The following is a 72,089-nucleotide window of genomic DNA, read 5'->3' as shown; positions in this document are numbered from 1 at the left end:
TTTAGTCATTTAGTTTACAGATTATTTCAATACATGTTTTACTTAGTCTTGCATTCTTTTTACATGTTCATGCATCTATGTTTAGTGTTCATATGTATTTTAGTTGTCCCTATCTTACATACTAGTACATTTAAAGTACTAATTGCATGCTATCTTTTGCACTACATTGATTTCATAATGTAGATTCAAACGCTCAGTTCCCCAATCTCCCTTAGTCAGCTCGTACAACTCAGCAGCAGTTATAGTGAGTTAATCCATCAAGGACAAATATTTACAGTTATTTTCTATATTTCTTTTATTTCAGTTAGTCGGAGTTAGTTGGGGGCTTTGTCCATCAGCACTTCATGTCTTAGAGGCTTTCAGGTATTTAGACAATCAAATATTCAAACAGTCAGACTCGTTTATCGATTCTATATGTAGTTTCAAACATGCTAAATATTGTTTCTGTATTTCATCTTAACATAGTTTTTATCAGTTTATCGTTCACATATGATGCTTGTGTTATCATTGTATTCAGTGCTCACAGCAGGTACTAGATCAAGGATTAGCTTGGGGCTACTTTTGGCCTTAAGCACTATGTTACGACTTGGGGGTAACCTCGGTTCGTGACACCTTGTATTTATATTCATAATGACATTGTGAGATATGGGACTTCTTTTTGTGAGAGTATGTCGGTTGTGTTGTCAAGTACTCATCTATTTGGCAGTGTAACTTTCTTATTTGCTTGATTGTTTGTTGCTAATATAATGCGATAACTTGATTCCTTTATGGCATACTGTTGTGCTACATAGATCAGCATAGTTGGTTTTGAAAAGTTTGAAATAGGACAGGTGAGAGTTTTGTAGATGAAATTGAGTTGACTGCTATAGATGTCTTACGTTTCTCTTAGTTATGGATCGTAATGTTGTGTTTTTTTTGTGTTAGTTGCCGGAGGACATGTAAATGTTCTATGTTTTGGGTGTTGATGTGTCATAGTTTCATGACACTTTTGATGCTTAAAACCAAAAAATATGTAAGTACTTAGGCCCTTTTTGTTAGATGTAATGTGATTTGTGTTTTTTTGTGGGAAAACAAGGTCGAAAGTGAGTAAAAGAAATAAAGGAAGAAAAAAACTCCAAAAATTGAAGTCTATGCTTGGACAACGAGTCATTGGGTTATGCTACGTCTCGTCATCCAAAGCCATAGAATAAATAGTGAAGAAATTTGAGATAGGAATAAAGTTCATACTAGCTATGACTCATACGATTCGACTACGAGTTGTAGGGATGATCGTTCTAAGCAAAGTTGAGACAAAGTCCTGAAAGCATACAAGTATGATCTTAGTGGAGACTATGTTGGTGACAAGTTGTAGGATTTGATTATGACTTATCGTGTTGACCGTTTTGAGTATTTAGAGAAAAGATTTGAGAGCTGAAAACTTATTGGAGAGGCAATGAGTCTGGACAATGGCTCATAGGGAGACGTGATGAGTCATCACCAAGGAGCATAGACGACAGAATACGGAGCTGACAATGAGTCATCGTCAGTCTAGATGAGTCATTGTCTGAGGCACTACCACTGCCTACATTTTTTTCCTAATTCATTTATGATAGTATTCTTAGGTTTTCTAGTTCAACTATAAATACCCCTTGTATGTTTTTGTATTAGTTTATGCACTTTTTATACTTACAACACCATATTGATTTTGAGATTTGACTTTTAATCTTGGAATCCATTGTTCTTCGTTTTTACAGTTAGATATTGATTTAAGATTCTGGTTTTTATTCTTCAATAATTGTAAGATTATTCATATGCTTTCTTCTACAAACTCAACGGATGTTCTTTCAAACATGGTCAGCTAAACCCCCTAACTAGGGTTGTGGAAACCCTTATTGAATAACTAAGAATATGAAGTGCAAAGTCATTCTCGATTGATATTTTGCCTGTATTGTGATTTTCTTCTGTTTGATTGCTTTATTAATGACTGCAGAAGTTAAGAACCTGCATGTATTCGACACCATCTCCACAAGAGAGGTTGATATTAGGAAAAGAAGATCGTAATAATTATTGAAGCTATCAACCTTTATCTAATTAACTTGAGACCCAAAAGATAATAATTGATTTAGGATCCAGGACAAGGGCTAGCAATCTGACACTCTAAGACTCAAAAGGTGATGAGTGAAATTCACCAAAGGCATTCACAAGATAGTTTATGATACATATCTTATCATATTGTACATGAAAGGCTTCAGGAGAGTTGGATTGGCACGATAATTCTACAGAGTAAGGAAGTCAGAGGGAACACATTCCTAGTATTTATCTCATATTGATTTCAACCTTAAGCAATCAATATCTATTACTACTATTACTGTTCTCACAAAATCCCCCCATTTACTTTTTTACATTTTTTGCTACATTAGCAAGTTCGTGATAAAGATTCGTTCTATTCTCAGTGGGTTAGACCCCAACCTTTGTTGGATTATATATTTGACAACGACCGCATTTTACCTCTTGGGGATGTAATCTTGGGCAACATCATTTATCAACCTAATTAGATGATATTTACTCAAATTATCTCATCCTACAAGTAATAAAAAGTCACAACTCAATAATTTCCCTAAGTTGGCTATTCACACTACAACATTAACTACTCCCTCCATCGCATTTTATGTGTCATAGTTTGACAGGGCACGGTGTTTAAGAAATAAGTAAAGACTTGATGATTTTTAGCAAATTGTACTTTATTAAAATAATGTACAACTATTATTTTTAATTTAAGTGGGGCCTTATAAGTGGGACAAATCATATCAAATCACCTAACGTTGCATAGAAGCAATAAAAAACCCTTGAACCCTACATCATAAAATGATGTAGCATCCAGGGAAGGTCAGTAGGGCAAGCACTGGCATGTAACATGAGGGAATGGATAAAATAATGCCATTGCAAAAAATAGTCATAACCACATTCACAACATTTATATATATATATATATATATATAGAATGTCGGATAGGGACAAGGGTCATGAACATGAGATTTTAAACTATTAACCTTAACTGTGAAGCTTGCTCCATCCTAAAGGCATCCACAGTATATATGAATCCAGTTCCCCCTGCTAAAAGGGCCCTAGTGTAGTTAGCCATACGAATTGAGGAAAGGCTAAAGACACTAAGGCGATATCCATGCAAAATATAGTGTTATCCATACACACGGTTATATAGACCACCACGTCGCCAAATATGGTTTCCAGTTTTGTTCCTCCTGGGACTCCACCATCAGAGTGAGCTACATAATTCCCTTTAAGCCCAAATTAAAATAGTTTGCACATAAACCTAACAATTAATCTAGGATTCTTTATTAAGGCATTTACCAAATTTGTATCGTCATACCAATATGCTTGCAAGCTAATTCAATTCTTCCAAACTAGTCCATATCTCATGACCCAAACTAGGGCCTGACCATGATGGGTATCTCAAGTCCTACACGGACCGAAGACTACCCTTGTGTACCTAATCAAACAACAAAATATCCCCAAAGTCAGATTAATTCTGAACATATAACAAGATAAATTTAATGAAAAAGGGGTATATCTATAACCGATAACCATCGACCGAGCAACATCACCCAAGTCCATATAATCTAACAAAGCCTTCTAACAAAAGATCCAAAAACCAATTTTGGTCAGGACATGTCCCCGACTCTAACAGATGACAATGACAATAATAATATTAATGATAATGAAACTCTCAACTATAAACTATGATAAGATCTGATGAAATGCCTAATTGTTCTGGAGAATGGAAACTCACCACTTTACCGCAGTGAACCGACAAACCGAGTTGATCCACATAACTTTGCACAGGAAAAGTAGAAGTATCTTTGATGTCTGCATCGCATTAGTATATAGCATCCGTAGAAGGTTAGTGGGGTGGAAACTAGCATGAAACTCGGAGTTAAGGATCAAAATAATGCTATAATCAGCACTTCAAAATCAGTAAAAATCCAATGCACATAATCATATGCAAATATATAAATATGCATCACGTGCAGGGATAGGGAACAAGGATTAATATGTACTTTAAAACTTTAGCATGGATTGTGTAGCTCAATATCATAACATAAGATGGAACCCAAGGGCTATATAGGCCCAACTCTCCCCCAACTGGTAGGGCCATAGTGTGTGTGGCTATAAGAACCAGAAGCTATACATTTGTACAATGGGGCACTCAAACATCCCAGCATACAAGGTGACACAAGCAACCAATCATGTGATAAAATGTAGAGGACTCGAACCTCACAATTATGTGATAACAATAAGGGGGATTCAAACCACCCATTCATATACACCCCTGCATCGGCAATCGTGATTTCCAGTGTAGGTCCCTTGGGACCTCCACTTTCACAACTCAGCTACACAATCCCCATTAAAGCCCAATTAAAATAAGTATCACACATTCCTATTCATTGAACTACATTACACATTAAGGCATAAATTGTTGGTATCGTCATACCAACTACACTTGTAAGGTAACATCAACATGCCACACCAATTATCATCACTTGGGGGAATTCACAATCCCCTTTGGTTAAATTATACATTAACTTGGGGACTTACACAACCCCATAAGGTTCAATTCAAAATCATTATACTTTATTGACTCTTCAAATTATATAATAGTTCAAGAGTTGTTCCATAGGAATACTTTTCATATTCAAACCCAATTCCACAATAGTGGTTGAGGTCTGGTCATAACCACTTCAAAAGTCACAAGTTAGGGGAAATCACAATCCCTTAGTGTATTCACCAATCCTATGCATCAATTAATTTTAAAACCACCATTTAAACACAAACCATGCAGGGACTAACAGTTCTGATAAATTTTTTGAAATTTTCAAGGACCGAAAACTCAGGGCATTACATACTCGCCCTTAGGATCATTCATCCTCGAATGATAAGACAGGTCATTTATCAGCATGATTTGACTACACACACCCACACTTGCCTTTAACAAAGACAAAAAATAGAAATACTAAGAAATATACATACCTCAAGACCGATTATTCAGAACGGGAAACAAGAATGGATACTTGGACTTTATGTCCTCCTTGGCTTCCTATGTAGCTTCTTGAACCTTTTGGTTTCTCCAAAGAACTTTTACTAATGCCACATTCTTGGTTTGCAACCAATGGACTTACCAATCCAAAATCTCAATTAGGACTTCCACATAAGACAAGGAATCCAAAGTACCTACCTCCTGCAAAGGAACAACAATAGAAGGATCACACACACACTTTCTCAAGATCAAAAAAAGAAATGACAAATGAATTGAGCTCAAACTAGAGGGAAACTACAATTCATATGAAAAATTACCAACCCTTTTCAAGACCAAGTGTGGACCAACATAATGGGGAATGAGTTTTCCCTTCTTAACAAAATAGATCACCCCCTTCATTGGAGACATCTCCAAGAACACCCAATCACCGATAATGAACTCCAACTTCTTTCACCTCACATCTGCATAGGAATTTTCACAACTTTGGGTGGCCTTAAGTCTATCTCAAATCACCTTTACCACATCCATAGCATGGTGAACCAAATTAGGACCAAATCACTTATTTTCACTGACCTTAAACCACCCAATAGAAGACCTAAACCTCTTACTATATAAGGCCTCAAATAGAGACATACCAATGCTAGAGTAAAAATTATTGTTTAAGGAAAATTCAATGAGAGGAAAATGGTCAACCTAACTACCACAAAAATAAAAAACACAAGCCTGAAGCATATCTTCCAAAGCTTGAATTATACTTTTTGCTTTCCCATCCATCTGCAAGTAAGATAATTCCAAATCATGTGCCAGATAATTCTTATCATGAACTTTCAGTTGCCTTGAAACATAAGCAGCCACCACCTTTATATGTTGCTTTAAGAAACAACCCAGTCCCACCTGAGATGCATCACAATAGATAATAAAACCATCAGTGCCTTCAGGTAAAGTCAAGATCGGAGCCAAAGTCAACTTATCTTTTAGCTTCTCAAAACTACCCTCATAGCCATCAGACCATAAAAATTTCACCTTCTTCTAAGTCAACTTAGTCAATGGGGTAGTTTTTGCACCTAAGCGTGCACACAAATGTATGTGGTCTTACCAAGTAATACAATAGCCTTAAATAAAGCTAAATACAATCCCACAGGGACTTATGTCAAGCAACTATCCAATTCTAGTTCACTATTGAAAATAAAGTGGTGTAAAAATAATCGAAAGAGTTTTAGAGTTGTAAACTAAAAGTAAAGTAAACAATGTTGTAAAGTAAAATGCTTGGACAATCAATTAGGAGAAACCCAGGGTTAAGGCTCTGCGAACAATCAGACTGTGCTATTAAACTTTATTGATCAGGTTACTTATCTTGGTTATTTATTTATGGGGTTGATATTATTTTCATGGTCTCTCAAGCCTTTAATCACCTACCTAACTTAGACCCACAACTGCAATGTTGAGCAGGGATGTGAAAGATAAGCTAAATACATTTATATTACATCCCATAATGAACCAAATGGGCAACTTAGGTATATTCTTATCCTAAGTGCAAATAACAACATCTTTCTATAGAAGATTATAATCCTACTCTATTCATCTCCACAGACTATCTTCTTGTTCCTCCTCTCGGGCTCACAAGTTGACTATGGATATATTCTAAGGGTATATAATCCTAAAAATAGTGATAAAAAGGAAAAATAGACAAAAAATAATGATAAACAATAAAAACCAAATCAATTCATAGAAAAAGTGTTCATGTTCTTGGCCTAAACACCGGAAAAGAGGCTTTTAGCCTCTTATGGACATAACTGTAATCATGATAGATACATGATAAAATCCATAAAAAAACTAAAGTAAAGAATAAAAATCCCTATTGAAGTGTTTTACAGCCTACGTCCAAGTTTCCAAGTCCTCCAAGGTGTTTTGCATCAAGTTCAAGTGTCCTATTTATAGGAGGACAATCTTACCGATGTTGACATGGGTCCGCATTGTGCCACTTATCGCAGTACCTAGGGTGAGTGATGCACTATAATAGTAGATACACATTATTTCGGGTTCCTTAGGAATCTCCCAATGTTTGGAATGAACCCCATAGTAGTGGATAAGCCCTGGGATGGGCTAGTAAACTCCAAGGGGTCCGTTTTACGTCAAATCTTGTCCTTTGCTTTTTTCCATCCATTCCAAGCCTTGTGGTGTTGTTTCCACTTGATTTCCAGCATTTTTTTCATCCACAAATGATCATATTTAACTCAAAAATCATCCTATATCATCAAACACCACGAATTAGAGCTCAAAATGACACAACATCCGAGACGGTGAACTAGAAACTTAAGGTAAGAATACTCGTTTTACCTCTTTTGATCTTTAACTTGGTTTTGACTCTTGGGTTGTTTCAATTGAACCTTAAACATTAAAAACAAGTTGTTTCAAACATATTTATACAATCATACCATTATGAACTCCTTTTACACACTATAATCCATCGAGATCAACTAGATCAACACCTAGCTCAAGCTAGTAACACTAGTTTTCTTGTTTAGACTTTAAGTGACCAATTTAAGTTTAAAATTTTTTGAAAAACACCTTAAAAATTTCAATCAAGTACTTTAACACTTATATGATCAATTATTTCATTATTAGCACATTAAGTAAATAATAAGTCATCAAAACAAAGCTAAATAAGCCTGGATTACAACTCTGAGGTGCAGAAATCCACCTCAGATCAGCAGCAATAAAAGAGAACTCTCCACAAACCTTCTATAATAACCAGCTAAACCCAAAAACTCTGAATGTCGGTTAGTTTTGTGGGTCTAGTCCACTTCTTAACCACCATAACCTTTTGTGGATCCGCCATGATCCCTTAACTAGAAACAACATAACCCATATAGGTCACAGCATTTAACCAGAACTCACACTTGGAGAATTAGCACACAATTATTGCTCTTTATGGGTGTGCAACACAAGGCAGAGGTGATCAACATAATCTACCTCACTCTTCGAGTACCCTAAAATTTCATCAATAAAGATAATCACAAACAAATCCAAGAACTGATGAAAAACCTAATTTATAAGATCCATAAATGTTGTTAGAGCATTAGTCAAACCAAAAGACATCACCAATAACTCAAAATGACCATACCATGTTCAAAAAACAGTCTTTGGGATATCCACTACCCTAATTTTCAACTGATGATAACCCGACTGAAGATCAATCTTAGAAAAAAACTTAGCACCCTGGAGTTGATCGAACAGATCATAAATTCTCGAAAGGGGATACTTATTCTTCATGGTTACCCTATTCAGTTGGCAGTAAATTCATCCTTCTTATGCACAAAAAGAAAGGAGCACACACTAGGACAGATAAAATACTTGTCAAAAAGATCTTTCAACTGCTCTATGAGTTCATTCAACTCAATCAGATTCATTTTGTAAAGAGGGAAAAAAATAGTGTGAGTGTTTGAAAGAAGATCAATCCGAAAAATCAATTTCCCTATCTGGAGAAATACCAAGAAGATCATCAGGAAACACCTTGAGAAATTCATTGAACACAGGGATAGGCTACAAACAAAGACCTTTGGATCTAGAATCCTTAACATGCACTAAGTTATAGAGGCACCCTTTGAAAACTAATTTTTAGGCTGTAAGATATGAAATAAACCTTTCCTTAGGTATTAGGGAACTACCTTCCCATTCAATCACCGGCTCATTTGGAAAAGGGAAAGTGACCCTTCAAGTCTGACAATTAAGAGACGTATAGAACAAATGCAACCAAGCCATTCCTAAAATCACATCAAAGTCTAACATGTCTAACTCTATCAGATCCACCAAGGTCTCCCTACCATAGACCGACATCAAACAACCCCAATAGACCTTTTAAGCCGTAATAGAGTTACTAACTGGGGTGGACACAGAGAGAAGGTCCAAAATACATTCAGGATCAAAGCCAAAATGGATAGCCACATAAGGGGTCGCATAAGAGACAGCACAATAGGGATCAAGTAGGAAATATACATCATGAGAGAAGAGTTTGAGCATAGTAGTAACAACATCGGTGGATGCTTCAGAATCCTGGTAAGTGGCAAAAGCGTACAACCAATTTCGTCCAGTGCCGGAGCCCAAAGCAGATGTAACACTTTTTGGTGCGGAAGTTGATAAAGTAACGACAGAAATCTTATTTGCCTTAGAAGTAACCTTAGAAGGACAATCCCTCTGCATATGACCAATCTGACCATATTTAAATCACTTATTCATCCCCTCTTCACAAACACCATGGTGCACCTGACCACAAAATCTGCAAGGACGATACAAGGGAGATTACTGAGCCTCACTAGCCTAACACTGGGCTCCTGGAGCTCTAAACCACTATCTTACTTAGAACAACAATTACCTGGAGGCTTTGGATAATGAGCACTAGCCATAGAGTAGAACCAGAGCTTCCCTATTTCTTCTTAGACCACTTCTCAACATCTCTACCACTTACTGCTGACTCTCATCTTGATCTGAGTAGCGAAACTTTTTATTTTGCCTTTCACTTATCTCTAATTGATTTTTTTGTTCTTCTTCCACTTGTTGCATATGCACTACAAATCTATAGATATCCATATCCTTGTTCAACAAGTCAACTTTACACCCAAGATAATTTATGAGACAACCTAAAGGTAAACTTCACGGGAGCATAATGCAACAGCTGATGAAACTTTAAGGCATACTCTTTTGCTATCATCCTTTCTTGCTTTAAATTCATGAATTCCTCAACCTTCACTTTCTTCAACTCCTGAGGAAAGAAGCAATCAAGAAAAGCACTAGAGAAGTCATCCCACAGAGAGAAATCACCATAATCACACTAAGACTATTCCCACTTTTCTTACCATTGGTATGCTACATCCTTCAATTAATAAGCTACAGACACTACACCCTCCACATCAGTACCATGCATCATATGAAAGATATTTTTCTTCTCATCAACAAAATTTAAAGGATCTTTCTCAACTTTAGAACCAGTGAAAGTAGAAGGACTCAACCTCATAAGTTGGCCAACTCTAGTGGCCTTGGAGGATGAAGCAACACATTCAATCTAGGAGGCCACCAACTAGGTAAGCAAATAAATTGACTGGTGAAACTCAACATTAGATGCTCTAACCTAGGGTACCTGATAAGGGATAAGGGGAACTGGTGGAGCTCCCTCAGGGCAATAAGAAGCAGTGACCCTTGACTGGGTCTGAACTCCTACAGTAGAGATGAGTTTCATCGATATTATCTCAAACGGGACAGAAGAGTTTCCATGAGCATCAGATCTTCTTGGAGGCATGATTGAAAAATAGAATATATAAAAATTAGAGGAGATTTAATACCTTTGATTCTATTTCTTGAAATAGAACAACAAGAAAGGAAAAAATTCCTAAATACCTCATAGCCTCTCCCTTATAAGTGTGGCGCACTATACATCTATCAAAGAGACTCTTCTTGAAATGACTTAATGGATATTTAATAACACTAAACCTAGGCTTTAATACCATCTTTGTCACTATACTAACCAAGGTCTTTCCATGAGGGGTATCTCAAGTCCCACGTGGAATAAAGGGCATGTCTATAATCGATAACCATTAACCGACCAAAACAATCGATCAACATCACCCAAGTCCACAGTAATACATCAAAGCCTTCTAACAAAAGATCAAAATCTATTCTTGGTCTGGACATGTCCCCGTCTCTGAAAGATAATAATGACAATGATAATGTTAATGTAATGAAACTCTCAACTCTAATCTAAGATAAGATCTCATGAAATGTCTAAGTCTTCCAGCGAATGGAAGCTTACTACTTCAGTACAGTGAATTTACAAATCGAGTTGATCCACCTAACTTTGCTAACCTTCAAGAACATCTAATTGATAACCTCTTTTTATAGGAGAAACCTTCAAGAACATCTAATTGCTAACCTCAAACTCCAACTCCCACTGCATTACATTAGTATAAGACTTTTGGCGACTATGAGTACTTTACATTTTTCTCTAATTACATTCATTTTCTTCATAAGTTGGTGAACCATGTCAGGACCAAATAACCTAGTCTCACCCACCTCTAACCATCCAATAGGAGATCGCCAGCTCCTACCATAAAGATCCTCAAAAGGAGCTATTTGGATGCTAGAATAGTAACTATTATTGTAAGCAATCTTAATAAGAGGCAAATAGTCTACCTAACGACCCTCAAAGTCAATTACACGGGCCCTTAGCATACCCTCAAAAGTCTGAATAATTTGTTCCACTTGTCCATCCATTTTAGGGTAGAAAGCAGTACTAAGGTTCACCTGAGTACCCAAACCTTTTAGAAATGAGCATCAAAAGTGAGAAGAGAAATACATATATCTATCTAAACACTGTGCTCCATGCAATTTGACTATCTTCTGAATGAATAATTTAGCATAATTCTTTCCTGAGAAATTAGTCCTCACAGGCAAGAATCAAGCAGACTTAGTCATTTTATCCACAATGACAAAAATAAAATCACACTGATTGTCTGACCATAAAAGACCTGTAATGAGGTCTATAAAGATCATCTCCTACTTGCACATCGGCAACTCTATCTCTTGAGATATGCTACCATGTCTCAAATGTTCTACCTTGACTTATTGACAAACTATCCACTTAGCAACAAAATTTGCCATATCTCTCTTCATATTATTCCACTAGATGATTTCCTTCAAATCATAATACATCTTTGTTGAACTCGGATGAACTCTATATATGGACACATAAGCATTAGTTAAAATTCTTTCCCACAGACTATAAACATCAGGAACACACAACCTTTTTTGATACCTGAAGATGATATCTCCCCCAATATAAAAATCCATAACCTTTTTTAAACACATATCATGCTTAATCTGCCTAAGAATGTGATCCTTAACTTGTTTCTCCTAGACCTCAGCACTAAGAGATGATTTAACACATTCCTGAACAATCACTTCTCCATTCTTAAAGTCCAAGAGATAAACTCCAAAGTTATCCAACCTATAGATATCCTTGACCAACCCTTTTTTCACCTTATTATCGTGAGAAAAAATTCCCATAGACAACCTACTAAGAGAAACCACCAACTACATTAGTTGTACCTGGATGGTAGTACAGACTCATATCGTAATCCTTAAGTAGCTCAAGCCACCGCCTTTGCCTGAGGTTTAATTCCTTCTAAGTAAGCACATACTATAAGATCGAATGGTTTGAATAAATATCCATACACACTCCATACAAATAATGGTGCCAAATATTCAAAGCAAAGACTAGAGCCGCCAACTCTACATCATGAGTTGGGTAATTCCTCTTATGAACCTTAATCTACTTAGAATCATAGGCAAAACCTTACCATGTTGCATAAAAATACAACCCAGTCCCATATAAAATGCATCACAATACACAATAAACCCATTAGTACCCTCGGGCAGGGTCAAAACTAGCGCAGAAATCAACTTATCCTTCAACTACTTAAAACTACTTCACAAGCATCGAACCACAAAAAATTAAACTTTTTTGAGTTAACTTCATCAGCGGGGTAACAATAGATGAAAAACTTCTACAAACCCTCTATAGTAGCCTACCAAACCCAAGAAGCTCCTAATGTCGATTGGAGTAGTGGGTCTAGGCCACTTCTTAACTGCCTTAATTTTTCATGGATCCACTTTGACCCTCGCACTAGAACTAAAATGCCCAAGAAAGGTCACATCACTTAGCCAAAATTTGCACTTAGAAAATTTTGCATACAATTTCTATTCCTTAAGAGTCTATGACACAATTAGAAGGCGATTGGCATGATCCTCCTCACTCTTATAGTACACCAAGATGTCATTAATGAAGACTATAATAAACAAATCCAGAAACTTCCTAAATACTGGATTTATAAGATCCATAAAAGCAATTAAATTTTTAGTCAACCTAAATGACAAAATAAGAAACTCATAATGGTCATAGCATGTCCGAACAGTAGTCTTGGGAATATCAACGTCCCTAATTTGTAAATGATGGTAACCCAAATAGAGATCATTCTTAGAGAAACACCCAGTACCCTAAAGTTGATCGAATAAGTCATCAATCCAAGAATGAGGATACCTATTTTTTACTGTAACCTTATTATGTTGCTGATAGTGTATACACATCCAATGAAACCTATCAGTTTTTCGCACAAAAGTATAGGAGCACCCTATGGAGAAACATTAGAATAAATGAAACACTTGTCAAGAAGATCCTTTAACTACTCTTTTAGCACCTTTAGTTCATTCGAATCGGAGAAATAAAAATAGGATGGGTATCCAGTAGAAGATCAATTCCAGAATCTATCTCCCTATTGTGAGGAATTCTTAGAAGATCACCTAGAAAAACTTTAAAAATCTCATTAACCACAGGAATAAATTGCAAAGATGGACTCTCAGCATTAGAATACTTAACCCAAACTATATGATATAGAGACCCTTTAGAAATCAACTTTCGAGCTCTAAGATAAGAAATAAACTTCCCTTTGGGTACTAAGGAACTCCCCTCCTATTCAATCACCGATTCATTAGAAAAATGAAACTGGCCTTTTGGGCCCGACAATCCAGAGAAACATAGCACGAATAAAGATAATCCATCCCCAAGATTACTTCAAAATCCACCATATCAAGTTTTATCAAATCCACTAATATATTTTAATGAAAGAGGGACACCACACAACCCCTATAGATATTTTTACAAACATCAGAATCACCCACAGAAGTAGAAATAGAAAAAGGATCGAAAATAATATTAGGACCAAAACCCAAGTATACAGCCACCTAGAGGGTCACATAAGATAGGGTAGAATATGGATCAAGCAAACATTTAACATCATGAGAGAAGAGCTATCACATACTAGTGATAACATCATGGGATGCCTCGGATTCCTAACAAGTAGCAAGGGTATAGAAATGATTCCAACCAGTGTTGTTACCTAAAGTGTTACCCTTAGGTGAAGGAGCCAAAAAATGTAGACCAAAACCTTATTAGCTCCAATGGAAACTTTAGATATTGGATAATTAGGCTACAGATAACTAGGTTGACCATAATTAAAACACAAATTCCTCCCGTTCTCATAATAACTATGGTAAAGTTGCCCATAAAATTGGCAAAGAGGATAAGGTTGGGCTGACTTAGCTCTACTAACCTAAGACTTGGCACCCTATGCCTTAGAACCACTGCTAGTCTAAAAACAATGATCACCAAAAGGCTTAGGAAAAGGAGCACCAGATGTCAAATATAAATTTCCCTAATTTTCGTGGTCCACTATTACTATCTCCCCTATTGTTCTACTGACTTACACCCTACTCTGAATATCTAAACTTCTTACCCTTCATTTCTCTTATCTCCACCTACTTCTTCTTCTTATTTTCCACCCGTTGCATATAAATCACCAACTTAGATATGTCGATATCATTATTCAACATAGCAGACTTACACTTCAATATCAAATCATGGGATTAACCAGAAGTGAAATTCCTAATTCTGGATCTCATATTGAATGCTAACTCTGGAGCATAGAGTGACAGCAGCTGGAATTTCAAGGCATACTCCTTAACACTCATCATACCATTCTTTAAATTCACAAATTCTTTTGCCTTTGATTTCCTCAACTCTTGAGGAAAGAAGTGATCTAGAAAAATATGTGAAAACTCATCCCATATTGCCCACTTAGCATCATCACCCCTCACCTCTTCCCACTTCTCTTACCACTGGCAAGCCACATCTTTCAACTGACAGACAACAAACTGTACACCTTAAGAATTAGTAGCATCCATCACCTTGAAAATCTTCTCCATCTCATCAATAAACCCTTGGGGATCCTTCTCAATCTTAGAGCTTATAAATGTTAGGGTATTCAACATCAATTCTGTCCCACTCGAGTGACCTCAAATTAACTAACAACATAACCAACGTGATCAAACTGATAAGACTACAATGCTACCCATTGGGAAAGAACATAAATAGACTGATGGGACCCCATATTAGAAAAATCTCCCTGGAACATCTAGGCATGAATATCACCATTCTAAGAAGCTCGAGAAGGACTAGTTGGGATAGATGGGACCCTATGTGAAGCAGTACAGTCAAGCTTAGAGACTCTACGTGACACAAGAAAGGAAAAATTCCTAAATGTTTTATATCGTCCCCCATATAAGTGTGGAGTACTTCACACACATAAAATAAAACTTGACATGGTTTTATGAATTCCCAGTAAACCTAAACCGTGATCTATACCAAGATTATCATGACCTAAACTAGGGCCAAGCCATGATGGGTATCTCAAGCCTACCGAGGGCTAGAGACTACCAATTTGGCCTTACTCAAAAGCACCATAAATAAAAAATAGAAGCCAACCAAAATAGTAATAAAGATAGATAAAACAAAAGAAAATCTAAGAGTCAAACAAACAACCCAAAACATCCCAATACTGTCAACAAAACCCTCTAAACTAGAATACCAATTAAGCCAGGACATGCCCCCAACTATGACCAAAAAGAATCCAAAAAGAGATACTTAAAAATTAAAAAAACATGTGGAATAATCGAGCCTTCTGAAAGATGGAGGCTCACCACTTTACAGCAGATCAACAGGAGTACCAAATCACCTAAAGCTACATAGAAGTAATAAAGAGGCCCTCATACGCTACATCATAAAATGATGCAGCATTCATGGACGGTCAGTGGTGCGAGCATTGTTATATAACTCAGGTGAAAGGGATAAAATAATGCCATTACAAAAAACCAATCAAAATCACATGCATGATATTTATATATACATATATAGGATGTTGGGATAGGTAAAAGGGTTTTGATCATGAGAGTTTAAACAATCATCCTGAATTGTAAAGTTTGCTCTATCCTAAAGGCACCCACGGGCTATATGGTTCCAGTTCCCCTACTAGAAAGGCCTCAGTGCATGTTAGCCATACGAATCAAGGAAAGGTTAAATATATAAAGAGATAGCCATCCAAAATATAGTGTGTATCCAAAATATAGTGTGTATCCATACACATGGTCATATAGACCCCACACCGGTAAATGTGGTTACCAGTGTTGGTTCCCCTGGGAGTAGACTTTCAAGGTAAGCTACACAATTCCCTTTAAGCCCAAATTAAAATAGTTTGCACATAAACCCAACCATTAACCCAGTAGTCTTTATAAAGGATTTACCAACTTTTTATCATTATACCAATATTATTGCAAGCTAATTCAATTATGTCAATCTAGTCCATATAACCATTAGACTCTCAAGTTCTATTTAAAATCCAAAACCATGGCCAGCAAGGGAATTACAAAACTATTTCTTATCTAGTTATCCTTTAATGCAATACAGTGTTCCAAAGGTAGGTTAAATAAAGCAAATTTCATATTCAAAACCAAAGTCATATAATTGGGTTGAGGTTAATGTCATTATCAAGTAAAATATTCATCAATTTAGGGGAAACCCATGTTCACCATTCCAATCCTCATAACAATGCATCCAATCATCCTTAAAAATCATCAATTAAAGTATAAACAATATATTTAAATCATGAAAAATTCAATTCAAGTAATGACACTCAAAAGCCCTCAACATAATTTCAAATCCATAAACTAAAATTACGAGAATAATGATTAAATAAGTGCCACAATGTAAACTTTGAGCTAAGGATGAGCAATATGAATTTGTTTCATACCCTTATCGCAAAGGCTAAGTAGCGTGACATGCCAATAACGTGGAGGTTTTTTGACTCACTGTCCCAAAATAGCCCTGAACCTATTCCAAAAATTCAAAAACTTTCCCAAAACACCCTTTTAACATCTCTAGTCATAATTCAAGTTAAAAAATGATATTACTCATGCGGGAGGGTCAAAAATAAATTCATTAAAATTTTGTGGGGTTTTACAATTTCCCATCCACTAGGCGGTGGCCCATTTATTCTTCCTTGGTGGCTATCTAGTAAATATGTTAATATTCTACATAAGCTCCACGGCTTGGATAATGTTATATCGAGTCACTGATGGTCCATCCATTTTTATCACTTAGAATCTTAACTTGGTTTATTCTGCTTAAGGTCGATGCTCTAGGTGACATTCTATCAAAGGTACAATGGCCCATCAGTTTCTTTATTACTTAAATTCTTGAACTAGGACATTTTGTTTTAGGTTAACACTTAAGGCAGTCGTCTGTCTGAGGTTTTACTGCCTGTCTAAATTCTCATCTACATGGTTTTTTTAGCATAAGTTATCTCCTTTCTTTCCTCAGCATATTTTCCTTCACTATAGACTAAAAACTATCAAACCTACCAAAAGTGGCTTAAGAACTTACATTTATTCATAGTCAAAATCATCAACTGTGTTGGTAATTACCAGTATATCAGAGCCTGGCTTTGATGTTGTAATTGTAATATTAGTTTCTTCTCAGTATCCTTCACTACAGTAGTAGTAAAATCATAGTTTGTAATAAAACAAATTTAACCATTAAAATTAGAAGTAGCCACTGACATCCTTACTCTTTTCTTTTATTTGTAAATATGTGTAGAATTTTGAAAAGGTTTAATAGTCTAATAAAAAGTGAACTTATGGAAATTATAAAGCATTTGAACTCTATGAAAAGCTTGTTTAGATTTTGTAGACCTAATATTCCATATGAGAGCCTTCATCATTTATTAGAAACTGATTTAAATCTCTTTGGTTGTACTTTGGTGGGTTGAGGTTTTTCTCCATTACCCTGCTCATTCCCCTTTCTAGAACTTTTCAAAAACTTTTATGATAAATCTACTTTAAGTAGGACATAATATCATATCTCTTCTAGATCCTCAGCTTCTATAATACCTTTTGTAATTTGGTCCTCATCTGATTCAATACTCTTCACTTATACTAAATTATAGGTCATGATATCATGTAAAACTTTATTATGAGGCTCCATTTGAATTAATTGGTATTCATCAATTCGAACTGCATTAGATACCACCATAAGTGCCAAATCAAACTACTTTTGTTGGATTGCAACAATCCTCACTGATCCTTTACTGCTCCCAACTTCATTATTTGTTGAACTATCGACCTTATCTATGTTACTAAAGGTGAAATCCTATTGTTGATTATTTATTTTTTTGGAATCTTTATTTTTCCTTTATCTATATCTAAACCTATAAAACTATCCTTAATAGAATTGCTCTTCTATTTTCCCCTATCTTCTTTGACATGTTGTTGATCTATTATGGTGTATTATTGTGCAAGGTTTTCAAGAACATATGCATCATTTTATTTTACAAAGAGATTTTGTGATCCAATCTTTTGAAGACTCACCATGTTGGGATATTTCTGCATTATTATTCTTTTTTGTATTGCTACTATTTTCTTGCTTATTTATAACCATAATGCTAGTGTTGTTATGTATTGAAATTGTTCTTTCCTCAATCTTTGAATTTGTGTTGTGATCCTTACAAGTACTTCAAATATTATCATGGCCAAATTTCTTAGGTCATGATGGTGACTACTATATCCCACTTGTAGGCAGGCAAACCCCGTTGTTTGAAATGGCTACACTGATATAACGTATTTCCTAATACAACATAAAGACTAGTGTAATATATAAGAGAGAGATAGGTAGTACTCAAAATGTTAGGAGCTCAGCCTAAGTCTTCGAACCATGGTTGCTCTACACAACACACACATATCAGTGGTGATAACCCATACTGTGATCTATAGGCTATAGAAGAGTAGTATGAGTACCAAATAACGGGTACTAACTAGGCATCATCGGTCGACTTAGCTAAGTCATGATATTGAAATGATATAATGCAAGATAATCATAACTAAGTCAAGGTACAAAATCGAACCTAAATCATCTCCATCATCATTGTGTATATTAAGTAACCAAAAAGGAATAACATTATAACATAAGGCATCAACACATGCCAATATCGACATACATAACAAGTAATAGTTATTGGAATAGCAATATTACATAAGGCATCCACACATGTCGATATCGCTATACATAACAAGTAACAAATATCAGAATAACAATATAACATAAGGTATCAACACAAGCAATTACAAGTACAAAGTTGGATTCTATACGCCAAGTTGTGCATAAACTAAAGGACTTATCATAGCATCCCATAAGACTAGAGATTACACCCAAGAGAAATGTAAATGAATCTAATCAATAATATATCCAAATTTCATTGTTAATCAACCGTTATTCCACGCTTACCATCAGTCAGTAATTTATCAATATGCCATAATTATCATCAATCGAAAGTTCACCAACCTTCAAGAATTATCATCAACATTCATAATTAAACATCATATAACAATGTATGCATAATCATAACAATACCATCATTTAGACAACTATATCCTAGATACACACTAATAGTTCCTTGTTAGTTAGCCAATGCTGATTTGCTAATCCGATTGTTCACTAGTCATCATATACCTTCTAATTACTATTTATACACTATTCACTATGTAATCACTATTCATAGGTCGACAACTAGTCATTCTTCACCAATTAGTCAGTAACTAACACATAGCCAAAATTCATTACTAAACCATATTTATCAACTAGCCAATATTTATTTCTAGCCATCACAAACTCACTAATCACCATTGATCCAACAACCACTAATCATCAATTATTCACTATTCAATTTATTGACTAAACATTATTTAGTAACTAGTATCACTAATCCATAAATCCTAGTTTGACAATTAGTCATCATCAACTAAACATTACTATCAATTAAACATCATTGCTATAAGTCTTTATTTATGTTAAACACCATAATAGCTTAATCAACATAATTACTAGACGTCAATACCACTAGTCTATATTATTGCTAAGGTTCAACAATCCATAAGTCATAGTTAACCTCTTAATTTATATTCTCTACTAATCATCTTTTTAACCTTAAATCAACAACTATACCACTTTATACCTTGATCACTAGAAAAATACAGTCAATATCTCAAATATCAATATTATACCCAACTACAGATGAGAATAAATAGAATATAGTTGTCATAAATAGGTCTAGCAAGATAAAAATTAGTAGATTTACTCCTAGGAATATCAATAATCATCATCTGGACTTGTCGGGTATATATATCATCATAATCATCCTCTAACCTTTTCCAGGTATCATCATACCATCATAGTATCCTTTGACTTTTTCGAGTATCATCATATCATCATAGTATCCTCTAGCCTTACCAAGTATTATCATATTATCTTCATATTCTCTGAGCTCGTTGGGTATCATCATAATATTCTCCAACCTTTTCGGGTATCATCATATTATTATAATATCCTCCAGCCTTGTTGGGTATCATCATATCATCATAATAACTTTTAGCCTTGCTAATTATCATCATAATATCCATATCAATATAAATAATAAAGAACAAGTCCTATAAGGGGTAAAGTAAAGGACAAGTCTCACCAGGGATAAAGTAAAGAACAAGCCCCACAAAGGCTAAAGTAAATAAACATAAAAGGAGAAGCAGGAAGAGAATACCTCCATATTTCCTCGTTCATCATCAATGTCACATTATCAATAAGTGTATATATATGTAACATGAATATTATAAGTGATAACTTAATAATCTAGTCCATTAGTCCATGAGCATAACCTTAAGCATTATCATGAGCAATGGCCCATAAGTAACCTATTTATTGGCCCACCATTAGCATAAAGAAAGTTTATCACTAACTTGAGAAATATCAAGTCCATGGCATAATCTATAGCTTATTCATAGAACAGTCAATATCATACTTTATTGGTTAAGCCATGCTATGGTCAAGAGCCTATTGAAAAAGGTGTTTATTGGCCTAATCAATATCTAAGCAATGGCCTAATTAGTAGCCCGAGTAATAGCCACATCAATGGCTTAATGAATAACATGGACATGGGATTCTTTAATAGCATAAACAATATCTCATTATTGTATCATCAATAAATTTACTATCAAGGTTCCTCAATAATTCCTCAAGGAGCATTTTCTAGGCATTTCATAAGAATTTATGGGTCTCACGAAGTGTACCTCAATCTTGGCTTAAGGTGGGAAAAGGCCCACTTCAAAGTATTCTAATATACTATCTAAGTTCATTTCTACCCTGAATTAGGCTAAGGTATCTAATTCATCTTTTAGATGTATATCAAGCCACCATTAAGTCCAAGGTAGGGATCCTACTCAAATACTATCACTAAGTCCATTGGAACTAAAGCAACTTCATTAGAGTAAGCATCTACGACCAATCTTTCCCTAAACATAAGTGACAAGGTCACTCCTATCTAACTAGAGTAGTTCTAAGAATTCTCGTGTTATGCATGATACATTAAGTCTAATCTACTAAGGTTCAAGACAACATGCTAGACATTTCACTATATGGGTCCAAATGACCTAAAAGATCCAACTAACCATAAGTCTTGAATAATCATCAAACCCAACACCAAAAACACCAATCAATCTAATAAGATATCGCAATTATACTATAACATAACTCAATCTAACAAGGAATGAGCCTAAATTACCTCAAACTTGAAGAATGCAATTAATCTGCTAAATCTTTATTTTCTCCCTCAGATAATCTTTTTCAAGATGCTAAGATATAAAAAGATAATCTACTTTTCAACATGAGAATAATGATACCCATATTGCACCATTATGATTTGGGTCTAAAAACGATACCAAAAACCTCAAGTGAGTCCTATTTGTGAAAATCACATTTTCAAGGTCAACCCAATGTTCATACACCATCAAGGAATCATAATTCTAAAGAAATAGGTGAAAATTAAGCTTATTTGGAGATAAAATCAAGCCCTCAAGCTATTTGGAGTTTTGGTCAAATAATCAAGAAATTTAAGCTTGAAATTGAAGGATTTTTACCTTAAATCCCTTGTTAATCACTGATGAGTGGTGATTTTACCACCCATTTGCACTCAACATTTGTGTAAATTACCTTGTTTTGAATGAATAAAAGAGACATAATTATGATTAAATGTACTAATAATCATTTCTTGCAGGCATAGAGTTTAGGAGATAGAAAAATATGGATTAGAGCTTAAAATGATCAAAAAGAGAGCAAAAAAGTGCAGCAGAAGACTTGGAGCAGAAGGACCTCTATTAACGTAGTCGCGGTCTTATGGCCACAATCACGGCAGTCAAGAAGGGCCAATCAATCACGTTCATGTAAGTCTATTGCAGTCGTAGAGGCCGTGGTCGGGGTAAAGCTAGTGCAATCGAGGCTTACGGAAGATTTCAACCCAAGGGAAAATATGAAAATGCACGTGGTTGATCCCAAATTTTACAAAAATACTCAAACCCTAAGTCATTCATTATATTATACCTTTCATAATTTTTTAGGTTTAGCTTTTGAGTTCATAGCCTCCCTACTTGGAGAAGAAAATATTGTATAAATTTTGGGTGAAGAATACATTGGAAACTGTCTAAGTGGAGGATTATATCACTTCCTTTGTTGATTTTTGGGAGTTACAAGTTTGAAGTAACATTCACTTAATCTTCAACAAATCATTTCAATGGAGATTTTGGGCATATCTATACTTATTTATCTTATGAGTAGCTCAATCTCCCTCTTGGGGTATTATGTGAATAGGGCTTAAAGTGTATGTAGGTTGTAATTGTTAGCCTCTATTTAGTAGTTCATACTTATGGGTTTTATCATTGCTATGCCAACTTGGTTGGGATTTGTGGATAAAAGCCCCAAATATCAACATGGGTTTGATGAGTAAAAACTCTATTTTCTAAAAGTTCAAGGCCATCTTTGAAAGAAGGGTTTTGGTTGAACTTTAGGAATCCAAATCATCCTTGAAAGAGGGATGTGGAGACCAAAGCAATAATATCCAATTATGTGTGTAGTTTGCTAAATTTTTACTATCTTAGAAATAAGTGTGATGGTGAAGTCAACTATACCATGGGTATTATCCTAGAAATAGGAATGCCTAGATCGAGGTTGTTGTTACCAATTGTTGAACACACCCATTAGGTATTCGAAAGAATCAATGGGTGAAAGTTTAATATTTTGTTGAAAGACTAGCATCAAAATCTATGACCTAACCTACCCATATTTGATTTACTAAATTGATCTTGATTATTAACACCACATTTCATTCCCTTAGTAATGCATAATCCCAAGATCCATGCCTAATTGTTAAAAATCTAAGTACTCATAGCACCAAATTTATATTAGAAAAATCCAAAAAATAAACATTAGTGTAGATACATATCTCCCCCATTTTTATCTTTTTGTACCATTGGTTTGAAATTAACTTGTTTCTATTATTTTAAATTAACTTGATTACCACTCATATTGTTTCTCATAGATTTGATCCCGTCTCCAAAGTTGGGTAAAAATATTGACAAAGACCATCTTATACTTAAATTGACGTGTAAGTTGAGCATTATCAAAACTAGTGTCATTGTCGGGAAACAATTTGGCATATTAAGTTAGTTTGGAGTTTTAGTTACTTACTTGAATTCAAACTTGTATATAATTTGTTTGTGATATTCTTTATAGGTAGATTTTATTATATTTTTACTTTTCTCTATGGCATCTTCCGAGGAGTATGATGTCGATAGTTGGGAATCCTATCGTGACGACCTGTGTCCAATTTATAACAGACCACATTTTAGGAGAGATTATAACTATGCTTTCTAGAGAGAGATGGATCCACCGTCTCAATCCTATAGGGAGTATAGATGTTCTCTATGTAGTGGTCGAGAAGGATATCGGGATGACTGCCCAAATGCCCCTCCCCTATTATGCTAACTAAGTTATTAGTTCTTCTTATGAGCTTGATAGGGCCTATGATGAGAAGAAGGAAAAGCAGTATACTGATTCCAATAGCTTTGACCCAAGCTACTAGCTATTTTGGATTGGTTGGATACAACGGGAGAGAATCTAGAAGACATGTATCAAGAGGCATTAAGATGGAAAAGTGTCAAGACGGAGGAAATGAAAAAAGAAGAAAAGCTTGAAACTACTACCACCTTCTTATTTCACAAGTGGAGGTTCATCAAGACGAGAAACCAAGATATTAGGATGAGCTTGGTAATGAAGACTCCTCTGTGACTTTCCAATCAACTGAATCATATGAGGAAGAAGAATAAAAAATAAAAGAAATGATACTAGAGTCAAAAGAACAATCAAGGCATATCTCGTATGAAGAGTTTAGTTTATTTCGGGGTGAAAGTGCTATGGAGGAGGAAATTCCGGAGTTAGGGTTTAGAACTTATTCAACCTATTTTCAATATTGTCCCTCAAGTATGTGATGAGAATCCATCCACTGAGACAAATGATGGATTGTGGGCAGACAGAGTATGATTCCTACATTGCGGAATTTGACATTCCGAAAGAGCATATGGAAGCCCGTCTATCAAAGGCCAAGGATCTCAACTTCCATTGTACAAGGAATGGCCTATTTATGTGCTCACTTTTACCCAAGGATCCAAACCGGAAGTTCGATATAAAGTTGGGTAAAAGTTTTAAATCTTCAAAATGGCGAGATCGAAGCTTGTTTGCCATTTCATCACCTCTTCTAAGCCTCATCTTAGAATATCTGAATCTTTTGTCCCTCCGCCGCGCATTGCATATTGAATGAAAGAAGGGACAGGGGTTCAAAATTTCTAAGTGGAAGCACAAAAAGAAGTGGTGATGGCATCATGCTCTGACGTTAAACAAAGCGCTCGATGGGAGGCACCATATCACGCCACAAAAAGTGGCACATATCCTTTTTAATTCATGCATTGTAGAGTAGATTTTTTTTTATTTGTGCATGCATAATCCATGAAATGATTGTACTAAGAGTATTTTTTGATTGAATTTAAAAAATAAACATGTGAAATTGGCAATTTGAACTGAACAAGAAGTACAGGAAACCCGGTTGCTTGGTCTCACTTATCGCGACCACAATACATGCCACTGCGATTGCAGAGGTTGTAGGACCGTTATCGGGTAACAAAGACCGCGATCATAGTCAAGTCATTTTAAATGACCATCTTAATACCATTTCTTCCAACACTTCTCTCTCAATTTCTCACAAAATTTTCTTAAATTTATGGCTTGGCATTGCATATCCAAGTGTCATTTCAGTCCAATTGCATTATCTAACTTGGTAAGTTATCTAAACTCCCTTGATTTGAATAATTATATGTTTAGAACTTGTGGTTTAGGAAAGGCCTAAAATGATGTTTTCATTATCAAATGCATGTTTATTTGTGATTATTTCTATGGTTAGTTGTTGTAGTTGGTGTACTCATTAATGGGGAAGTCTTGAGTACCCAAATTTATGCTTTAAACAGTTGAAATGATTGTGTAAATCATGTGTTTGATTTAATACCCCAATGAGTTCAATTTGAATTATTTAAAGTTTAGGGATATGATCACACATACTAGGCTTAAATTCTTTGCTTATAATATAAATATGCCTAGTTGAAACAAAGATTGGGGTTAAAATTGTGTTTTGAAGAGAGTGAAGAATTTGTTGAATGTGGTCTCAGGTACTATGATCACGGTTCCGGTGATCGCTATTGCGGCACTACGGTCGTGGTCACTACTTTACGATTGCCATACCTGAGGGTCGTTTCTGTAGGAACCTAAAATTTCTACACGACTATTTCTGCCCCCAATACTTTCTAATACACTGCTACATGAGTTTATTGGATTAATCTGGCATATTTTTTGTATGATAATGTTGATGTAGGCCTGAGTTGCATTGCTTACAGGTGGCGCGACGCGGTGGTATCGCGTTGCCACTTTTTTTGTGAACTGAAAGTGCACCGCGACGTGGTGGAATCGTGTTGGTACACTGAAAATTGATAATTGCTATTTTGACACACTCCGCAATGCGCTACTGGCCTGAACGACGATGTTTAACGACTGAAACATAAAATCACCATTACTTCTTATCCGGTTATCGGATTTAGGCGAATTTTATATCGTTGGAAAGCTAATTGAATTTCCTACTCAATGAAAAGTCAAAATCTTGAAAATTCTACATGTATAAAGGTGTATTCATCTTTAAAGCAAGTCTTTGACATATTTGGGACAAATTTAAGCTAGGTAAAAGTACGGGGTGTTACATAGGTATGAAAATTTAAATATAAAATTCCCTTTTAATTAGATAAACATATGGAATAATGCAAATGGTACTTACATTACATTTAGCAATCAACACAATAATTTAGTAGGACGAGAACGAAAGAATATAAAATTTCACACAAATTTTAGCATACAATAAATCAATTAAGCAAATTAAATCAGTTGACGGAATGGCAATTCTTCCTGATATCCCCCATGTTACCAGTGAGGATCTCAATGGAACCCATATGAACCATTGCAGCAGCAAACTTACGTTTCCAAGTCGAGGCATACTTAACGTTATTCATAACCAACTTAGAAGTTAAAGCACTTTCAAACAGTGTTTGATCAGAAGTCAACAATCCCCTATGGTTCCTCAAATTGAGATAATACTTGTTGTCAAGGTGATTAGGGGATGAAACATCAAGATTCACCATTGGATCAACTTGAGTATCACTAATTGGTCGAGGGCACTTGCTTTTCAAGAATGAAGCATATCTAGGATCAATTGAAGGATCTTGAGGATGTGTAGCATTGAAACCATAAAGCCTATTAGAGAAGGAAGAACAATGAGTTCGACCAATGGAGTGAGCGCCGGATAGAGTCACCATTTCATCGAGTGACAATCCTTTTCTTTTGAAATTGTCTTGAAGTTGTTGGGCATTGAAGAAGGGTGGAGGAAGGTTCTGAATGACTTCGGAACTCAATGAAACGAGGCCATCACGACGTCCTCCTGGAAGAGCATAGTTTATTCCACCCACGAACAAGGCGCTATCTCTAGCGGCATAGGCAAGTATGTCTGCACACGAAACTGTGCGTGGACATAGTATTTCTAGCAATGCTTTTGCTTCATCAATAACTTCAAAGCCTCGAAGGCTGTTGTTAATGGGACTATCTTTCTCCGCTGTTTCCTTTCCATTAACCGAATCCAGCAACACTGAACCATCACAGCCCTACAAACATGAAGTTAACAAACTAACAACGTGTTAGCACTCAAGAATAGTTAATAACTAGCAGTTACAAAATGACTACCACCGTGCCCCAATCTCAAGCAAGTTGAAGTCGTCACATAATCCTCAAGAACCTTAGCTTGTGGCTCCATCAAAGCTCATTTAAGACGAACATTACATAGAATAAATTAAAAAGTACTAGAATTTCACTATATTTTACTATGTATTTTGCTGACATGACATAAAAAACATCGGACCTAAAGTAAACACACTAACATGATTTTTACAATTGAATCCGTTGCACTCTTAAAATTATGGGTTTAAAATTTTATCTTTTTAACATTTTTTAAGAGATTTTTTACTTATATATCGATTATCTTGTATTAAAAATAAGAGAAAATTCCATTTACATACAAAAAAAAAAAAAAAAAAGTAAAGTTTACAACAAATATAGCCAAGTTTTTATTTATTTACTTTTTTCTTTCTTTTTTCAGCAGTATTTAAAAAAAAAAAATTCATTTTTTTTTTAAGAACATAAACTTTTTCGTTTTTTTTTTTTTTAAAAAAACTTTTTCCATGCAACTTTTTTATATATATCAATATTGTATAAATTTGTAAATGATGTATAAACATGTATATATGATGTGTAAAGTGTTTTGTAGTGTATATATATAATGTATCAATACTGTATAAATGGTGTATAAGTATATATATTAATATTGTATAAATAGTGTATAAATGTGTATCAATATTGTATAAAGTCATGTAATGTATCGACATTGTATAAAAGGTGTATAAATGTATATCAATACTGTGTAGATAGTATCTAAATGTGTATCAGTATTGTATAAGTGAGTATAAAGTCTATCGATATTGCATAAATAGTTATGTAATGTGTCGATATTTTATAAATGATGTATGAATATGTATAGATATTATATAAATTATGTACCAATATTATATAAATTACATACCAATAATAGACACATAAAATCCTTAAAATGGTGAGAATGACTATAAAATAAGACTATTATTTTCACACCTGTATATACTATAATTCTTAACGTCAGCAACCCAACTATTCTTTTTTACATGTGCTCTGCATTTTTGTCTTATATATATATGTAATAATACTGTGGAAGAACCGAAATTCTAAAACAAACTCATGTCGCATGAATTTTCCATTTTACGGAAGTGTTCAAACATTTCAGTGAAAGAAGTGAAGAGAACTTGTGCATCATGAGTAGAGATAACAAGGATTTAGATTAAAAAAAACGTGCAAATTTATGCCACATGAGGCCAAATGCCCACCATACTTTAAAATGATCTTTTATTGCTCCTGCAAATAACACCATATTTAATGCTTTTTTTTTTTTTTACATTTTCAATAATTTTGATCAATTCAAAATCACCTCCAAAAACTTTCAAAATTTATATATGAGCTCCTCTCGATGTTTCGAATCTTTTGGGATACTTTTTTTGAAACGATTCATGTTTGCGGCATGTTAATTTTATTTCTTTAAAAAAAAAGGGAAAAAGAAAGAAGATGAGGAGGAGGAGAGGAAGATCGCGGAGTGGCCATTCTTTTTTAGTAAATGAAATGTCCAGCGAGTAAGAAAGTCGGCTATTTTTCGATTAAAAAAAATTTCCGACTGGACATTCCATGTAATTACCCCTTAAAATAATGTGTTTAATTAGTTGAATCCATTATATCCAAGGTGTCGGCCTCTCGGCTATATATATAGGTTTTTTTTCCGCTGTGGCCAAGGGTGTATTTATGGCTAAACTATGGGGTTAAGGGTTAATTCCAGGGGCGAATCTAAATTCCAGGGGCGAATCTAAGGGCCTAGCTGGATCTTCAAAACTCCGTAACTTACGTGTGAATCTAATATTTATATAGAAAAATCTAACAAATATATAAGAATAATAAATTGAGAATCTATAAATAAAGTGTATTGTTAGTTTAGTGGAGTAGAGAAACTTCTGAAAAATTTATTTACCTCTTGTTTGTGAGTTTATCCCTTTAGCTACTAAAAAAAAAGGGGGCAGCCCAGTGCACTAAAGCTACCACTATGCGCGGTGTTTGGGGAAGGGGCCCACCACAAGTGGTGTATCGTACGCAGCCTTATCTTGCATTTCTGTCAGACCACAAGTGGTGTATCGTACGCAGTCTTACCTTGCATTTCAGAGTCTGTTTCCAAGAAATCTCTTTAGCTACTATTTGGTTTTATTTTTATCTAACACGAACCCACAAACTTTAAAATTGGTATAATATTTATCTCCTAGCACCCATGCTACATGAAGAGTGATGTTGCTGTAGGTTGAATGTTGAGTTATTTACTTACAAAATTAGGAATCAATTCTCATTTAATACACATTTTTCTTTCCATATTCTATAAATACTTTAATACATATTGTTTCTTTCCCTATTCTATAAATCCAAGATTACCTTTCCGTTAGATCTGCATGGACGGTTATAAAAGACGAGAGAGTAAGAAAACAAATTAGTGGCTACGTTGGGAGTAGTTAGAAGAAGCAAAGTGAAGATAAATGCAGTACCCTGATAAAGCAGTCATGGAAATGCATGCGAATAATGCCCGCAGCAATGCCAGGATTCATCAGAACTGCTTTGAATACAACCTTTTTAATAATGCCCTCTGCTGGTGGACATGATCTTGAATAGAACCCAACACCAAACGTTGACTTTCCGGGTTTAGGCTTAGGCTTATTTTTGTAATACTTCTTTGAAGAAGCCTCGGCAAATGCAGAAAGAGAAAGAATCAAACAAAATAGTAGAGCTATTGCTGCAAGCTTAGTATTGAAGGAATTCATTTTTTTCCCCTTCTCAATTGATCTCCTTTTCTTGCATATATGAAGTTGGTAGTTTTAAGAGCTTTTATAGGAAAATTATCATGGTGAAAATTATACCCGCGTAGCTAATTAATTATACAAGTTCAACGCCATAATATCGTATCTTTATGTTCGGACTTTGAATTTTTCTGCTTATTCTTTAATTAATCATGGTTACCACGAACAGGTATCAAGATGTGCGTGATATATGAAGGTTATACATGATCTCCCGCTAACTGTTTCCAGCTTTGCATGATAACATTTTTTATGCACCTGACGGTAGGGGGCTTTAGTTTTATTCAACTCTCTCCAAATGTCAGAAGTCTGATCAATTTCATCAAGACTAGAGATCTTTTGCATGCTGGCTCTGTAGATTTGTTCTGCAAAAAAGAAAAAAGTTGTAGCCCCTAGACTAATTGGCTTTTCATAATGGGAGCAAGTACCCGAATTCCACTCAAACACCATTACATAGATTGAAACCAAAGTATATTTTAGATTTGCTTGCAAAAAAAATATAAAATACAGAAAATGAGAAATTCTAACTAGTGAAAAGATAATTTAAGCTTACAACAACAACATACTCAATATATTCCCACAAAGTGAGTTGTGAAAAGGATAGTGAACGCAGCTCATACCACTACTCAAAATAATTTAAGTTTATTTACCGTAAATATGAATAAATTATCTACGAGTATTAAATTATCCAACAAATCATAAATAAGTTTACTTGCTATTATAATTAGCTACCATGTTGAAATGCCAAATATATAATTAAATAGATTATTTGATATTAGCTAGGATAATAAATCTTCTTTGGCACAACATATTTTATTTAAAGATGAGTAGCAATGGTAAAGAAGATAAAAGTCTTAGAAGTGGAAAATTTGTATTGAATAACATTTTTAATATCCTTGAGAGTGTTCAAGATTAGAAGAGTAGCGAAAAAAGTGAGATATTAGGCATCAAATTTAAAGGAACAACCAAATTCATGAACTAATTAAACAAGAAAATTATAACGACTCTGGTCATTTGTGCTTTAGTCCCCCTTCCCCCCCGCCTATCTGACCCTTTCAGTAGCTTCACTGTGTTGTTAATGATATGCAGGGATGTATGGCATCGCGAATATGTTCGGAGAGGATTTTCAATTTGAAAAGTTTTGCCATTATTCAACATTTTGGGCTAACGAGTTCATTTTTGGTTTTGATGATTTCATTAGGCTAGCCCGCAATTTATAACTTGGTCAGATGTTTCGCATGCATCTCAAGGTATTCGGAAGTGATTTAGGTTATTGATTGCATTCTAGTTGATTTGAAAATTTAAAGTTGGCCACACTAGACATTTGATCAAAACGACCTCATATTGGTGATTTGATGACTCCAACAGATTCAAAATGCACTCTAGGAGTGGTTTTCATATTTGATTTATGTAAGTGATATTCTAGATTACTTTCGAGGTGTGAAGTAAAAAACTTAAATATAACTGATTTTTCAATTGTTAGTGCAGGCAAATTCTTTCTTCATGATCGTGATGGTGATGTCGTTCATGCGTTCTTATAGAGCATGGTACACCAGTCCTCACCAAAATTGAGGCGGACAATTGTTAATTTTTAAATATTTGATCTTAATATATTATTATTATTATTATTATTATTATTATTATTATTATTATTATTATTATAACGAGAATCGGATCGCTTTAAAGATAGTACAGGAATCTTTACATGTTTGCATAACCTTAATGATAATATTTCTGGTTTGGTACGAATCCATACATAGCCTTAAATGACACTCTTGGTGTCAATAGGCCTTCTAACAGGAGTTCTGACATATAGCCTGAACCGGAACTATTACTATAAGATTATGATGTGCAACCTCGATACCGTTGGTTGATAAGATTCTTATTAAGTATTTAATGTCATCTTATATTAGTAGCTTAGTATGTTATAATTCAACACAAAATTTAGCCTATCATTTAGGCTAATTTAAAGTAAAGATAATTAAAGAAACAATAGAAATTTTAAATACCTTAAAATAAAAGAACTTGATCAGTGCCTTCTAGAAACTAAACAAACTTTCATTAATGAACGGATATTTTTCAATGGGAGCAGAAAAGAGTAATAAGAAAAAGGTGGTTTCAAAAACCTGCTCCTCCATACATAGAATGAGATTCTTATATAGAGGATTCTCTTTTGAAAATGACAAGATAAAAAATAGGCACTGAAAATGTGGTTTTGCTAGTCCACTTATACATCATAGCTATATTAACTTACTTTATTTGTCACATCCTTTTGAAGATGCTTTATAAAAGTCATGTAAAAATGTTTTATGAAAGCTGACTGAACCCAATTATTTTATGACATAGGGACTAGTATCTCTTGTAATTTTATTCCTTTGCCTTTGTCCTTTGTTCACGTGAAAGATTTTTTTGATTTTTCTTTAATTTTTTGTAGGTACTCATCAAGATCAATTTTATCATTGCTTTGGATGCTTTGTAATTTTCCTGCTAAGTAATTATCTTCATTCTTGGTGGTATGATCAGCAGATGCCATAGAAACATTCGATGCATTTTTCATGTCAAGATTTCTCATTAAATCTTTCTGTACTTCCTCCATCTATGAAGCTATTATTTCTGATGTAAATATGATGCCTTTTTTCATTTGAAATCATTTGGAAATACTCTTGAAGGGACTGATGTCTTTCTTTTGTTGCATTGGTGTCATATCTCTTTGTTTTTTGTATTTTACAATGGCCACATTAATGGAATCAATTATTACTTATCCATGGCTATGACCTTCAGCTGTCTTTTGGTTTAATTTATTCCAGAATTTTGTATAAAATATTCTTTTGAGCCATGAAAAATGATTGAGATTTGGTTTTACTTTAATTGACCACTTCATTATCTACGAAATAGAGAATCCAATAAAAAAAATATATTGTAGAAATTTTTTTAAAATAGATATTATCTTTTTCCAACTTTATTAATGTAGGAGATATCTCTATCATTCAGTATATAAACTTTTGAATGGTTCAGGTAAGATCTTTATGGATGGTCCATAATAAATTCTCCATTGTTAAAATCAATTAGAAATATTTTGATTAAAAATATTTCCACAAATTTTTATAAATCATGAGTGTTTCTTGCGAGGATTTTCATATAAAAGAACTTTATTAAAGTTTTCAACATAATCTCAGTAATTAAACTTAATTGAAATTTTTTGTTAAGTATGGATATAATTCTTTTTTCTGAGAGTACTGATACCCCATTCTTCTGGAGTAATTTTTTTTTTTGATAATAATCTTTGAAAAGTTATAAACTTTTCTAGTATTATTAGCAGGGTAAAAATGATGAATTTCAGTTGATCCTTTATTAAAGAGTATCATCTCAAAATTCATTCTATATTTATATGCAGTAGTGACATATGATATAGTATCTAGATATCTCTGCATTAGCTGTCATGGATCATCTTTTCATTTCAAATTATTTTGATCTAGGATAAGTATTACCTTATTTATTTTATTTTGTTCTTATAATTCAGTGTTCTCATTATTATTATCTACCAAAGCACTAGAATATGAAGGAGTATCAATTTTCTCCCTTTTTTGAATTTAATAAAATTCAAAACTTCTTGATACATCTGTTTATCTTTATTAAGATCTGAGGTGCTTGCAATATTTACAGCTATTAACTTTTTACTTTCTATTTGGGCTAGGACATTTCCTAGGCCTAGTTCGGATCATCCTCTTCCCCTTCCTCTATTAGAGGGGGTTGAAAATTGTAACTTCATCCTGTGTAAGAGAAAATATCTTAATTCAAATATTCTCTAGTGAGAAAATTGAAAAGACTATTATTAGATTCGTTTAAATATTTTATTTCGAAATCAAATTGAGTTAATAAAGCTTGCCATCTTGAAAACATCTATTTAGAAACATCATGTTCACAATTTTTATTAAATATGAATTTTGCTGCTTGATAATCATTTTTTATTAAAAATTTTGATTATATAAATCTCCTTGAAATTTTAAAACACATTTTAGTAGTCCAAGAATTTCTTTTACAATAGTTGCATAATTCTTTTGGCTATTATTTTATTTTTTTGAAATAAAATTGAATAATATAAGCTTGTTGATCTTGTAGAGAATATTATTTTAGAATTCCTTCATATTCAATATTAGAAGCATTCATTTCTACTATTTTTTTTTTCAATTAGGATTGGCCAATGTATGACACGGCAGGTTATTAACCTTTGCTTTAATATTTTTAACTGCTTGAGCATGATCTGCAGTTCAAGCTTTGGGATTCTTTTTTAATTTATAATATAAAACAAATTTATACTTAGAAAGGTCCTTTATAAAAGGAGAAATTTAATTTAAACATCTCAAAAATTTTGTAGTTGTGTTTTATCAGTAATAACATCTGAAAATACTTCTATTACTAATCCATTTTGTGTAATAATTTTCTTGAATAAGTCTAAATGTTTGAAGGTATTTCCAATGTTTTTGAAAAAATCAATATGTCATCAATATAAACTTTTATAAAATTATTGTAAGGCATGAAAATATCACTCATGATATTTTAAAATTCAGAGGGAGCATTTTTTAATTCAAAAAGTATAACATTTCATTCAAATTGACGCACGAAAATATTAAAAGCAATTTTGTATTTATCAACTTCTACAATTTGAATTTGTCAATATCCTGATTTTAAGTTAAATTTTAAGAATATAATGGCAATGTGTAATCTGAGTAATAAATATTTTTATTAGAAATTGTATACCAAATCTATTTTAGAACTTTATTGAGAGGTTTATAATTTAAATTGATTATTAATCTTGGAACTCCTCTCTCGTGTTCTGCTGGTTTATTAACATAAAAAGCAGTGCATGGCCACAGTAATTTGGAAGATCTTATAAGGCCTTTCTTTAGTAGGGAATCAATTTCTTTTTATAAAGCTCTAAATATTTTGAATTTATTTGGCATGGTCTTGCCTTAGTGGGAATATTATCCTCTTTAAAGTTTTCTTCATAAGGAAGATTAACCATATATTTTTTCCTTTGCCAAAAGGCATGAGGATGGTCTCCACAAATTTTTAATTAAAATTGACTTTTCAAAAATTTAATTTTTTTATTTAATTATTTTTTTTTAAAGTCTCTTCGATTGTTAAACTATAAATTTTATTTTTTAGAAAATCAACTTTTTAATTTTTTTAAAATATTTTTTCTTGTATTATATTTGAAAATCTTTAATAGGGAGGTGAACACCATTCAAATTTTATTTCCTTGTTATTAAATGTAATAGTGACATCATTTTCATCCCACCATGTGATAGAATATATATGAACAATTCATGAAACTCCAAAAATAGTTTCATTGCTAATATATTTTATCAAAATAAAGATTTCTGGTATACATAATTTGCCTTGACAAATATATGCCTTGAAAATTTTGTATTCAACTCCCATCGTATGACCACTACCATTTCTTAGAATATGGGTGGTTTTGTGAAAATATTTGAAAGATATTAAACCTTATTGTATGCAATTATTGTCTGCCCCACTACCAATGAGAGTTGTAAATTCATTTTTAAAGTTATAATTAATTAATAGGGTAATTTTTGCATAAAATTTCTGGCATATTATAACTTTTACTATTAGAAGAAATCCTTCTTTCGGCAGGCTTGGAATATTATCTTCAGTATCTGTAACAAGACATTGATCCTCTAAATTAGAAATTCTTTTATCTAAAAACATCTGATTACTTTTACGAATAGCAGTTTTCTTTTTGAGATTATCAATCTCTAACTTAAGATCATGGGTTGTTGCAGGAGTATTAGCTACTCGCTCCTTTTCTTTAAAAAGTCTTTGAACTCCCGTCATAGTATAAGGCTCTTTCTAGGAAGGAATTTCCTATTACTATTTAGGGAACTAGTGGAAGGCTTTTCCATCAGCTCTATTATTTGAGATTGAAGCCTTGGATCTTTGATCATTTCTAAGAATTCTGTTAGTTTATCATTTTCAAGGACATTAACTTCTAAATTCTGAAATTGGGAGTAAATATTATAAAGCACATCATCCTCACCCTTGTTTTCACAAGGTTATTCTGTTTGATAGGGTAAACACTCATCTTCAGAGGTCATATAATCCTCATTCTGAAGGACTCTTAAGTCTTAATCAGTGGATGAATCCTCATTATCACTTTGGTCCTGACTTGAATTTTCTGAGGAAGAATTTAATAGAATTTTGCACAAGGATTTTTTCATCTCCTCATTTATGTTAAGATTGTTAATCTTATCCTTGACTCTACAGTCTCTGGCATAATGACCTATCCTACCACATTTGTGGCAAGCATTAGACTTGTTGGATTTATAGTCTTTTCTTGATTTAAAATTCTTCTTCCTTCTAGACTTTTCTCAATTCTCTTATTTTTCTTTTTATAATTTTTTTTTGTGCCTATAAGACTTTTTAGAACTCTTAGGACTGTCAATGGTAAACTGTTCACAAAATTCAATCAATTATTGTCTTTTATTAAGACGGTCTCTTTTGATTTGTTGATTTAATCTAATCTTATTATATAAACATAGCCTTTCTTGAGTGCAAATATTAATCAATTTTTCATATGTATATTCATTATAATTTATGCTAGTTGCGGATCCTCTAAGAGATTTTCTAACTTTTTTCTCGAACAGTGTTGGTAAATTATCTATAAATTTATACTTTCAGTGAGAATTATTACTCTTTGATAATTTAATGACTCTTGATATAAATATATCTTTGTACAATCTAAAAGATGTGAGAGTCTTACATCTTATAAGTTTTAAAGCATGGTTCTAATAGTCTCACTATTACCAGATCATCTTTCTAAAAAATATTCCATAATATTAAGGATTAAGGTAGAAATAGCATTTTGAATAGGTTGACCATCATCATTCTTAATAGATTGTAATAATCTAGAACGCTGATCTAAGGTTAAATAATTATCCCACCAACTTTTTATTTGACCAATAAATATTGTAGTAACAATCTCTGTGATAGTTCTATCATTGTTCTTATTAACTTTGCAGATTGTACTGTACATGCTTTCGACGTACTACTGTGAAAATTTGTCTCTAAGTGTAACCATCTATGTTTCATTCATAGATTTCATTTTCATTATAACTGTTAAAGACTAGTATCTCTTGTTCTTCTAATAATACATCTTGGGGAGTTCGACTAGGATAGTAATACATCCTTTGAACTGATTTTCTAGCATATTTTTCTGAGATTTTATTAATTTCACCAGGAACCTTATTATTATCTTCAAAATTATTATAGCTACTTAAAGGGATAATTTTTAATCCATTAATTTTTTCTTTCAATAGTTTTTCTAAGTCCTCAGACCTTGCTTTAACTTGAAATCTTTGATGTCAGGAAGAGGTTGAATACTGGTAGCTGCAATAGAGATGAGTTCTTCTCTTTTATTATCATCAAGTTCTATTTTCTTTAATTAAGAAAATAATTTATCAATTCTATCATGGATGGATAAAATTTTTTCACCTAATATACTAATATAAATATTAGCATAATTTTTTTGTTTAATCATAGTATTAACATGCTGAGTCGTAATGATGGTTGTATCATTTTCAAGTAACTTTGACAAAATAGTAAAATAAACTATTTTATCATCCTTTTCAATCTAAAAGGATTGTTGGGGAGAAAAGACTGATTTGGTGCTCTCACCATTACTTAATATATAATTTTTTTCTAACACAGAGATATAACTATCAAAATATCTTTTCATGAACCATGGAATAAAAACAATAATTTTATTATGGTTAGAAGATCCTGATAAAATTCTTCCTAAAATAAATTCGTTTCTTCTTTATTAAAATATTTTAAAAAAACTAATTTCTAAAAAGTTTCCACCTGGATTTAAAGAACTCATTTGAGATTCTTTTTCTTGATGGTGACCCCGACTAAATCACCTTTGTTTTGATTTATTTCAAACCTATAGAAAAATCCATTTTTGATTTAGTTGGATCTATATTTGGAATAGCATTAGCTATATGTAACACTCCGGAAGTACCCCCTGGACGTCACTCGATACTTAAGACTATGAATAACCCTAAGCTTACCCATACAATCTATTTAGCTTAAAACTCACATGAAAAGTGAAATAACATATATAGAAACTGAAGGTAAACAATTTCATATATCAAGGAAAGTCTTTAACTTGGAAACCTTAAACAACCTTTTTATCTTAAACATACACAGTTTGACAAACCTCTACTACTGACAAGAGATCCACTAGGATAGACCCCGGCTAGTCCAAACATAAACGGAAATCAAATAACTAAATTATTTGCATCACTGAATGGATGTCTGATAAGCTGGGTCCTCAAACTATGAAGACTCACCAAAAGTCAGGATGTAGGTGATGATGCCCGTAGTCAATCGTGCTGCTGCAAACAAGTACCAGAACCTACATTATAAGACAATGTATCACATATACATATATGTGGTTAAGTACCTATAGAATGTACTGAGTATGTAGGGATGAATGTAAAAAAAACAATAACTGAATATGTCAGTAAACATTCAAATGATGCATGCTAAGCCTAAATGATTCACCTTGAGCTTGGATAAAATAAAGGACTATAAGATCATAAAACATAAGTAATGAAGCATGTGAATAAAATTAGTGAGCCATAACACTTAGTTTCTAAAAGTCTTTACTCTTGTCCTTTCTTATGGGAGATTTTTCTAACTGGCATAAACCACGTGAGCTACCATGGAGTCCAACGTCTTACTCACATTGGGGAGAGATGTCCTATCCTTGCCATCAGATCAGAACCTTAACTTAAGTGATCACTGAACTTCAACCATATTGTAAAAATCTTAACCTACGGTGGCTTATAGTTTCCAGGAATTTAGGATGCGCTCATCCATATTCCCTTCTCGGTGCTAAATAGTATTCCCAGAATACTTATATGTGCATACTTAAGAAAAACACCTTAAAATAGCATAAGGGTTTATAGAATAAAAATCAGTTATGCTTCTCTTTACTTTAAATCATAATTAAGATGAACAGTTATGGATTTCATGTCTTATTTTTAGATCAAGAGATCAAACTTTTCTTTAAATTATGTTATAACACATATCAATGGAACTTAAGAGCACAAACTTCTTGTAAAATCAGTACTTGTACTTAGGACAGAAAATTCATGCTAGGTTTCATAGAAATTCATAACAAAACATTATGCTCAATAATCACCTAGAAATATTTCCACAATATCCTAGTCAAGATAATGAACTTCAAATCAGAATATTAATCTTCACAAGTAAAGACATAAATATATGTAAACCTTGTTGCACTTATAGCTTTCAATCACATTGTAGTGCCATACTTCAAGAAAATGGTTTTTGGGTATGAACCCTAATTTAAAACAAGTAAATTTAATCTTAAAATCATACCTTTTTGAGCACAAGGATGGAAGATTATCCTTTTTCATAAACCTCGCATACCTAAAATTTCTTGACTTGTGAAAAGAGTTTGAACCTTGGGACTTGAAAAATGAATTTGTGAGAGGAACTCTAATCTTGATGTTATTGATGATAAGAGGAGAGATGGTATTGTTATTGATTATGGAATAGAGCAAAATAATGATTCTTTGAGGGTTGTAGGTCGTGGTTGAAGTTATAAGAGGAAAAAGAACAAAAAGTCCTTTAACTGAACATTACAGAATTTGGTTGCCAGTCAGTCCTTTTCCAGTTATTCTATCTTGATATATATTCAGAATTTAACTGACTCAAGGTATGCAAATAATGGTGATTGGGTTGGGTAACACGGGGTGGTCCCCGGTCCGAGTTGGACTTGGTATGCCCATTTCGACAAGGCCCTTGGTTAGGTTGTGTCAACTTTGCACATATCAGGTAACTTGGCATCCCAACAACACTATTTTTTGACTTGGAATTCAATGTCCTGCCCCACTGATCCTGTTTGGTCCTAGGCACAGGAGCACTGGCTGAAGATAGCATATGCACTAATAAATGACCCTGAAACTGCGAACGGTTCCCCCTCTAACCTTGGCTAACTAAACTGAAACTACCCAGTCCTAGCTCTTTTGTTTCTCTTCTCTCTTTTCTTTAGCTTTTCTGCATCAATCTCTTGTGCATGATTCATCAATCGAGTAATATCCATATCATAATCAGCATAGCAGTTCTACACTCCTTGACCACCAAATCAGACACCCAGTAACAAACTTACTCATATAAGCTCTAAAGTCAGATAAAAACTCAGGAGCATACTTAGATAATTGAGTAATCTTAAGACACCACTCTTTCACGGTCATAGAGCCCTTTCTCAGGTTCATGAACTCCTCCAACTTAGACTCTCTTATCTCAGGTAGAAAGAACCTATCTAGAAAAGTATTCTAAAATACCTTCAAACACATAGGAGCTGCATTCTCACTCCTACCTTTTTTCCACATAATAACTCAATCATAACCAATATCCTTCAGCCTATAGGATGCCAACTCTACACTCTTCTCTTCTGTGGCATGCATAATCTGAGTAATCTTTCTCACCTCATGAATAAAGAGTTGAGGATCTTCTTCTACCTTTGACCTATGGAAATTAGGTGGATTCATCCTCATAAAGTCCTGAATCCATGCTACAGTTGAATTATTATTTTGTTGAAGTAGAACTGTTTCCTGTTGGTTTCCCTGAACATTGACATTTATAGCTTGTACCAACATTTGAAAGAAAGCCTAAAATTCAGCATGAGATACATTCTCATTCAAAGGGTTGGCGTACAGTGGTAGTTGATCACCATTTCTGTGTGCGTCGGCTCGACGAGGAGTCAAATTTTGTCATGTAAAAGAATGAGTTAAGGTAGATAAATAAAACTATAAGCACGATAGATCAGGAAAGAAATGATAATTCCTAACTCATTTCGTATCCTCCTGGTCATAAATGTGGCGCACTTCACATTCATGATCAAGACTCTATGTAATGCAGCTTGAATAACTCCCTAGGATTCTTTAAAATATTAGGCTCTAAAACCATGTTTGTAAATCCCCAAAATTACCCCCTGTACATGACATAGTGCTTAGACTACAAATATCCCTAAGCTAGCCCATGATATCTATTTAGCTTTAAACTCACATGAAAAGTGAACTAACATATATAGAAATTAAAGGTAAATGATTTCATATGTTTAAGGAAAGTCTTTAACTTAGAAACCTTAAACAACCCTTTTGATATTAAACATAGACAGTCTGACAAGCTTCAACTACTAACTAGATAGACACTCAGACAGACCCCAATTGACCCAAACATAAACGAAAATCAAATAACTAAATTACTTGGATCACTAAATGGAAGTATAATAAGTTGGTTCCTCAGACTATGAGGACTCATCAAAAGTCCCGATATTGGTGATGATGCTCGTAGTCAATTATGCTATTAGAAACGAACACTAGAACCTACATTATAAGACAATGTAGCATATGGACATATATGTGGGTAAGTACCTCTAGAATGTACTAAGTGGGTAAGTACCTCTAGAATGTACTAGAGTATATGGGTAAATGCATATGTAAAACAATAACTGAATATATAAGTAAACTTTCAAATAATGCATGCTAAGCGTATATGGCTCACCTTTAGCTTGAATAAAATAAAGGACAATAAGATCATAAAAAATAAGTAATGAAGTATGTGAATAAACTTAGTGTGCCATAACACTTAGTTTCTAAAAGTCTTTACTTTTGTCCTTTCTTATAGGAGATTCTTCTAATAGAAATAAACCATGTGAGCTACTATGGAGTCCAACGTCTTACCCATGTTGGGGAGAGAAGTCCTATCCTTTCTATTGGAATAGAACCTTAACTTAAGTGATCACTGAATTTCATCAATATTGGGAATAACTTAACCTACGCTAACTCATAGTTTCTAGGAATTTAGGATACACTCATCTGTATTCCCTTCTCGGTGCTAAATACTACTCCCAAAATACTTATATGATCATACTTAAGAAATCTACCTCAAAATAGCATCAGGGTTTATAGAATGAAAACCAGTTATTATTTTCTTTACATTTAATCATAATCAAGATGAATAATTGTGGATTTTATGTCTTATCTTTAGATCAAGAGATGAAACTTTTCTTTAAATCATGTTACAACATATATCAATGGAACTTAAGAGCATAAGCTTCTTGTAAACTCTGTACTTGTACTTAGGAAAGGGAATTCATGCTTGGTTTCATAGAAATTCATAACAAAACATTATGGTCAATAATCACCTTAAAATCTTTCCATAATATCCCAATCAAGATAATGAAATTCAAATCACAATGTAAATCTTCACAAGTAAAGACATGAATATATGTAAACCTTGTTGCACTTAAAGCTTTCAATCATATAGTAGTGTCATACTTCAAGAATATTGTTATATAGGTATGAACTCTAATTCAAAACAAGTAAATTCAACTTATAAATCATGCCTTATTGGGCATAAAGCTGAAAGATTATCCTTGTTCATAAACCCCATATACCTGAAATCTCTTGACTTATGAAGAAAGTTTGAACCTTGGGACTTAAAAAATGAATTTGTGTGAGAAACCTTAGTATTGATGTTCTTGATGATAGGAGGAGAGATGATATTGTTAATTGATTATGGAATAGAATAAAATAATGCCTTTTTAGGGGTTATAGGTCAAGGGGTGAAATTATAAGAGGGAAATGACCAAAAAGTCTTTTAAATGAACATTACAGAATTTGGTCACCAGTATTCATGAGTCCACCATACGAATCGTATGGTGAAGGTACGAGTGAGCCTCATCATTTGTAATCTTGGCAAAATCAAGATGGTCTACATTGGTCATTATATGAGTCAAAACCTATGACTAGTAATATGACAATAGGATTTTTAAACCCCAATCGTATCTTGGACAAAATCTTAGAGAGCCTACATTGATGAACTCATGACTCATCTTCATACAACTCATATGGTTATCTTACGACTCTAAGGGTCGAGTAGTTGTAATGCCTCGATTTGCTGAACCGAAATGGTACACGGTACTTATGACCTCGAGGGATCACAAGCTAACCTATGACTGATATCTGTACCTATACACTGCATAATATACTTGTAGAATATGGAAAACATAAACAATAGGCCATAAGGTTCAACTGAATAGGATATTTGATAAAGAATAACATCCATACAGGGTAACAAATACCCCAAAGAACTGAAAGCTGAATCAAAAATCTAAAAGCCTCTAAATACTATCTGAAATAAGGAGTTGAAGAAACATGTCTCCAACTAACTTCATCTAGAAAAACTAAACTGAAATAATGAATGAAATAAAATAATATCATCCTCAAATGGATGAGGACTCACTACAACTCTACGACTGGAATTCTACTACTGATCTGGAACTCGTGTCTCTGAACCTATGGTGTAATATAAAAGAAAGCACCATAGCACAAATGCATCAGTACGACTGGGAGTAATGAGTATACGAGTGAGGTAGTGTAAATGCAAAAGGGTTTACATGTATGAACAATGCTAAATGACTGACTGAAATGAATGTAAGAGTATAAACATGCATACATAGTAACTAAAATCGTGAATACATGATATCTGTATCTGTACGCTAATACATGGTCTACTGTTATCTAACATGATTGATACTGAAATTTTGATAACATGGATGACTGTGTCTGACAGTCCTGAATCTGATGGAACTACATGAGTTTCGTACTGTAACTGAATTGACTATAACTGACAGTTCTAGTATACTGAAATCTAAAAAACTATTTGAGTTCTTTTACTGAGATTGGGACTGAAACTGTGGGAGGTAATTGCTTAACCAACATGCCCCAATAACGCATATAGCTAGGTTAGGATCCAATCTCTGCCCCGACTGGAAGGGTATCAATACCGCGCCACTGGTAAGGACAGTTGTGAGTGACCCTTAGCTGGCAGGTACTCGAAAGAGAATGGTGGGAACCTTAAACTAACAAGTTAAGCCACCTCATCAACCCTAATCTGGTAGTTTAATATGTCTCAACCTATGCTGGTTACGTAGTTCTAGAACACAAGGATGACCACTAAGAATTACACCCTAAATTGGCAGGTAATTTCCCATCCTTGGGTGCACTCAGTGCTAACTTCTACTCCCATCTGAAGAGATTGAACATGATTTAACTAGCCGCACATGGACTGAGTAGCTGACTTCTGTTGACTGACAGAATAGTACTAGTATCTAAGAATTTATTGAGATAATGAGATTTCTGAGATTTCCTGAGTCACATGACTAACTGTGTTCTATAGATCATGGCTCGACTGAGATTATCGTGATAACATGACATGGCTCTAGGCACACAACTATATTTTTTAGGTACTAGTACCCCCAGGACTCGACGGAAGAAAATTGACACACATACCTTACTTGATCATAAAATGAAGTCCACAATTCACCATATCATAAGTAGGGAATTTTACCCTAAGCATAGTTGTCAACTTCTTACGTATGGAAGGGAAATTCATACAACATGTGTATACTTGTATAGCTTCAATATCATGCTCAATCCATATCACAACAACGACGCATATCAATCATGTGGAATTTATGTGAAATCATAAAGTATACAACATGGACTTGTTATTTAAGCACTATTAAATCATGGGACATGAATTCTATCATTCTGGGCCTTTTATCAAACACTTTGCAAGCATTATTTTAGCTTAGGTGTGTTTTCATGAATTTCCCCATTTTAAACGATATAAAGTTCATGGATTTCAACTAACGAACATATATACTTCATGAAAACACCTTTAGATATCATCTTGAAACTTAAAAAACAATCATCACCATGTACATAGTCATACCACGACAAGAAAATCATAAAATAATATTTAAAACATGGTTCTTGAGATCTATGAACGAAATGTATCCATTAATGAACACTACGCATACCTTAGATGGAAGATTCTTGATGATTGATGGAGGAATTTGCTTGAACTTGAATCCCTAATTGAAAACCCTAATGTATTCTTGAGAGAATTTTGAGAGAAAGAGTATATTTTGGTTAAATAAGGGCTTAATTCCATGTTTATGGAATATATATAGGGGTGGAAAGATGACCCAAATACCTCTCTAGATGTGTCATTTAATTTCTATGAAAATTACCCAATATGGGCCCCCGACGCAACGCGAAGATATCGTGTTGCCCTTCAATTGTGACCTTGAAACTCACCGCGACACGGTGGAATTGATGAGAGACATTAAAAATTGGTAAACGTCATTTTAGCTTATGGTGCGACCTCCACTGACTGAAATGACACTGCTAAAACTTTAAATCGCCATAACTTCTTCACCGGGTGTCCATTATAGGTGAATTTGGTATCGGTGGAAAGCTTATTCAATTATCTACAATTTGGAGGGTATAAATCTGCAAAAATACCACTTATAAACCAAGTTATGCTGTTCAAAGATGACCCATGTGAAATCACACATGAAAACTTGGTGGATTCAAAAGTTCTTAGCTTGCCTTACTCTAAGTGACTCTTATGAAAATGCTTAACACATCATAAGATCTATTATCACTAGGATACTCATCTTAATTTATGTACTCCAATATGGATTATAGGATAGGAGGTTTATACGTAAGAACAACGGTTTATTTTCTAGCTTAGAAATATACGGGGTATTACAATATCTCCCCCTTGGAAACATTCGTCCTCGAATGAGACTTAGTTAAAAAGGAATAGATGATAAACTGGAGTACGTGCAAGACATAAATTACTAGAACATAATCTCATGATGAAAATGAGTGATAAGATAAACATATCATGCTGGATATGCATATCTGATATATGAGTAACTAATTCATGAATGCATAACTGAGATTTCTGATAACTGAGTTCTCCCAATAAGAATGCATATTTGATGCATGATTATACACTAGAATGATACATGAATGCATGACTGAATATGCAATGGTACTTGATACCAAATTTTTGATGAAACGTGAACATGAACTGAATACTAAGTTGTATAGAATACTAAATGGAAAACTGAATAAGCTTATGGAGAACTATTAACTTGAGCTTGATCTGGATTGACGGAGAAGAGGTGAGGATACTTGGTACACATGTCTGTTTATGCTTCCCAAGTAGCTCCCTCAATGAACTGATTTAGCCAAAGAACTTTGACTTGAGGGACTTCTTTGCTCCTCAGTATACTAGTCTGATAGTCTAGAATTTTGACAAAAATTTCCTCATAGAAGAGACTGTTATGACTGTCAATGCTCTGAATAGGGACTTTGACTGATGGATCACCTATACACTTCTTGAGCAAAGAGACATGAAAGAGTGGATGAACTAAGGCTAGATCTGAAGGCAATTCGAGCTCATAAGCTACCTTGCTTAAGAGACTGAGAATCTTGAAGGGACCAACTTATCGGGGACTGATCTTTCCCTTCTTGCTGAACCCCTTCACTTTCTTTATGGGAAAGATCTTTAAAGAGACATAGTCATCAACCTCAAACTCGAGATCCTTTCTATGAATGTTAGCATATGACTCCTGTCGGCTCTGAGTAGCCCAGAGTCTTTCTCTGATTAACTAGACTTTTTCTATGGCATCGAATACTAAGTCAGGCCCTATGACTGAGGCCTCACTAATTTCAAACCACCCGATTGGAGATCTGTACCTCCTATTATAGAGAGCTTCTAACGGAGCCATTTTAATATTAGAATGATAGCTATTGTTGTATGCAAACTCAATCAAAGACAAGTGGTGGTCCTTTCTGCTTGACCATCTGTCTGAGGATGAAAAGTTGTACTGAGATGAAATTGGGTACCAAGAACCTTTTGGAATGCTTTCCAAAAATAAGAGGTGAACTGGGTACCTCTGCCTGAGATGATAGATAATGGAACATCGTGTAATCTGACCAACTCCCTGATATAGAGTTTGGCATAATCCTCAGCTGAATAAGAGGTATGGCCTGGAAGAAAATTGGTTGACTTAGTCATTCTATCTACAATGACCAAAACTGAATTATGCTAATAACGAGTTTGAGGCAAACCCATCATGAAGTCCATGTTCACTTCTTCCCACTTCCAAGTAGGAATGGTGAACTCCTGCATGGAACCACTAGGTTTCTGATACTCTATCTTAACCTGCTGACATGTAGGGCACTTAGCCATAAATTCTGCAATAGCTCTCTTCATCCCACTCCATCAATAGATCTACCATAGATCGTAGTACATCTTAGTGGCCCCTAGATGAATAGATATCAGGCACCATGAGCTTCTGCAAGAATTCACTGCTTTGAATCATCTACACCTGGAATACAGAGATGACCCTGACAACGAATGACGCCATCTCCTCCTTGGGAGAAAACCTCTACTTTCTGATTCTGAACTGACTCTTTTAGCTTGACAAGGCTAGGGTACCTGTCTTGCTTTTCTTTCACCTCGAAAACTAGAGATGACTCTGAACTATCCTAAGTATACACACTACCCTCTAAAGAATCGACTAAGAGAACACCTAGTCTGGCAAGCTGATGGATCTCCTGAGCTATTTTCTTCTTTCTATCCTTAACGTGAGAAACACTACCCATGGAGAGTCTACTGAGAGCGTCGGCCATAACATTGGCCTTGCCCAGATGATAAAGGACACTCATGTCATAATTTTTCAAGAGCTCTAACCATCTTCTCTGATGAAGTTTGACATCTTTTTGAGAAAAGACATATTGGAGACTTTTATGTTCTTTGAAGACATCTATATAAACTCTGTATAGATAATGCCTCCAAATCTTCAAGGAAAATACTACGACTGCTAACTCAAGATCATGAGTAGGATAATTCTTCTCATGGGGCTTTAACTGCCTAGAGACATAGGCTATGACCTTACCATCCTGTATAAGGACACGACCTAAACCTTCTATGGATACATCACAGTATACTAGGAACCCATCGGAACCATCTGGAAGAGCTAAGACTGGAGATAAGGTGAGTTGAGTCTTCAATTCCTGAAAACTCTTCTCGTAAGGATCTAACTACTAAAACTTGACCTTGTTCTGAGTCAATCTAGACATGGGGAATGTAATAGAAGAAAATCCCTCAACAAACCACCTGTAATAGCTAGCCAAACCCTAGAAACTCCTGATATCTGATGGAGAGACAGGGCGAGACCAGCTTCTTACCACTTTGTTCTTCTGAGGATCTACTCTAATACCATCACCGGAAATAATATAGCCAAGGAATGCTACTGAACTTAGACCAATACTCGCACTTACTGAATTTGGCGAATAGCTGGTGATCTCTGAGAGTTTGAAGAATAATTTTGAGATGGTCTGAATAATCACCCTCTATGCGGGAATAGACCAGGATATCATCTATGAAGACTATGACGAATATGTCCAATTACTTCTTAAACACACGGTTCATCAAGTCCATGAAAACGGTTGGGGCATTGGTAAGACCAAAGGACATAACTAGAAATTTGAAGTAACCATACCGAGTATGGAAAGCTATCTTTGGGATGTCATATTCTCTGAGTTGATAATAGCCTGATCTGAGGTCTATCTTGGAAAAATAACCGGCACCCTAAAGTTGGTCAAAAAGTCATTTATTATGGGAAGAGGATACTTGCTCTTGACCGTAACTTTGTTGAGCTGACGGTAATCAATACACATCCTAAGAGAACCATCTTTCTTGTGCACGAATAAGACTGGTGTGCCCCATGGGGAAATGCAGGGTCTAATAAATCCCTTATCTAAAATATCCTTCAACTGATCCTTCAGTTCTTTGAGTTCTGCTGGTGCCATTCTGTATGGCAAAATAGAAATAGGCTGAGTATCTGGAATAAGATCAATGCCGACATCTATTTCTCTTTCAGGAGGAATGCTTGAAGATTTTTCAGAAAAGACATCTGAATATTCATTAACCACTGGAAGTGGCACCCTGCTGATTTGGGTGACCGGACTAGGCTGTGGAATGATTCTGCTGACCCTGTAGATATGACTGCAGATACTCTCTAATACTGTGGCCTGTCTTGCAACAATCGAAACAAACATCGCTACCAGCTTTATAGGTACCCTTGTGGTTCTTACCATAAGTCTGACACAGGGGATTAGTTCGGGCACTGCTGACACTGCCCCTGAGACTTAGAGCCTAGTGCTCGATCACTATTACCGTCTCATAATTTTAGCATTGGGGCACTGGCAGAGGAAGGAGTTGGAACTTTTGGCTTAGGATGGAACTGCAAATGATTTTTTCTTTTTGATCAGGGTTAAGCAAAACTAAAACTACCTGATCTTACTCTCTTGTTTTGCCTTTTCCTCGTCCTAATATTCTACTCCTCTATTTGCTGAGCATGGGTCATGATCCTAGCTAAAGTCATATCACTATTCTGCACCACAGACCTATACTCATTTAACACGCTATTATTCACTCCTAACACAAATTTGCTCATCTTAGCCCTGTTGTCTGCAACCACATGAAGGGCATATCTGGCTAGCTGAGTAAATCAGTGAGAATACTCTTTAACCGTGATATTTCCCTACCTGAGGTTGATGAAATCAAGAACTTTTGCCTTCCTCAGCTCTTGGGGAAAGAATCTATCTAAGAAAACCGTGACAAATTCCTCCACTCTATAGGACCTGCACTATCTACCCTCTCAGACTTTTACTGTTTGTACCAAGTATGAGTAACATCGTGTAACTAGTATGTGGCTAACTCAACACTCTGACAAGAAGTAACTCCCATGATGTCTGTGACCTTCTGGACTTGGGTCAATGAATTCTTGAGGGTCTTCATCAAAGTTAGACCCAAAGAAAGATGGAGGGTTCATTTGGGTAAAGTCCCAAATCTAAGTTGCGGCTGAGTTGGCCACTGGATTGGCCAGAATAATTGGTGGCTATTTATTTTGGGTAGCCACAGACTGAGCAAGTGTGGTGAATGCGGCCCAAAACTCTACATGAGAAATATGTTTGCCCAAAGGATCTTCAAGCTGAGGAGTGGGCTGGTTTCTTCTATTTGGAGGCATATTCTAAAATAAGAGAAGAATGGATTAGACCGAGAGTTTAACTTAAGATTATGCTCACTAGCATGACATGAATACTGCAAGAAAGGAAACTATTCCTAAAATATCTCATAGCCTCTTGCACATAAATGTGGCGCGTAACACACCCATACACAAAACTCTACTAGATGAGGCTTTCAGACTTCCTAGGACTCTATTGAACGTTAGGCTCTAATACCAAGTTTGTAACGCCCTGATTTGCTAAACCAGAATGCTACACGGTGCTTATGACCCTGAGGGACCACAAGCTAACCCATGACTGATATCTATACCTGTACACTGGACAATATACTTGTAGAATGCGGAAAACATAAACAATAGGCCATAAGGTTCAACTGAATAAAATATCTGATAAATAATAACATCTATATAGGGTAACAAATACTTAAAACAACTAAAAGTTGAATCTAAAATCTGAACTAAATATGAAATCCTCTAAATACTGTTTGAAATAAGGAGTTGAAGAAACATGTCTTCAACTAACTCCATCTAGCAAAACTAAACTGAAATAATGAATGAAATAAAATAATATCATCCTCTAATGGATGAGGACTCACTGCAACTCTACGACTGGAATGCTACTGCTGATCTGGAACTCGTGTCTTTGAACCTATGGTATAACATGAAAGAAAGCACCATAGCCCAAATGTGTCAGTACGACTGGGAGTATTGAGTATACGAGTGAGGTAGGCTAAATACAAAAGGGTTTACATGCATGAACAATGCTAACTAACTGATTGATAGAAACGTAAGAGTACAAACATGCATACATAGTAACTAAAATCATGAATACATGATATCTGGATTTGTACGCTAGTACATAGTTTATTATTATCTAACATGATTGATACTGGGATTTTGATAACATGGATGACTGTGTCTGATAGTCTTGAATCTGATGAAACTACCTGAGTTTCATACTGTAACTAAATTGACTGTAATTGATAGTCCTGCTATACTAAAATCTAAAAAAATTTTGAGTTCTTTTACTAAGACTGGGACTGAAACTGTGGGAGGTAGTTACTTAACTGACATGCCCCAATAATGCATACAGCTAGGTTGGGGTCCAATCTCTTCCCTGACTGGAAGGGTGTCAATACCGCACCACCGGTAAGGACAGCTGTGAGTGACCCTTAGCTGGCAGGTAATCGAATGAGAATGGTGGAAACCCTAAACTGATAAGTTAAGCCACCTTATCAACCCTAATCTAATAGGTTAAGATATCTCAACCTATGGTAGCTATGTAGTTCTGGAACACAAGGATGACCACTAAGAATCATACCCGAAACTGGCAGTTGAGTTCCCATCCTGGGGTTCACTCGGTGCTAACTTCTACTCCCATATGAAGAGATAGAACATGATTTAACTGGCTTTACATGGACTGAGTAACTGAATTCCGTTGACTAACAGAATAGTACTACTATCTGAGATTTATTAAGATCATGAAATTTCTGAGATTTCCTGAGTCATATGATAGACTGAGTTCTATAGGTCATGGCTTGACTGACATTATCATGATAATATGACATGGCCCTAGGCACACAAATATATTTTTTGGGTACTAGTACCCGCAGGACTCGATGGAAGAAAATTGACACACATAACTAACTTAATCATAAAATGGAGTCCACAATTCACCATATCATAAGTAGGGGATTTTACCCTAAGCATAGTTCTCAACTTCTTACGTATGGAAGGAAAATTCATACAACAAGTGTATACTTGCATAGCTTCAATATCATGCTCAATCCATATCACAACAACGACGTATATATATCACATGGAATTCATATGAAATCATAAAGCATAGAGCATGGACTTGTCATTGAAGCACTATTAAATCATGGGACTTGAATTCTATCATCCTGGGCCTTTTATCAAACACTTTGCATGCATTCTTTTAGCTTAGGTGTGTTTTCATGAATTTCCCCATTTTAAATGTCATAAAGTTCATGGATTTTAACTAACGAACACATATACTTTATGAAAACACCTTTAGATATCATCTTGAAACTTAAACAACAATCATCAACATGTACATGGTCATACCACAACAAGAAAATTAAAAAATAATATTTAAAACATGGTTCTTGAGCTCTATGAATGAAATGAATCCATAGATGAACACTACACATACCTTAGATGGAAGATTCTTGATGATTAATGGAGGAATTTGCTTAAACTTGAATCCCCAATTGAAAACCCTAATGTGTTCTTGAGAGGATTTTTAGAGAAAGAGTATGTTTTGGTGAAATAAGGGATTAATTCCATGTTTATGGAATATATATAGGGGTGGAAACATGACCCAAATACCCCTCTAGATGTGTCATTTAATTTCTATGAAAATTACCCAATTTGGGCCCCCGACGTGACGCGAAGATATTGCGTTGCCCTTTAATTGTGACCTGAAAACTCACTGGGATGTAATGGAATCATGGAGAGACATTGGAAATTGATAAACGTCATTTTGGCTTATGGTGCGATGCGCCACTGACTGAAATAACGCTGTTAAAACTTTAAATTGCCATAATTTCTTCACCGGTTGTCTATTTTAGGTGAATTTGGTATCGACGGAAAAATTGTTCAATTCTCTATAATTTGGAGGGTATAATCTGCCAAAATACCACCTATAAACCAAGTTATGCTCATTCAAAGATGACCTATGTGAAATCACACACGAAAACTTGGTGGATTCCAAAGTTCTTAGCTTGGCTTACTCTAAGTGACTCGTATGAACATGGTTAACATATCATAACCTCTATTATCACTATGATACTCATCCTAATTCATGTACTCCAATATGAATAACAGGATAGGAGGTTTCATGTGTAGGAACAACGGTTTATTTTCTAGCTTAGAAATATATGGGGTATTATAGTTGTACCTATAATAGAATGTCCACCATGTCACACTGTCTTAAATACGACTTTAATATATGACTTATATATTGTATGTACAACTCAAGGGAATGAGTCGTTTGATGTATAGATACTTCTAAACATAGGGTATTACTCTATATTATCCTATGCAGTCTGATATTACAAACTCTATTATTTCTTTAATTTGATAAGTAGAAACTTTTGATGGAAAATTTATGATATAATCGATGAGAGATATTTAATAAGAAGTTGATATAGTTAACCTAGATGCAACCTCATATTATCAGCTCTATTTATTAAAGGTGTGCAATTAAAAAATCTAATTTTAACAATACCATCTGCGGTATGTTCAGCTTCTGGAATTTCACTATTTATATTATTTTGAGGAGGAGGGGGTAGCTTCCTAAAAAATCCATTCTTTAGGAAAATCCATTTTATCCTATTTAATAGGTCTCCTAGTAATTACTTTTGTTTTACCAAAATAAGTTTCTATTAAAATAGTTTCATTTTTGAAATCTATAATTTTACACATAGGATTTAAAGTATACAAAGGTTTATAATAAATTCTATAACATAGACATATAACTTCAGTTCCTGGCATATAATTATAGCCATGCAATTTAATACTTAGTACCAAAGAATTTAAAAAAATTTCATCATTGTAAGATATTTGCAAATTAGGATAAGCATTAAAATATAGAGGCCCATAAGCTAGGCTAATTTGTACAGTCCCTATAAGAGACTTTTTTCAATTTTGATCTCGTCCATCTTTTGGAGAAGCTATAAAACTTTCAGGTAAACTTTATAAAGTTAGTGGTTTAAATGCAACTTGTATTAATCCTATATGTATAAATCTATGAGTTTCTTTGTAAGGAGCCAAATTATTTTCAGATAATATTCTAAAACTAGCATGATCATCATCAATAGTTGTTGTTTCTTCAGTTGTTTTAACAACTTGTTTAAGACCTAATTTTTCAAAAGTTTTCATTTGATATTTAATCTTGGTTGGACTTCAGGAATTTTTCACTTATTAAGAGGAGCTAGGTGTTGTGGTATATCATATTCTTTTTTTCTACTATTTTTAACAGTAGTTTGTTTCTTAATTATATTCATAATTAAGAATGTGTTGAACGTATAACACCTATCACTACTAATCATATGGCTCTAATACCATAACGAGAACCGGACCTCTTCAATGATACTATTGGAACCTTTACGCTTTGCATAACTTTAATAATAATATTTTTGTTTCATTACAAGTCCATATATAGCCTTAAATGCTACTTGTGGAGTCAGTAGGTTTTCTAACAGGACTTTTTACATATAGCCTGAGCCGAAACTATTACTACAAGATTATGATGTTCAACCTTAGTATCATTGGTTGATAATATTCTAACTAAGTAATTATTATTATTATTATTATTATTATTATTATTACTATTATTATTATTATTATTATTATTATTATTATTAACAAGATATTGCTTTAAACAAAAAGAGGAAATGCCAACCTCAAAAATCACCCATCAAAGTTGGTTTTGCAATGCTTGATTAAAAAAAACTTGGTCGATATTTCACCCGACCTTGGGTGGACGGAATTTACCGACCTTCGGAGATTGGTTACCTATATATATATTTAAAATTTCTCAGGTATCTGACCTCAAGAAGTTTGTTACCTTCAAAAGAAAAATAAAATAAATTGATATATTGACATCAGGAGGTCGATACATAATAATTTTTCAAAAAAAAAATCCAAAGAACTAATGTTTGAAGGTCGGTAGATATGGTTTTCTTGTAATATTTTCCAAAGAACTGATATCTACATATCAATTTACAAAAATTTCTAAAAAAATTTATGTAGAAAATCGATCTCCAAAAAAATTATCACTAGGTTAGTTTTCTGCATAAATTTTTCCAAAAATTTGTTACATATTTGTTATCCCCTATAAACCAACATAAAACCAAGCTACATTTACATTACGATATTTCAAATTAAACTGAACACTCAAATTAAACTAAGAATGATCATAACATGTTGAAGATCACCAAACACACATGTTGAAGAGCAACAAATACAACAACAAACTAAATTTACATCACACTACTTCAAAATAAATGCAAAACTAAATTAAACTAAGTTCTCATCAAAACATGTCAAAAGTGTAAAATATGACTTTACAAAGCATAAGTGTCAATAAGTTAAGCTAATCCTCGTCTAAGTCATCATCCCCTATTCATCCTCCTCGTTCTATAGTCTATTAAAGTTCTATAAAAATGGTTTCAAGTCTCTTCATTTGATGGATAACATAAAACATTCAGTGATTATTTTTCTCATTAAATCATATCATATGTGTAACACCCCATAAGATTCTAGCTCAATTCAGCTCATGATTTTATGTTAAAGGGGTATAAGACTTAGAAATCTTACTAAATGTTGTGAATTAGTCATTTTCAATGCCTCCAAACTTTAATAATTTTATTTTTTATCTTTCCAACCACAAAATGTTGATTTTTAAGCTGAATCATGATTGGGGTAGTTCAAAGTACAGCTCGAGTAAATTTTGAAATTTTTGGACAAGCGTAAGGGCATGTTTAGGAATCAAAAGTAGTAGCATCACCTTTCTAAGTAGGCTCTGCCCCCTCTAGTGCACCGTTCTAACGCGGGTGTTGCGCCCTTCAGTGCACTACTTTAGGGAGGGCACGACACCCTCCAATGTGCCATTTTAATATGTGTACCATGCCTTTCTTAACAGTCCATCTCTTTGTATTTGATAATTAAGAGAATTTCTATCATTTCCATTCACCCAATCATTCCATAACATAAGATTTAACTCCTTAAAGAGCATTATTTGCTTTTTCTATCGCAAATTCACTCAAAAGAAGCCTCTTGTTCCTCAAGAACAAACCCTAACCTATTATCAAGCAATCCAGGAATTCAAGCTTCAAACCTTAAGAAATTCTCAAGAATCTTCACGAAATCATCTAGTGAGGTTTGTGTGATGCTCATCCATGGGACTTTTTCACCCATGGAGTCTAAGAAGCCCTGTTTGTTTTTAAATCATGAGTTTTACATGTTTAAGTTGAACTATGTCCATGGATATCTTAATAGTTTGATTTCAAGTTATGATTATAAGTGTATCTAAGTGGAATGAGCCATTACATGTTTTGAATTTTGAAATCTTCATAATTAAATCCCTAGTTCATAGTCTTAGTATTATAACTATGTTATTATCACATGCTTTACCCATTCCCATGTTTAAGTTTATGACTCTCATGTGTTTGCTGAATTGCCTAAGTTTGAGTTTTGAAAAATGAGTACCTATTATAGTTTTTAAAGCTTGTATATGGAATTACTATTACTGCATAGATCTACCTATTCAATGTTAGTGGGTTATGGACACCCGATACCTAGTTGTTTACATAATGTCAATATCCTCAAAATGATTTCAGATAAACCATGAATATTGTCATTCAATCAGTTATTATGATTATTTGTTTGCTCAGTTAAACTTAGTCTAGTCCAGTAATCAGTGTCATTCAGTTGGGAGTAGAATTAAGCACCGAGCAAATCTGGGGAAAGGGAATTCCTACTAGTTTAGTGTATGACCCTTAGTAGTAATCCCTGAGTTATAAAACTACATAGCAACCATAGGTTTGAGATGTCTTCCTGGCAGTTTAGGGTTGACACATATCTCATGAGTGCTCTTGCTAGTATAAGGTGACTCTTTAGTCCTTCTAGATGCCAGTTTAGTAGATCTACATAGCTAGTGTTAGTACTCGTGACACAATAATAATACCATTCCAACTGGGTTATAGGTTTAATCCCGATTAGTTCAGATTGGGGCATGTTGGTTAGATGATACATCCCAAAGTCTTAGTACAGTATTCATAATAGAATTTAGTTCATGCATGCTTGACCAAAGCATTCAGATTACCAGTTATTCAGGTTTCAGATTTTAGTACTTTAGTTTACAAATTATTTCAAAAATATTATATGCTTGGTATTGCATTCTTAAATAATTTAGTTTTTCATACATTTATTATTTGTTATCTTGTGCTATTCAGTTAGTAGTTATTTTATATGCATGATATTCCATGTACAATAGCCTAACCTGATCTCATATACTGGTATATTTAAAGTACTGATCACATACTCTTCTTTGAGCTATGATGTCTTATATCGTAGGTTCGGATGCACAGTTTCTCAATCACAGTTAGATAGTTAACCGCAAGTTCAACAACCTTAGTGGTGAGTCCTCATTCATCGAGGACGTGTTATGATTATTCAACTATTTTAATATTTATTTTATTCAATCATAGGAGTTACTTGGGGGTTTGTCCTATCAACTTCTCTGTCAGTTTAGAGGCTTTCAGACATTTAGATAGTCAGTTAGACAGTCAATCAGTTACCTTCAATTTTTATCAGATGCTTCAGACTTATGATTGATTTATTATTGCAGTATTCAGATTTACATTCCCTTTTCAATTTATCTTCCATACATGTGTTATGTTCATATTTTATTTAGTGCACATAACAGGTACTAGTCATAGGTTAGCTTGTTGTCACTTGTAACTGTAAAGACCTTTGTCACAACTATGGGGTAGCCTTAGATCGTGACCAAACTTGGTATCAGAGCATAGATTCTTAAAGTGTCCTAGGGTGTTTGAAAGTTGAGTGAAGTTTTTTTACATGGGTGTAAAGCGTGCCATACTTATGAACAAGAGGCTACAAGATGATTTAGGAAAAGTTTCCCTTCTTTAAGTATTCATATCATGCAAATAAGCATGATCTCTATTTAAACTCTCTTTCTAACTTATCCTTCATTCTATTTATATACAATGACTCCTAAAAAAAAAATAAAAAAAGGAATAGGAACCAGTCTATACCACCACCTGTTCAGGAAGATCCTCTAAATGATTATGTCTTTCACTTTAAATTTAGAGGTGCTTTTACCACTTTCTCTACTCAGTAGCTACTCAGAAAAATCAGTAGGTTGTTGCCCAAGCTAATATAGTGGCAAACATAGCCGCAGCTAGTATTCAGGATTTTACCCAAATGAATCCCCCCTTTGTTTTTAGGATCCAAGTCTGAGGAGGATCTGTAAGAGTTTTTTGATATAGTTCAAAAAATGATAGGTATCATGGGTGTCACTTCGAGTGAGTGTGCAGAGTTGGTTACATATGGGTATTGATGTATGACCTGTAGAGTAGGAGGAATTCGCCATGGCTTTTCTAGATAGGTTCCTCCCATTAGAGTTAAGGAAATCTAAGGTGCAGGTGTTTATTAACCTGAAGCAGGGCAGCATGAGTGTGAAGGAGTACTTGCTTAAGTTTACTAAGTTAGCAAGGTATGCTCCTTTAATGGTGGCTAATAATAGGTATAAAATGAGTAAGTTTGTTTCTGGTGTATCTGATAGTGTGATCAAGGGGTGTCGGACTGCTATGTTGATTAAAGAGATGGAACTATCTATTTTTATCGCTAATTCTCTACAAATTGAGAAAGAGAAGCTTAAGAAGATAAAGAGAGAGAATAAGAGGGTCAGAATAGGTAGTTTTAACTTTTCTCAATCAAAGTCAGAGGATGGAAACCGTTCTCAGTTCCATAAAAAATTTTCAACCCTAGCTTTATTTTCTACAAGTGCGCCAATGCAAAAATTTAGGAATGACAATCGAGAAAGAGAACTAGGCTCTAAGTATTAAGGTAATATGAATAAGGGTCGTACCAATCTACTTTGTAGAAAATATGGTAAGAATCATTAGGGTATGTGTAAGGTTGGTAGTGATATGTGTTTTAGATATGGAAAGCCAGGCCACAGAGTCAAAGAATGTCCATTGGTTGGTCAACAGAGTTAACATAGTTGCCTTTTATTTTGAGTCGATCGCCCTACTCAGTAGGGCGTCGCGTCCAGTTCGGGTAGCGTTAGAATAGGTTCTATGTACTCTAATCCCAAAAGGATCAGGGAAGTTGTCCTAATGTAGTTACAGGTATGTTTTAGATCTTTCATCTCCATGTTTATACTTTATTAGATCCCAAAGCTTCACCCTCTTTTGTAACCCCTTATATAGACGTCAACTTTGGTGTCAGTCCTGAAATATTAGTAGAACCCTTCTTAGTGTCTACCCCTATAGGTGTCTGTATTGTAGCCAGACAGGTATACAGGAACTGCCTGGTCACAGTATCCTAGAAAGTTACCTCAGTTGATCTTGTGGATTTAGAGATGACTGATATTGCCATCATTTTCAGCATGGATTGGATCCACTCATGTTATGCCTCAGTTGACTGCAGAAATAAAGTTATTCAGTTTTAGTTTCCCAATGAACTAGTTATTGAATGGAGGGGTAGTACTTCAGTACTTAGGGGTCAAATCATTTCTTATCTTAGAGTGAGAAAGATGATATCTAAGGGTATTTGTACCATCTTGTTTGAGTGAAAGAATCTAGTTATAAGAGCCCCAGTCCCGAGTTAATTTTAGTGGTAAGGGAATTTCTAGATGTATTCCTTAAAGACCTTCCCGGTGTTTCTCCCAAAAGGGAAATTGACTTTAGAATAAATCTCCTTCTAGATACCCAGCATATCTCTATTCTACCTTACAAAATGGCTATAATTGAGCTTAGGGAGTTGAAAGATCTCTTAGAAAAGGGTTTCATCAGGCCAAGTATTTCCCCATACGATGCACCAATCCTTTTCATGCATAAGAAAGATGGTTCTCTCATGATGTACATCAATTATCGTCAGTTGAACAAAGTCACAATTATAGAATAGCTCCAGCTGGGCTTAGGCAGTTGAAAGAGCAGTTGAAAGATCTCTTAGACAAGAGTTTTATTTGGTCGAGTGTTTCCCCATAGGGTGCACTAGTCCTTTTTGTTCAAGCTAATGTATCTCCTTGGGGTACGCTTGTCTTGTTCATGAAGAACAAGGATGGTTCTATGTGGATATGTATTAATATCAATAGTTGAATAAGGTGATGATTAAGAATAAGTGTCCTCTTCCTCACATTGTTGATTTATTTGATTAGCTTCAGGGTGTTGCGGTATTTTTGAAGGTTGATTTGAGATTTAGTTATCACTAGTTGAGAATTAGAGCTTCAGATATTCTAAAGACAACTTTTAAAACTCGATATGGTCAATGTGAGTTCTTGGTCATGTCCTTTGGGTTGACTAATGCCTTTACTGTATTCATGGAGTTGATAAACCGAGAGAATTAACTGTATCTCTACTCCTTTTTCATTTTATTTATAGATGATATCTTCATTTATTCCAAGAGTGAGGCTGAACACGAGGAGTATTTGTGGATTATGCTTCAAAGATTGAGGGATAAAAAGTTGTATGCAAAGTTCTCTAAGTGTGAGTTTTGGTTGGATTCTATTTCTTTCTTGGGTCATGTGGTGATTAAAGAGGGTATTATGGTTGATCCAGACATGGTTATAGTGGTTTGTGATTGGGATAGGCCTACTTTACTCATTGAGATTTGGAGTTTTGTTGGCTTGGCAGGTTATATTGACATTTTGTTGAGGGTTTCTTATCTATTGTAGATCTTTTGACTAAGTTGACTCAAAAGATGATCTCTTTTCAATGGTTTGATTCTTGTGAGGTAAGCTTTTAAAATCTAAGGATTTGTTGACTTTATCACCTATTTGGCTCTGCCTAAAGAGAGTGTGGGCTTTACGGTATTTTGTAATACTTTTGGTGTTGGATTTGGTACTGTGTTGATGCAGGAGGGCAAGGTAATTCCTTATGCATCTTGTTAGTTGAAGAATCATAAGAGGAATTATCCTACACATGATTTGGAGTTATGTGCAATTGTGTTTACTTGCAATTTATGAAGGCATTAGTTGTATGGAGTCTGTTTTGAGATCTTCTCAGATCATCATAGCCTTCAGTACTTCTTCACCCAGCGAGATCTTAATATGAGGTAGTGTTTTTGGCTTATATTTCTTAAGGATTATGACTTGACTATTCTCTATTTTCGAGCATAGCTAATGTGGTTGTTGGTGCCTTGAGCCAGAAGTCCGCTACCATAGGTAGCTTGGCACATATTTTGACCTAAGAGAGGCCTTCAGCCTTATAGGTTCAGTCTTTAGCTATCAGATGGTTAAGATTGATATATCAACAACTAGGTTCATTTTGACATTTATGGAGGCTAGATCTTCTTTGATGGAGAATATTCGTGCTCATTAATTTGATGATATTAGATTGAGGTTAATTTAATATAAGGTGTTGAGTGGCGAGGCTAAGGGATCCTCACTTTATTCAGATGGAGTTTTGAGGATTGGGGGCCGAGTTTATGTGTTGAAAGTGGATGATTAGATCGGTTATATCTTATAAGAGGCCATTATTCAAGTATTCCATTCATCCGTGAGTGACTAAGATATATTCTGATTTGAGACTGCACTACTGGTGAGGTGGTATGAAGTGATATATAGCAGTTTTTAGGCTCGTTGGATATGTTATCAGTAGGTGAAGGTCGATCATATGAGACCTGGTGGCTTGCTTCAGAGGTTACCCATTCTCGAGTGGAAGTGGGAATAGATCACCATAGATATTATAACTGGTTTGCCTTTTACATTTTGTGGTTTTAACAGTTTGTGGGTCATCGTTGATTGATTGACCAAATCAACCCATTTTATTCTAGTTTAAATTCATTCAGTGTCGATAGGTTGGCATGTGTCTACATTCGTAAGATTGTGAGGATTAATGGTATGCCCGTGTTAATCTCCTCAGTTCATGGTTTGATGTTCATATCTCAATTTTGAAGGACATTTTAGGATGAGTTGGGAACTCGGGTTGATCTCGGTACAACAATTCAACCCCAAATTAATGCCTAGTCAGAGCGGACTATCTAGGTTTTGGAGGATATGCTCCGCGTATGTGTGATGGATTTTGGTGGCTAGTCAGAGCAACATTTTGCTTTAGCAGAGTTTTCTTATGATAATAGCTACCTTTCTAGTATTGATATGGCTCATTTTGAGGAATTATATAGTAGGTATTGTCGCTCGCCAATGGGTTGGTTTGATATTTCATAGGTGAGGCCTCGAGGTACGGACTTGCTTTGTGATTCCTTAGACAGAGTCTGATTTATTCATGATAGACTTTGAGCTGCTTAGAGTAGAAAAAAGTGTTATAGAGATCGTAGGCTTCGTACATTAAGTTTGGTGTTGGTGATCGTGTTTTCCTTTGAGTCCTACCCATGAAGAGTATGATGAGGTTTGGGGAGAGAGGTAGGATTAGCCCCAGGTATATTGGTTCATTTGAAATCTTCAGACTGTTGGTGATGTTGCCTATGAGTTGGACTTCCCCAAAATTTGTCAATTGTTCATCCAGTTTTTCATATTTCTATGTTTTGCTGCTATATTCCTGATGAGTCTCATGTCATTCGTTTGGGAGTCGGTTCAGTTAGATGAGTGGTTGTCCTTTGTTAAAGAGATTATCTCCATATTAGCTAAGGATGTTATGTGGTTGGGCTCTAGAGTTATCCCTGTGGTTAAAGTTCAGTGGGGACATCGACTTGTAGATCAGGCTACTTGGGAGGTCGAGTGTGATATGCATAGTTCCTATCCGCAACTCTTCGTTGATTAAGGTGTTTCTTTGCCATAGTTTGAGGATGAACTAGATTTTTAGTAGTGGATGAGGTAACGACCTGAAAATTTGATGAAATATGTGAAATTTATAATTTTTTGTGATTTGACTATTTTACCTTTCCCCGTAGTTGCATTATGGTATTTCTGAGGTGTGAGGTGATTGGCATGGTTCCTAATGCATTTTGATGCCTTTTGTGTGGTATTGTGATTTTTAGTGCCTTGAGAGCCTTATTTTAGACTTACATGGATATATTTTGATCCTTGTGATGGATGGCTGAACGAACTGCGCCAATAGCTCTAGAATATCAATTTTAGGCTAGGTAGACCTTTGCTTCGGGTCCCAATGCACCCAAGCTCATTTCAACATGTTGGTCGAAAAGTTAAAAAATTGAAAATATGGGTGTGGGACCTAAATTTGGTTTAAATAGCGTCAGATAGAAAATCTAAATTTTCCAACACGCCTGGAACAGTAATTTTAGGGTGGTAACATGTTTGGTCGAGTTTTATGGCTTTTAAATCTAATTTCGACCCTCAATTTGAAAAATTGTTATTTTGAATTTTGGAGGTCAACTTTGTGAAAATAACATTTTTTTCAAAAATTTGATATTGCCATTTAGTCGGGAGCATCGAAAGTGTGGTTACATAGTTCATTTGAATATATCAGACTCCAAAAAAATCCCAGGCACCCCGTCAAATACTGGGTTGGACTTGAAAAAATTTGTTTTTTCTAAAAGCCAGTGTAGTATAAAATCAACTCTTTTTTTTTCGTTCTTTCACCTTGCCTCTTGAGAGTTAAACACTAAAATAGTGTGAAATCTTGAAAGTGAATCTTGTGGGAGCTTATGAAGATAGATTAACATCTATTTCTTTATTCTATTACGAATTTAAGGTGAGATTTCATCCTACTCTAATTTTTGATTAATTTTTCAAATGCCCAAAAATCTTAGGGCTTGATTTAAAACCCCAATTCACCCCTTTTCACTTGAATAATGTTTTAATAATATAATCACTAGTTTTTCATCTATTTAACCTTCAAAATAACTTCGATTCTTGATTTTAATACGAATTTAAAAAATCTACCCGGTAAAGCTCAAAAATAGTTTTTCTTTGATTTAAACCTCATTTTTTACTCGATTTGACTTGAGTTTTCATCTATTTATTCCTACAAATATGGGGAATACATTTTTTATGCAAAGTTACAATTTTTCCTTTTTTTGAAAACTCATTTCGGGGGTTCATTTTGACCCCAAACCAAAAGTAATTAATATGGGTACCATTACCTTTATTTTGATGTGTACATTCTATATTTCTTAATTTCAGTTGATTTTGGAATTGTTCGTGAAAAGTAAGGTCGTGGGTTGAAAGTATAGTGGATTGATTTCGGTATTCGAGGTAGGTTATCACTTAACTCTTTTAGACTTGGCTAGGTAGTAAATGATGGTATAAAATACATGTTAAGGGTGGATACTAATCATGAAAAATGACCATCTATGTTTTGTACCCGTATGGGGTCCTATATGTGATGTAATTTTTTAAATTGAGATATTTTATGATATGTACGACCATTTGGGGTCCTATATGATGTTGATAGCCTTTAATGCATGTGTATAATTGTATTGTGTTGTTGCAAATGACTATTTTGGTACCTTTGGTATATTGTGATATATATATATATACATATATATATATATATGTATTCATACTTTTGGCTTATGAAACATGTGGAAATTCATGGTAAACAGAAATAATAAGTGGATATTGGCTCACATGGTTATGAAAATGTATCATTGTGGTTGGTTGTGGAAATGTATCATGTGGTTGGTTGTGGGAATACTCATTGTGATTAGTTGTGAGCAATATATTGTTATATCATACTCATTATGGAAATTAATGGTTCCACCATGGCAATACCTTAGAAACACTTGGAATACCTTTTAATGAAAGAAAATGTGACATCTTATAAAACCCTTCCCGAAGGTAGTGCCGGGAAGGAGATTGGATTAGATATATGGATTGTATATGGGTTGGAAAACCCCCCATGGGTTCCACGTCAGGATGCTTGCCTCCATAGGTGTATACGGAGGTTGTGTGATGAACTCATAAATCATCATCATCATATACATTGCACTTGTTTTATTGTGTTTATGTTGTGTTTGTATTGCTTTATTGACTTTCATCTATCTTTTTGTTCTATATCTTGACTTGTTAATGTCTAATTGTCCTATCTTTCTTTATTTGTACTTGATGATCTTGATTATACATGTTCCTCTATTGTTCTACTTATATGTGATATTGTGTATAATTGCATCTCTATATGGTATGTTGTTATATCATGTGTGGATATTGTAGAACTATTAGTGCAAGCAGTATGGGATACCATTGCAGGACATTTTCTATTGGCATATCAAACATGTGGAATTCATGGTTGAACAGAAATAATATATGAATATTAGCTTACATGGTAATGGAAATGCATCATTGTGGTTGATTATAGAAATATATCATGTGGTTGGTTGTGGGAATACTCATTATGATTGGTTGTGAGCATTAAATCTTTATATTATACTCATTCATGAAATAAATGGTACCACAATGACAATACCTAAGAAACACTGGCAACACCTTTTTATGAATAAAAATGTGACATCTTAAAAAATACTTCACGAGGTATATGCCAGGAAGGAGATATGTATATGGATATATGGATTATATATTTGTTGATGAACCCCACATGGGTCCGACATCGGGAGTCTTTCCTCCATGGGTGTATACGGAGATTGTTCAGTGACCTCGTGCATCATTATCATCATCATATACATTGTACTTGTTTTATTGTATTTATGGTTTGCTTTTATTTCCATATTGACTTGTCATCTGTCTATTTGTTCTATATCTTAACTTGTTAATGTCTTATTGTTCTATTTTCCTTTATTTATACTTGATGGTCTTGATTATGCATGTTCCTCTTTTGTTTTACTTGTATGTGATATTATGTATATCTATATCCTTATCTGGTGTGTTTTTGTATTATGTTTGAATATTTTAGAGCTATAATTGTAAGCGGTGTAGGCTACCATTGCGGGACATTTTCTAATTACAAGGAAGTGCCCTTAGTGTATATTTTGTATGCCTTATTTACTACTTTGCTTGTTCAGCTTACGATACCTACTGAGTATAAGTGGATCATACTTACGCCTGCTGCGCCCTTTCAGTTCAGGTCCTAGCTCGAGTGTACCTTAGATTGGTTGATTTCGAACGCCTTCAGATTCTCAAGGTAGCAGCTAGACATTCATGCATCCTGACTTCACCTCTATCTTTCTATAATAGTTAGGTATTTATTTTTATTCGAAGATAGAGGTTGACCCTGTATGGATATTTCTGATGTCTTTTGCTCATGGTTTGTATTAGTAGTTCTTACACTATTTACACATGCTTTTGGGAATGTATGATATTTGGATATGTTCTTTCCACATTGGTATAATTACTTATATGATTCAGCTTCATTCTAGAAGCCTTACCTTGAGGTATTTCCGTCTTTTCCTCTTTTGTATCAGTTTTGGTGATAGGCTTACTTGTCAACGTACGGCGCGATAAGTGCCATCATAATCCTCATTTTTGGGTCGTGACGCACACTTATTGGATTATGTGGGCCAATTTAGTTATTATAATGGTGTGATATTTACGTTACTTTCCATATTTATATATTTACTTATGTACAGTGGTGTTGGATCGTATTTCCAGGTTTGTTCTTTTATCTTCACCTAGTTATTTTATCTTATATCTTGTCGTATTTATCTTATCTCAGTTGGATGGTGTTGCCTACTAAGTACCCGTGGTTTTGGTACTCATACTACTCCTTTATGCCTTTTTGCTACAGATCCAAGTACTAGTTATTTTTGTTGATGTGACACTCATTCATAGTTGATTTCATAGATTAGGCGAGATCTTAGAGTTGAAGTTACCCTTTTTCCTTCTACTTATCTATGTAAAGCAGGAGTTCCCTTTTTCTATCAATAGAGGGAGCAAAAAAGGGATTTTCCCCCTTTACAATATGATGAAATAATAGGGTCAAAGTTTAGATCGCTCATAATTATTATACCTGTATAAAGGATCATGAAAGTGGTGATCAAAATGCTACTCGAATCCATTTGCAATCTCAAGTTTCCAGACATATGGCAGTTCTGCTTAGGTCGAGCCTTCCACTTCATCCTAAGACGAATCAAAGATAAATGGGAAACCTCTCTCAGGTTTTTTGAATTCAACATTGAGAAGTGTTTTCACACTATCGATCGACATCAAATCATCCCATATTTAAGGAAGAGTTCGATGATCCCAAGATATTTTTAGGCTCTTTGGTTTTGAAGTGCCTATCTGCCTTCTTACTTCTCTCCTTGATTTGGTTGGCGATTATAGAAGCTTGCACATGGATGATAATTTTTTTGGAGGAAGGGAATTCAATTTGATTAATTTATTTAAAAATTTATTTAGAAGCAGGTCACCTGCAAATTTTGAATTTGATCTCAACCAACCTACACTGGACTCTCCCAACCTTTCTTTCATTTTTAAGATAGATTGTATGGGACTATTCAGTACTTATAGTTCATTTATAGTATCTCTTGTACCAACATTATTGATTCTTGGGATGGTTGTTTCCCCCTTTATCTATCTGTTAGACATTTATGACCGCTTTATTGCTGTTTTAACTCTTAAAATTTTGATTTTTGGCTTTTAAGCCATTTTCACCAAGTTAGCCCATTGCGTTTAGCTTTGAACTAAGGCTTACCTAATGATGGGACAAAGTAGGTGCCATCATATCTCCAAAATCAGATTATAACATATTAGTATCAGAGCTTTGGTTTCACCGGTATTGTTGGTACCAAAGCAAATGTCTAGTAGAATCTCGCAGATCGGAATGATGACGCTCATTTCTTAGCTTTGGGATACTATGGGACATTATTTGGAGTTCTTTACTTCTTTCACCCATTTATTTCTAAGAGTTTGGGTAGGTTTCTAAAGCATTCCTTTGGATTCACTCTTTTGCAGATAGTTGGGACACGTATTGCCGCTACATAAGATGAGGGCCCTGAGACTGATTCTATAGATCCTCTCACTATTTATAGATGGCCTAGAGGTTTTAGACTGCTTAGGGATGTGTCCATAGCTAGGGGCCGGGATAGGGGGCGGTCATTACTAGACTTAATTCTTGTACCCAAGCCAGAGATTCCTTTGCTCCAGCTAGCGATAGGCCAAGGACCAGCCCAGGCACCACTGGAGTTTATTTTTTCTTCAGTACTAAGGGGTAATTTGATTCATCTTTTGGAATTGGTTGATGGTGTACCATTTGATGGTTCACATTCTACAAATCAGACTAGTACTAGAGCGAGGCCACAACCTGTCGTTGTAGTTCTCAGAGTTGGGGTCCCTCTGGTGCTGGTGGTTGCCTAGTTGGTAGTTGCTGAATCGATGGTTGCCCAGCCTGCGATGTCTTTTGAGGATAAGAAAATGATGGGTGGGTTCTTGAGATTGGCTCTGCCTAGGTTTTCTAGTGCACCGAGAGAGGATACACATGACTTTTTGATTGGTTTTAAGGATAGGCTTCGTAATTTTTGGCCGAGTTGAGACTCATGGTGTGGATTACACTACTTTTTAGTTAGATTTGGCAAATCAACATTAGTGGAGAGGTAATCTTGATTCTAGGTCAACTGAATTTTTCCCATTGAATTGGACTCAGATCTCCAAGATCTTCTTGGAGAAGTATATGCCTCACAGTCTTAGGGATTATTTGGGAGATTAGTTCTCGAGGTTAGAGCAGGGATCCATTACTATAATGGAGTATGACGCTCAATTTTATGACTTGGCTAGGCATGCTACTTCTATTTTGGAAACTTAGTATCAAAGAGTTTGTTGCTTTTTCAGGGATTGAGTCTTCCTCTTCGTATGTCTACTTAGAGTTTGGTTGTTGCGGGTAGGTCTTTTGCTAAGGTTTCTGATCATGATCAAGTTATGAAGGGAATACATCACGAGGCCTAAGGGGGTAGCTATGATAGGCCATAGTATCAGAGTAGTTTTAGTAGGAGCCATAGTGTCTCATAGTTTAGAAGTAGTGGTTCTCCGGGTAGGTACTCTTTACATCAGCATTAGAGTTAGTCTAATAGGACCGTTCAGGCCACACTTCAGATTATCGATTGAGGCCATTCTAGTTTCATTGATCATTCTTGTCAGGGTAGTGGTCAGACTTCTAGAGGATTGTCTTCTAGTTATTCTAGTCGTCATGTTTATTCTAGGTCAGTTGGATCTTCTAGCTTCAGTACTGCGCTTGGGGCATGTTATGGTTGTAGAGCTTTTTGTCATTTCTCGAGAGATTACCCCTAGCCATGGAGCGATGATTCCTTTACTTCAGGGTATTCCACCGAATTATAAAGTCTCGCCCCTTGCTAGAAGTGGTATGCATGGTCATAGGGGTGGTTTCTAGGGTGCTCGTGGAGGTTCTCAGGCAGGTAGAACAAGAGATCAGTGAAGAGACAATCCAGGCGGTTGGCATGGTCACTTGTATGTAGTACCTACTAGAACCGAGCCTGAGTCTTCAGATATTGTTATCACATGTACGATATTAGTGTGCCATCTGTTGGTTTTTGCTTTATTTGATCAGAGACTTACTTATTTTTATATATCTGCTTATTATGCTCAGCGGTTATCTTGGGATTAATATTATATGCCATAGTATGTATCTACTTCCACGTTTATTAGTGGATTGGGTTTTCAGATCATGTGTTGTAACATTTTCAGATCTTGATACTTATGCTGATGTTGATATATTAGACATGGTGTATTTTGATGTGATTCTATACATGGATTAGTTATCCCACTATCATGCGGTCCTGGATTGTTTTTCTAAGACGGTTAACTTTGTTGTGCTTGGTGTACCCTCAGTCATGTGGTAGGGAGAAGTTAGCCATGAGTCGACAGGGATTAGTTCTTATATTTATTCTAAGAGGCTTATTTCGAGGGGTTGTGAGTCTTATCTCACTTATATTCATGATGTTAATACTGAGAGTCTATCATTTGAATCTAATCCTACAGTTCATGAGATTTGTAATATTTTCCCTACCGATCTACCTGGTCTTCCTCCTGAGCATAATATTGATCTTTCTATTAATATTGAGTTAGGTACCCGACCTATTTATATAGCACCTTAATATATCGCTCCTGCCGAGCTTAAGGAGCTAAATTCTCAGCTTTAGGATCTTCTTGGTAAGGGTTTCATTCGATTGAGTGTGTCTCCTTGGGAGCTTCTATGTTATTTGTGTTGAAGAAGGATGGTTTCTGATGTTTCGGCATTTGACAGATCTTTTTCATTTTTTCATGGGATAATTGTTTGTTTCTAGCAACTATTGAAGTATTTGATTCTGGGATTGTTTTTTTTAAGGGAGTTAACTCAGGAGCAAGAATAACTTGGAAAAGGAACATTAGATGGCAACTCAATGGGTAAAATGATGGGCCATCACCTCTGCAACGGACCGCTATCATGGTTGTCAATCATTAGGTAGAAGGAAGCATGTACTGGAGTTTGGCAATGGTCAGATTGAAGAAACATCAAACTTGTGATGGACCGTCTCCATGGTCATCACACTTTAACAGAAGCAATGAAATTTAAGGTGACGGCCGGGTTGATGGATTATCAGGCCTTTGACTGACCTTTACTATTACTATCAATATTTCAAAATAGAATCAGCTCAAATCTAGATAATGTTAATGGTGTGACCGACGGACAGTTACTTGAGCGACAGACCGTCAGGTCAATCATCAAATATTGATGCGGCAACCTATATTTGAATTTTGAATCCCCACTCTATGGGAGCCTATAAATGCCCTACTTAGGGTTAGATTAGGTATCTTTGGCTACTGTTAAAAGTTGCAACACACAATTCACTGAGAAACAAATTGAAAGCCTAGGGATTTCAGCATTTGTCACTAGTAATTTCAAAATTGATAAACATCTTGTATTTTGTAAGTATTTCTTAATTGTTTATGGAATATATGTTTAATTTCTTCTCATTTATTATGTCTGGCTAAATCTACTATAACTAGGGTTATGGGAGCCTTAGGGTAATCCATTGCTAGGGTTGTGGGATTGATAAAAATCCTTAAAATAGATTCAATTGAATAACTTTCTCTTCTCTTTAATGATTCTTGTTGGTTGAAAACTTGAGGGATGTGTCCATGAACATAACTTTCTTAAGTAGAGAAGTTGGTGTTGAGAAAAGAGAGGGGTTACAAGATAATTAGAGTAATTACCCTTTGACTTTACGATGGATGTCTTAATCGGATAATCTCTTGAGGATTTATTTGTTGAACAACTTTATCACTTTAAGTTTGAAAGAATTAAAGTGAATCCATCTTTGAAGTTTGAGAAACAAATAGATGAAATTAATTAAACAATTAACCATTCAATTGAAATTGTTAAGTACGGATTTGCAATAACCCACAACCCTTAGTGTTGGAACACCTAGGTGATCATATTCCTAGTTGACCAATTCTCATTTGTTATACATTGCAATTTAAACACTAGTTCTTAATATTGTGTAAACATTCAAACCAATATTTTTAACAAAACAAACCCACTTATTTCTGGAAGCTTATGACTGACAGTCCATTAATAATCATAAGACTTAGTTAACATCTCATTCCCTTTGGGATTCAACCCCAACCTAGTTGGGTTATATATTTGATAAGGACTACTTACACATTTTTAGAAGAGTTGTAATTTGGGCATATCAAATTTTAGTGTCATTCTCAAGAAATATGGTTGTCAATTAATTGTATGTGAATTAATTGACTCTTAGTTAAGTTTCCTAAGCTTACTTTTATTTGTTTTTTTTTATACTCACAGTCTCTATTTTGTGTATGTTACAAACCCAAAGGTCAGGGAGGCCATTATTACCTTTCAACCTGGAACCTCAAAGAATTAGGAGTATGGCTGAACAACAAGAGGTTGCAAGACTAGCCTCTTTGGCTATTGCACAGGTTAATCAACAAAATGCATACAACCCTAGTCGTAAGGATATGTAAACAATGATAACTTGGGAGGTTATGAGTTGGTTTACCCTATGAATAGGTGATATGCAAAAAATGTGGATGTACTAGTAAATCAAAATTAGCAAGCTAGAGGGAGAGAAAACTGCCAGCCTACAGTGCAGTTTGATCTAGATGATGATGATGGGTCTAATTTGGATGGAGTTTGTGCTACTGGAGTGATCATTCCACCACCATTGGCTCCAAGAGTAAAGTTTAATATCACGAGCACAATGATTCAGCTGTTAAATCTAAAGGGACTATTTGGTGGACTACCTGGGGATGATTCTAACATGCATATTGTGAACTTTATATACATTTACAAATCCTTTGATAATCCTGGAGTGTGGCAAAATACCATCCATCTGAGGTTATTTCCTTTGTCACTTTTTGGGGAGGCAATCTTATGGTTGAATGAGTTGGCACCTAATTCGATAACAAACTCAAGGCAACAGAAATAAGCTTTCCTAGAAAGGTTTTTTTTGCCATCTAGGACGTTACAGTTGAGGGATGAGATCAACAACATCAAGAAACTATCAAATGAAGACCTT

The 72,089-nt window shown here is 34.7% G+C and overlaps 1 protein-coding gene across 1 annotated transcript; it reads right to left on the bottom strand.

Moving 5' to 3' along the window:
- Positions 1-26,195: 26,195 nt before the first annotated feature.
- Positions 26,196-29,967, bottom strand: LOC107852267 (peroxidase 5-like). The gene is made up of 2 exons (XM_016697327.2): positions 29,648-29,967; positions 26,196-27,091 (listed from the first exon to the last, which is right to left on the bottom strand). Exons 1-2 carry the CDS (start codon positions 29,918-29,920, stop codon positions 26,318-26,320), a joined length of 1,047 nt encoding a protein of 348 aa, XP_016552813.1. The 5' UTR covers positions 29,921-29,967; the 3' UTR covers positions 26,196-26,317.
- Positions 29,968-72,089: the final 42,122 nt, after the last annotated feature.

Source organism: Capsicum annuum, chromosome 3, assembly GCF_002878395.1.
Source record: "Capsicum annuum cultivar UCD-10X-F1 chromosome 3, UCD10Xv1.1, whole genome shotgun sequence".
NCBI classification, from domain to species: domain Eukaryota; kingdom Viridiplantae; phylum Streptophyta; class Magnoliopsida; order Solanales; family Solanaceae; genus Capsicum; species Capsicum annuum.
The sequence above is the reverse complement of the archived record's forward strand: the minus strand, read 5'-3'. Positions and strand labels throughout refer to the sequence as shown.

Coding starts and splice junctions, on each gene's coding strand:
- LOC107852267 (XM_016697327.2), bottom strand. CDS start 29,920: ATGAATTCCTTCAATACTAAGCTTGCAGCAATAGCTCTACTATTTTGT. Junction 27,092..29,647: donor TCCATGACTGCTTTATCAGG/GTACTGCATTTA, acceptor TCATGTTTGTAG/GGCTGTGATGGTTCAGTGTT.